The sequence below is a fragment of the Scyliorhinus canicula genome, chromosome 7 (assembly GCF_902713615.1).
Source record: "Scyliorhinus canicula chromosome 7, sScyCan1.1, whole genome shotgun sequence".
In the NCBI taxonomy this organism is placed as follows: Eukaryota; Metazoa; Chordata; class Chondrichthyes; order Carcharhiniformes; family Scyliorhinidae; genus Scyliorhinus; species Scyliorhinus canicula.
In genome coordinates, this window is record NC_052152.1 from 148,149,990 (window position 1) to 148,201,300 (window position 51,311).

A 51,311-nucleotide genomic window follows, 5' to 3' on the forward strand; every position below is an offset into this window, starting at 1 on the left:
CAGGTTACTCAGGCAGTGGACAAACGGCACTGAGGACCCGCCCTGTCTGAGAACCCACTTTGGTCAGCCAAGCTCGGGTATGGCACAGCACGCCCTACCCGGGGATCCCATCCAACTCGTACCCGTCGCGGCCCATACGCAACTCATTCGGACGTTTCTTTCAAAATTTTGTTTTCATTTTTCGTTAGGCAGCCCTTAGGCCGCCATCCCACATGCTATTTACATCCGGGAACATTCGGATGGTAAACTAGCAAAGCCTGCGAGACGGCTCGCAGGAGAAGGATTGTTAGGTGTATTCTGGTCTTCAAATTCGCTTTTGAAAAAAAAAAAAAATGAGGGGAGTCACAGGGTGTGACTTGGCCAGTCATTTTTAAAGGGTCAATTGGAATTTAAAAGACAGATGCACTAACAGGTAAAGATCTTAAACTGTGTATTGACAGATACTGTGCTTGATCCCATAGCTTTCGAAGGACGAGACAGGGATCGAAGCAAGGATTGTCCATACAGGAGGAAGAAAGAAGGAAGAACAAGTTGAAGATGATGGAAGCTCAACTATTGCTTTTAACTGTTATATCTGTTTGTGTGGAAGCAAGACACGTTTCCCCCACAACCCCCACCGTAAATGTTTCCCTTACAGCAACTCCCCAGTGCTCAGCTCAGATCAGTGAGGTTCAGACCTGGTGCACAAAATTTATGACATGGTACTCCATGTCATACGTAATCGAATCACTGCTAGTGATTGCGATCCTCGCCATACTTGTACAGACCCTCAGATTGAGGAAGTGGAAGAGGAGAGCCTCCCGTTCCTGCCCCTCCGTCTATGGAGTTCGATCTCCTATTTTCCGATTTCATCAATCCCCTTTGCCCCATGATGAATAACGCACTGTGTAATGAATAAAGAAATGTACCCATGTATTATATTGTCCTATACTCGACTGCCGAGTTAGGAAGTGTGATGTTGTGGTGTGAATGGTTAAGGTTTTAGAGTCTGTAAGGAAAGGTTTAAGTTAAGTTAAGGATAATTGTGATAGGTAGAGGTTCCCGTTTGTGGTAATGCATGTCCCCTTTGACATAGGGCCAAGTAGAGATGTCAGTTAAAATTTTTTTTCCTCCCATAGTTTAAGATAGAGTAGCCCAGGAACTGGCAAGAGGTCAGGGAACACAAAGAAGGCAACCCAGATGCACTCAAGGCAACGTACATAGGTGATCCTTCACAATATTTGGATTGTGAGGATCACAAGGAGGGAATGTAGCCACCTAAAATGGACGCTGAGCTACAAAGTAAGCCAAGCGCTAAGACTGCAGGGAAAAAGGCAGTTTAGCCAAAACAGCAGTCTGCAAAGACAGCATTTTGCATTCTGCAAGTAGCAGAAACCAGTTTGGGCTCAGGTGAGAAGACCTTAGTTAGGTGCAAATGGCAAAACGCTTTGCATACTAATGAGGCAATCAGACCTGAACACCCACACAATAGAAACATTTGATTCTGAATGGACACATTTGAACCAAGGCCCAGACATCGAGGCACCAGAAACCTCCAAACAAAAGGGCATAAGAAACGCCCCCCCCATCACGGAGACCCCCTCGCATTGGGGAATTCAAACAGTATCGATGAGGAATTGACCCAATAGATAACCAAAGGTTAAAGCCCGCCCAAGAAGAGGGAAGGACATTGGGATCCCTATAAAAGACAGGGACCTCGTGTTGTCAGGTCTGTTGTTCCGTGCTCCGGCCCTGACCAAGACCTTGAAGCTATATCCTGACTCCAGCCGTTGAGCACCAGCCGCCGAACCGTAAGTGCCAGTACGACGCTCGCTACGCGAACTAAGCCCGCTAAACCCCCCTGAAGACCGGGACGAAGGCCTCGCTCCCTGACCTTGCCTGTTCCTGTTAGATAAGTATTCTGATTACTTTAGTTTAGTCATAGCTTAGTCTCTTAGTGTGTGCATGAGTATTTATTATAATTGTATAATAAATATTGATCGTTTGGACCTTACTAATCGGTGTATCGTCTTTATTACTTTGAACTTGACCTTGGAATACTCGTGACGGTGTCTATACGGCACCTGGCGACTCCTGAGCTGAATAAATACATAGAACAGAGCCTAGTGGTGTTAAGCACTTGGAAGTTAATACACCCCAATAAACGCGTTTTACACTCATAGCAAAACGTGCAACAGTCCCCCATCGAGGTGAGCTGGTCGCTGTGCTGCGACATGGCCTACTCCACTTCCTTCATCTTCTCATCCTGCTCTCTCACCGGGACAATTGCCTCCTCCACCAACGATTTCAGTGCGACCGCTATCTCCTTCCTCAACGCCACCATGTGCCTCGCAAACTGCTTCTCACCTCACCTCAGTCATCGTTTCCACCTTAAGCAATGTGGCCCCAATGTGGTCCAGCCTCCTCCATCTTGTCGGCCCTTTTGCTGGCCCTCTCACTTGACGGCGAACCCTCATTTCCTCCTTTCTTCGCAACTGCTTTTTGCAGTCCTTTTGGCATCTTCACTGACATTTTATCTCCTTGTCTTCAATTCTCCAATAATTACCCCTGGGACTGGACTTTAAACCTGCTAAAAATATACCTCAAGCGGGAGCCACCCAACGTGTGACTTCCCCTCTACATGCCGCCACCGGAAGTCCCCTTTATCATCTTATATACCTCAGTTAAATCTCTAATTCTTCTAAATTCAAGAGAGTACAGGCTTAAACTGCTCAATCTTTCTTCATAAGACAAATCCCTCACCTCTGCAATCAATCTAGTGAACTTTCTCTGGACTGCCTCGAATGCAACAACATCCCTCTGCAAATAAGGGGACCAGAACTGTACACAGTACTCCCGGTGTGGTCTCACCAAAGCCTTGTCAAATTACAGCAACACTTCCCAATGTTGCACTCTATTCCTTTAGCTATGAATGCCAAAATAATTGTCAGTCCATCACACAAACTCACCTCCTATCCATTGACTCTGTTTACACCTCGTGCTGCCTTGGGAAAGTAGGCAGCATAATCAAAGATCCCTCCCATCCGTGTCTTCACTCTTCCAACTTCTTCCATGAGGCGGGAGATTACTGTCTGAAATACGCACTAGCAGATTGAAAAAGTTTCTTCCCCGCTGTTACCAGTTTCCTAAACGACCCTCGTATGAACTGATCTTTTCACACATCTTCTCTACTTAGTACTACAATCTTTATGCATCACCCGATGCCTGTGTCTATGTATTTATATTATGTACTTTATGTACATTGTGTATTTTATGTACATTGTGTAATTTATGTTTGCCCCATGTATTTTCTTTTCATGTATGAACGGTCTGTCTGAGCTGCACAGAGAACAATACTTTTCACTGTACCTCGGTGCACAAATCCAAATTTGCAAAAACAAATCCAAAAATTCTATTTGCCTTCTTTATGATTTACTATACCTGCATCGTTTTTGTCTGCGATTCATACACAAGATACCCAGATCTCTCTGCAGCAAAACACTGTGAGGTTTCTCTCCATTTAGATAATAAGTTGCCTTTCCTGTTTTCCGCCCAAAATTGATAACCTCACACCTATCCACGTTTAACAACATCTGCCAAATTTTGGTCCACTCACGAAACCCATCTATACTATTTGTAAATTTCTTATTTCCTCATTGCAACTTATTACCCCATCTATTTTAGTGTCATTTGTAAATTTAGCTATAGTATCTTCTATCCCTGCATCCAAGTCATAATAATAATAATCTTTATTATCGGCACAAGTGGGCATACATTACACTGCAATGAAGTTACTGTGCAAAGCCCCTAGTCGCCACACTCCGGCGCCTGTTTGGTTACACTGAGGGAGAATTCAGAATATCCAATTCACCTAACAAGCACGTCTTTCGGGACTAGTGGGAGGAAAACAGAGCGCCCGGAGGATACCTATGTAGACACAGGGAGAAACTGCAGACTCCGCACAGAGAGTGACCTAAGCCGGATTCGAACCTGCGATCCTGGTGCTGTGAAGCAACTGTGATAACCACTGTGCTACCATGTTAATATATGTTGTAAATATTTGAGGTCTGAGGACCAAACCCTGTGGCACCCACTAGTTACATTTTGCCAACCAGACAAAGTCCCATTCATCCCAACTCTCTGCCTTCTTTCAGTTAGCCAATAGTCTAATAAATTACTCCTCACCTCATGTGATTTTACCTTTTGTATTAACCTTTTGTACGGCACCTTATCAAATGCCTTCTGGAAGTCCAGATATCTTACATTTACAGAATGTCCATTAACCCCAAAATATTGATTTAGCATCTGTGGCATTTCTGCCTTCCCTGCTATTAACTCTCCAGTCTGATTCTATGGTAGTGTTGAATCAAGAACCCAGATAATGCTCAGCAGGGAAAGTGTTGTAAATGCTCAGCAGGTTGGATAGTATCTGCAGGGACAGAAACATAAATAGGGTTAAAATGACCTTGCATCGGAACTAAGTAAAAGAGTTCACATCTCCCCATGGCAAGTTTAAAACCCTTTTACGTTTTACATGACAAAAGTTCAACCAAACTCAAATTGTTAGCTCTGTTCTCTTTTCCCAGATGTTGTTAGACCTGCTGAAATTATCCAGCATTTTGTTTTTGTTTCAGACTCCAGCATCCGCAGTCATTTGCTTTTACGTTAAAACCCTTCCTTCCTGGTTCTTCCTTTCAGGTTTAAGAAGAAAACTTCACATAAATCTAGCTAAACTTTTAAGAAAAAGAAAACTGCTTTCAGCTCGTCCGCAACTAGAGGTGCACATGTAGGAGAAAGAAAGGTAGAGATTAAAATGATCTGTTTTCATGTTCCACCAGAAACAACTGTTGAAGCAGAATCCATAATAGCTTCTAAAAGCCAAGCAGATATGCCAAGAAGCATATTTTAAGGGTGGGAGAAAAGAAAAAAAACAACAGAATATTAAGTAGGCATCTTCTTCAAAGAAGACTAGGGGAAGGGCAGCAGACACAGCTCCAACGTGTGGGAGCTCACGTGCATCCACCTGGCTTCCTGGTGGCTCCTTCTGCATGTGTCAGTGGACGGGCTGGAGCACGGCACGTGATGCCTGCGCGTTGACGCAAAACGCCTGCGTGTGCGTCTGACCGTTGGTCGAGCAGCCAATGGCGTGCGAGCGGCGCCGTCCAATTGGAACGCGCGGTTTGTTAAATAGTTTTAAAGTGCGGTGGGATTTGAATCTAAACGGCAGCAGCCGGTCGGAGTGAGCGTGAGGGACCCGGGTCCATACACAGTTCAACAGTCAGAACAGCAGCCGGTCGGAGCGACCGTGAGGGACCCGGGTCCATACACAGTTCAACAGTCACAGCTGCGGCCGGTCGGAGTGAGCGTGAGCGACTCGGGCCTCATACCGAGTTCAACAGTCAGCGGCGGCCTCCGCCTCAGGTGAGCATGGAGCCTGCCGCTGACCTAGGAAAGGGCCGGTTTCGGTTTGCATGCGTGGCCTGGGGCAGTGCGTCTTTGGGACCGGATTCCCCTCCCGCCCCCTTACATGGCCCAACAAGGCTCCAGTGGAGGGCAACGACGATGCTCCTCCTGCGCTGGCAATGTTCTGAAAATAGCCTCTGGTTTGCCAAGTTTGCTTCAGAGGCACTTTGGGTTGGGACATTTTTTTTTTGGTTACCTCGAGTTGAAGATGTCTTGAGAAGGAATCAGTCGCCTGTGTGGGCTGTCTGGAAACGACAGCTGCACACGGGCGATGCCCTTCCATTGTGTTCATTTGAGGGTGAGACACTTCGTTTGCTTCCATCTGTTCTCTTTTTGAGCTAGAATCTGCGGTGCAGGCACCATGCGAGATTCACTCGTGCACCAGGGCCCTTTCAAGCTTATGAGGTAGAATTGATGACTAATTATTCCCCGAGCCCTTCCTGTTTATTATTGTCATTTATTTTATCATTATTTGGTCTGTGGACCCTTATTTGGAATGTGCCTTTAAGCAGGAGAGTGCTTGCCAGGACAGTGTTCTAGGATTTTTATTCTGGAGAGGAGAATCCAGACGTTGCCACTGAATTAATCTTAGAGTTTTGGAGGAAACCTGTTTGACTGGGGAACTGGTGGGTTGGTCAGGGACAGTGTTCTGCCTGACCAACAGTCATTTATGTGTCCTTATTGCTTGGAAAGTTAGTGTGGTGAACACCACTAATGGTATGTTATATGTATTATGGCTCTGCCTGTATATTAGATTCCTGTCTGCTGCTCTGCCCAGCAGGTGGTGTATAAAAGTGTATGCTCTCTTGCGCTGCAGCCATTCTGGTTCCAGCTACAGGAGGCACAACATCTTGTTCAATAAAGCCTCGATTGTTCCACCATTCTTGTCTTGTGGTAATTGATGGTGCATCAATTTATTGAACAAGATTTTTAAATGATGGGTCTCCTCATCAAGCCTGATTGGCTGCTTGAGGGCTCAGCTGCAGGCAATGCCACATCCACCTTCCCACTACTGGCTAGCCTGCTCTGAAGGCTACCTCCGAGCAGCTGCTGAAGAACCCTCTGGACTTGCATAAGCTCCAAGTCCTCTAGTCATGGGTGAGCCCTGATATTCTTCCCCCTCTGAAGTGATGATGCTCCCGAAGGGATGTTGCGTTTGACCGGTTAATCAAGTGTATGCCAGGCACCTCCTGGCCATGAGACAGTAACTCCCCAGGGAGACTCTGGACAATTTCTTGCGTGGCCTGCAGATCCTAGGTAGGGACCTTGACTGCCAAGCAGGTTCGGCAGTCCAGCACACTGAACTCTTAATTCGAGATGTTTGTGTCATGGGCATGAAGTCTGCATTTGTCTGACAGTGGCTATTGGAAGGGGGTACGCTCGATCTTGCGGGGACTAGGCAGCTTGCTAATTTGTTAGAAGTGGCATCCTGTAACGTTCAGTCCTATGCCTCTGACTGTATAGCACCCTTGTGGGCCCCACCAGCTGCTGACCCCTGCTCACCACAAGCCTGTGCTGTGCAGCAGCCAGCCAACTTTGGGGGGGGGGGGGGGGGCGCCAAGCATTTTTGCAGACAAAACAAACACCCCAGGCAGCGCTGCCTGCTGTGGAGCGTGACCTGCAATGGGTGTGGGAAGAAAGGACACATCGTTTCTGTTTGCCAGGCCTGGTTGGTTGCCTGGCATGTGTCCAGGCCTGGCATTTCCATAACACCCCTCCCCCCGCCGCCACTAGGAGCAGATGGGACACGGCCTTCATCAGGTCGGAGGTCCAATGGCTTCTGTGGGATGGGGTAATTGAGGCCAGCAACAGCCCCTGGAGAGCTCAAGTAGTGGTAGTGAAGACTGGGGAGAAGCACATGATGCTCATTGACTACAGTCAGACAATCATTCAGTACATGCAGCTCGACGTGACCCCCCTCCCACGCATATCTGATATAGTCAATCAGATTGCACAGAACTGGGTCTTTTCCACAGTGGACTTGAAGTCTGCCTACCACGAGCTCCCCATCTGCCTGGAGGACTGCCAATACACTGCATTCGAAGCAAATGGCCACCTCTGTCACTTCCTTGGGGTTTCTTTCGGTGTCACTAATGGCATCAGTCTTCCAGCGAGAGATGGATTCAATGGTTGGCCAGTACGGACTGTGGACCACCTTCCCGTACCTAGCTAACGTCACCATCTGCGACCACAATCGGCAGGACCACGACGCATTCCTCCATACTACCCAACTCCTTTAATCTCCCATCGAATAAGGAGAAATGCGTGTTCCGCACCAACCGCTTTGCCAGCCTTGGCTACGTAGTGAAAAATGGAGTCCTAGAACCCCACCCTGACCACATACGCCCCCTCCTGGAACTCCCTCTCCCCCAAGGCCCTGAAATGATGCCTGGGGTTTTTCTCCTATTACGCCCAGTGGGACCCTAATAATGCGGACAAGGCCCACCCACTCATTCAGTCCAGTTTTGCCCCTGACGTCTGAGACCTGCCAGGCCTTCAACCGCATCAATGTGGACATTGCCAAGGCCACGATGCACGCGGTCGAGTCCCTCCCCTTTCAGGTGGAGAGCGATGCATCAGATATAGCTCTGGCCGCCACCCTCAACCAGGTGGGCAGACCCGTGGCCTTCTTTTCCTGCCTCTGAAATTCGGCACTCCTGTCGAAAAGGAGGCCCAAGCCACTGTAGAAGCTGTGTGACATTGGAGGCATTACCTGACCGGCAGGAGATTCACACTCCTCACTGACCAACGGTTGGTTGCCTTCATGTTTAACAACACCCAGCAGTGCAAGATCAAAAATGATAAAATCTTGAGGTGGAGGATCGAGCTCTCCACCAATAATTGAGATCTTGTATCGCCCAGGGAAGCTCAATGAAGCCCCCTGATGCCCTATCCCGCAGGACATGTGCCTGCGCACAAGTGGACTGACTCCAGGCTCTCCACAATAACCTCTGCCACCCGGGGGTCACCCGGTTCTTCCATTTTGTCGAGGCCTGCAACCTGCCCTACTCCATTGAGGAGGTCAGGACCGTCACCAGAGACTGCCAAGTCTGCACGAGTGCAAGCTGCACTTCTACTGGCCAGACCGAGCGCACCTGGTGAAGGCTTCCCGCCCCTTTGAAAGTCACGGCGTGCACTTCAAAGGGGCCCTCCACCGACCGCAATGCTTACTTCCTGAAAGTGATTGATGCGTACTCCCAGTTCCCTTTTGCCATCCCATGCCCCTATATGACTTCTGCCACGGTAATCAAAGCCCTGAACAGCATCTTCACTATGTTTCCCCATCTATATCCACAGCGATCGGGGATCCTCTTTCATGTGCGATGAGCTGCGTCAGTTCCTGCTCGGCAAGGGCATCATCTCAAGCAGGGCGACCAGCTACAACCCCTGGAGAAATGGGCAGGTGGAGAGGGAGAACGGGACGGTCTGGAAGGCTGGCCCTGTGGTCTAAAAATCTCCCGGTCTTCCGCTGGCATGAGGTCCTGCCCGGCGCGCTCCACTCCACCCGATCGCTCTTCTGCACAGAGACTAATGAGACCTCTCGCGTAATGTGTTTGCCTTTCCCAGGAAGTCCACCTCCATGATCTTGCTCCCAACATGGCTGACACGTCCGGAGGAGGGCGAGTCCAGGAACTATGCGCTGACCCATAAGTTAGACACCTTGGTCGAAAGCCACCTCTTGCATGCAAACCTGCAGTACACCTACGTGGCACACCGACAGATTCCAAGACACTGCCTCCCTCCGGGACCTGGCTCTCTTTTTTTTTTTTTTTTTTTTTTTTTTCCCCCTCCCCAGTTGCCTCATTCATCCCCTGCGCCACACTTCTCCCTCTTTCCCCCCCCCCCCCCCCCCAGTGAACCTCACCGCAGCCCCCCACTCCAGCAGGATCCGTCCTCCCACTGGATCCACTCTGGTGACGAGGACAACACGCTCCCGGAATCGCAGGTGACCAAGTCAGCGGCCACATCACCAGGATTGAGGCAATCATGGAGGAGAGTCAAGGCCCCCCGAAGACTTGATTTGTAATGTTTCCACCACCCCTGCTGGACTTTTTTAAAACAGTGGGTGAATGTATATTATATGTATTATGGCACTGCCCGTATATAAGGTATAATGGTAAATCCCTGCCTGCTGCCCCAGGGAAGTGAAGGTTCTCTGTAAGCTATGAGTATTCTTGTGGTTGAATTTCCCGAAGGCTGGGTGATTCTCCAGTTGGAGCAGGCAGGGGAAAGTTCTATTTATTAGAGACCTCCCACTATCCAGGTATTTTGCTTATTACCTTGATATTTTGCCGATAGCTAATGGCATTAGGTAGAATTGTTCTGCAGAACAGTTTGCTTCTGTTTTAAAAGCAGACAGCAAACATGAATGTTTTAACATGTGACCTGTTACAATTCCAAATAAGATGGATGGTAAGGTCAGTTGTATATTGTGATGGATTTTATGCCTTGAGTTTGAGACAGCTCGTGCTTTTGTATCTGACCCATTCGGTTTGAAATTATCCTTTTTTGGAAAACATCTGAGTCAACACTAGTTTAGAAAGTTCCTTTTTGTTCACTTGAGTGTTTCATTTGTTTCCTCTAGTGTTTCAATTTACACTAATCTTTTCGTAGCCATTTTTTGGCTTTTAAGGAAATATTGACTGCAAATTCATAATGTACTGGGACAAGACAATTGGGAAAAGTCAAATTTGAGTCTTGTAGCTTTAAAATTTGGTAGCTCTGAACATTCTGGAATATTACAGATAACTGGTGTTGTGGAGATTTAACTTTCATTTTCCAATTCTCCAAATGTTTTGAATTAATATTTCTAATACAGTATGACAACTTTCAATTACTGCTTGCAGGATTTCTGATTACAAATGGAGAGAAAGCTTGCGAGCCAAGGCGGGCATGCTGGAAAGGTATTTTTGCCATCTGTTAAGTTGATATGATAGATATTGAAATAATGCTCTTTATCTAGGAGATGCAGGTAGATATGACATTGAATGATCGCGTGCATTTAAAATAAAGGATTGCATTGAATAAACTAAAATTCGGAGGATAAAGCCCCTGGTCTGGATGGGTTATATCTCCATACTTAAGAATCTAGAGAAGAGGCATATTACAGATTTAATAATCCGTTCCAAACAAATAGGTGTAGTGACAGAGGACTGAAGGATAGCTAATTTATTTTCTATATTTGTGGCGACAGGCCATGGCTTGGGAAATATAGACAAGTCAACTCCACGTTATTTGAATAATGGAATCTTCACTAAAGAAAATAGAAGAACATTGATAAATGTAATAAGAGTAGCCATGGATTCCAAAAGGAGGAAACGTTTTATCAAGTCTTTTTTATTAAGAGACGCAGACGATTGACAAAGGGACTGAAATAGATGCGCAAGATATCTGCAATTCCAAAAGATGGTGAATAAAGGTCAGAATGTGGTGTGAGGGCTAATTGGCAAAATGTATTTATTGCTGGCTCTGATACTGAAAGCAAAGTGGGAATAAAAGTAGTTTTTCAGAGGTGCAGGAATTGGTGTTTCACAAGGATCTGTACTGGTGGAACACTGTTCATAACACTTGCGACTTTGGAATCAGAAGTACAATTTCTAAATTTGTGAATGACCTCAAATTGGGGAAGATAATACTATGGAAGTCTGCAACAGTTTCTAGGAGGACATAAACTTGCAAAATGGTCAAATAAAGTTCAACAGAGTTGGATGCAAATAGTATACGTGCATTGAAAGGGAAATTGGACAAGTAGGAGAGAAAGGGGCATAAAGTTGGCAACCGTAGATTTAGATAAGCAGCGGCACAGTGGTTAGTACTGTTGGCTCAGTGCCAGGAACCCAGATTAAATTGTGGCCTTCTGTGTGGAGTTTGCGCATTCTCCAGTGTCTGCATGGGTTTCCTCCGGGTGCTCTGGTATCCTCCCACAGTCTAAAGCTGTACAGTTTAGGTGACTGGGCCATGATAAAATTGCCCCTTGGTGTCCAGGGATGTGCTTGTTGGGTGGGGTTGTGGCTAGAATGGGTCTGGTTGGCGTGCTCTTTCTGAAGGTCTTTGCAGACAGTGGGCCGAATGGCCTCCTGTGCTGTAGAGAGTCTATGAAAACATGGGAGGGGGCTTGGTTGGAGCAGAAGTATTCCTTTTTTTTAATAAATGTTTTGTTTATTGGGTTTTGAACAAGGTATAATTACTGTTCTGTACACAGGATAGGAAATGTGTGTGTATATATACTCTGTACACCTGGCCAAAATAATTTACAACATGTAAGTAGGCGACTGTTTGTGAAGGGGGGGGGGGTGGATTGGGGAGGCAAATATACATTTGGGTGCCGAGGAGATAATTACAGTCCCCCCCCCCCCCCTCCCCCGCGCGCCGCTGTGGTTCACCTTTCTTTCCTCGGGTGTAGCTGTCTCTGCCTTTCATGCCTTGGCTACTTTCCCCTGATTCTTCACTACTTTCCCCTGATTCTTAGCTACCTGGCTATTCTTCCTCTTGTTTGTTGACCACAAACAGGTCCTGGAACAATTGGGTGAATTTGATTTTCTCCATTTGGAGAGATTCCGAGAGGTCGGACAGCCAGTCTGCGGCTCTGGGTGGTGCTGCTGACCTCCAGCCAAACAGGATTCTACGGCGGGCCATCAGGGAGGCAAAGACAAGGGCGTCCGCCCTCCTCCCCAGAAAAAGATCTGGCTGGTCCGAGATGCCGAAGACTGCCACTTTCGTGCATGGCTCCACCCTCACCCCCACCACTTTGGACATTGCCTCAAAGAAGTCTGTCCAGTACTCCACAAGTCTGGGGCAAGACCAGAGCATGTGGGTGTGGTTGGCCGAGCCTACTTGGCACCGTTCACATCTATCCTCCACCTCCGGGAAGAACCTACTCATACGGGTTCTTGTTAGGTGGGCTCTATGTGCCACTTTTAGCTGCGTCAGGCTGAGCTTTGCGCACGTGGCAGTGGAGTTGACCCTATGCAGTGCTTCGCTCCAGAGTCCCCACCCTATATCAATCCCCAGGTCGTCCTCCCATTTCTTTCTTGTTGCGTCCAGTACGGTGTCGGCCCTTTCTATCAGTCGGTAATACATGTCACTGCAGTTTCCTTTGTCTAGTATGCTTGCGTCCAGTAGTTCTTCCAGTAGTGTCTGTCGTGGCGGTTGTGGGTACGTCCTTGTCTCGTTTCGTAGGAAGTTTTTAAGCTGCAGATACCTTGGCTCGTTCCCCCTGGCTAGCTGAAGTTTCTCTGTCAGTTCGTCCCACGTTGCGATCCTGCCGTCCGTGTATAGGTCCCTGACTGTCAGTGTCCCTCCATCCTGCCCCCACCTTTTGAAGGTGGCGTCAGTCAGTGCTGGTGTGAACCTATGATTGTTGCAGATGGGAGCTATGTCCGACATTTTGGTCAGGCCAAATTGCTGCTGCAGTTGGTTCCAGGATTTGAGGGTGGCTATCACCACCGGGCTGCTGGAGTGTTTTTTGGGTGGGGATGGGAGTGCTGCCGTGGCAAGGGCCCGGAGGGAGGTCCCCATGCAGGAGGCCTACTCCGCGCACACCCACTCGGCCTCTGGCTCCTTGATCTATCCCCTTATTCGCTTAGCTGTCGCCGCCCAGTGGTAAATTGTAGGTTTGGGAGGGCTAGCCCCCCGCTGGATTTTGTTTTTTGTAGGACCCTCTTTCGGATCCTAGCATTCCCTCCCCCCATACGAACGCCATGATTAGTTTGTCCAGCGCTTTGAAAAAGGCCTTGTGGATGTAGATCGGAATGGATCTAAACAGGAAGAGGAACCTGGGCAGTACGTTCATTTTGATCGTCTGGACTCTCCCTGCGAGGGGGAGTAGGAGTGTGTTCCATCTTTGCAGGTCCTTTTTTACTTCCTCCGTCAGACTGGTGAGGTTCCATTTGTGGATCCCTTTCCAGTCATGGGCTATTTGGATCCCCAGGTAGTGGAATTTGTGTCGGGCTTGTTTAAACGGCAGCCCCTTTAGTGCTTCCCCCCCTACTTGCGGGTGTAGTGGGAAGATCTCGCTTTTGCTCATGTTGAGTTTGTAGCCCGAGAAGGCTCCAAACTCTTTCAGGAGCGTAATGACTCCATCCATGCTGCTCTGTCGGTCTGAAATGTAGAGGAGCAGGTCATCTGCATAGATTGAGACTCTGTGCTCTCTGCCTCCACTTTGGATCCCCCTCCAGCTTTTTGCTGCTCAGCGCGATTGCTAGTGGTTCAATCGCTAGGGCGAACAGCAATGGGGACAGTGGGCATCCTTGTCTGGTGCCCCTGTGCTGTTAGAAGTATTGGGAGTTGGTATTGTTGGTCCGTACGCTCGCCATGGGAGCGTTGTATAGGAGCTTTACCCAGGAGGTGAACCCTGTTCCAAGCCCGAACCGCTCCAGTACCTCTGAGGTATTTCCATTCGACTCTGTCGAAGGCCTTTTCTGCGTCCAGGGAGATGATCACCTGTTGTGTTCTCTCCCCGGAGGGGGTCATTATCACGTTCAGCAGGTGCCTAATGTTCGAGGTAAGCTGTCTACCTTTGACTAAGTCCGTCTGGTCCTCTGTGACCACCTCGGGTGCACAGTCTTCTAGGATTTTGGCCAGTATTTTGGTGTCTGCGTTCAGCAGTGAGATGGGTCTATATGACCCACATTCCGTTGGGTCTTTGTCTTTCTTGGGTATCAGTAAGATTGAGGTGTGTGCTAGTGTGGGTGGCAGTGTGCCCCTTGCTAGCGAGTCAGAACATCTCCCGCAGGTGCGGGGCCAGTGCTGTCGCAAATTATTTGTAGAAGTCCACCGGGAATCCGTCTGGTCCCGGTGCCTTCCCCGTCTGCATGGAGCTAATGCTGTCCATGATCTCTCCCAGTGCTAGAGGTGCTTCCAAGCCCTGTTTTCTGCCCTCCCCATGACTGGAATATCCAGTCCATCAAGGAACCGTTTCATTGGGGCCTCACGGTAGCATGGTGGTTAGCATCAATGCTTCACAGCTCCAGGGTCCCAGGTTCAGTTCCCGGCTGGGTCACTGTCTGTGTGGAGTCTGCACGTCCTCCCCGTGTGTGCGTGGGTTTTCTCCGGGTGCTCCGGTTTCCTCCCACAGTCCAAAGATGTGCGGGTTAGGTGGATTGGCCATGCTAAATTGCCCGTAGTGTAAGGTTAATGGGGGGATTGTTGGGTTACGGGTATACGGGTTACGTGGGTTTAAGTAGGGTGACCATTGCTCGGCACAACATCGAGGGCCGAAGGGCCTGTTCTGTGCTGTACTGTTCTATGTTCTATCCCAGGCTCCCCCTTGGGGGCTCTGAGGTGTACAGCTCTTGGTAGAAGGCCTTGAAGATTTTGTTAATCTTTCTGGTTCTGTTTCTAACGTTCCTCTGGTACCCCTGATTTGTGCAATTTCTCTGGTGGCTACCTGCTTTCTCAGCTGGTGTGCCAACAGGCGGTTGGCTTTGTCTCCGTGTTCGTACAGGGTCCCACGCGCCTGGCGGAGTTGGTGCACTGCTTTCCTGCTGGAGAGCAGGTCAAAGTTCCTTTGTAGCTCTTTCCTCTCCGCCAAGAGCTCTATGGTCGGGGCCTCGGGAGTATTTACGGTCTACCTCCAGTATGGAGTCGACCAGCTGCTGCCTAGCCACCCTTTCCTCCCTATCTCTTCACGCTTTGAAAGCAATGATTTCCCCTCTTAGTACGGCCTTTAGCGCTTCCCAGAACGTGGAGGGTGAGACCACCCCGTTCTGGTTGTTCTCCGTGTACTCTACTATGGCCCATGCTATCCTTTCGTTGAAGTACTTGTCAGCTAGTAAGGCACTGTCCAACCTCCCATGTGGGGTGTTGGGCCCTGCCCGTCTCTAGCAGCACGTCCATGTAGTGTGGAGTGTGGTCTGATATCACAATTGCGGAGTATTCCACTTTGTCTATCACTGGAAGCACTGTTTTCCCCACCACAAAGAAGTCAATTCTGGTGTATACGTTGTGTACTGGGGAGAAGGAGAATTCCTTCTCCCCCCGAGTGGGTGAACCTCCAGGGGTCCACCGCTCCCATCTGCTCCATAAAGTGACTGAGTTCCCTTGCCATGCTTGAGGTTTTCCCTGTTTTGGGGTTTTGTCACCCTAAACATCGTCCTCTTGCCGATCAATATCACCACCCCCCTGGCCCTTGTCCCATAGCAGGAATGGTAGGTTTGTCCCACCCAGCCCTATCTTACCCGCAGTCTGTCCTCTCTCAGGTGTGTCTCTTGGAGGAAGACTATGTCGGCCCTCATTTCTTAGGTGGGTGAGGACTCTGGATCCCTTCACTGGGCCGTTGCGTCCTCTTGCGTTCCTGGTGGGGGGGCTTCTGCCCCCTCACTCCTGTGGGATTAACCATACTTAAAAGAAGTATTCCTAAGTAATATGTGTTGAATCAATTGTTTACTGCTTTCCTGTGTACTAGCTGTTGCAAGTTGACCGTACTAACGTTGCATTTTTAACAATGTACAAAAGTGGGCATTTCTCTATTAGAGGACTGTTTGTCTGAAACTTTGCCCAGGTGATTGACTAACCATCCACTGAAGGTTCTTTTGTACTAGGATATAAAGTACACTTATTTTGACGATTGGGATACTGTAGTAGCCACACATTTGTTCCCAGAACTACTTTAGAATGACCATTTTACACACCATGCTATGAAATCGGCATTAACGTTTGCAAAATTAAATGCAAGGTCCCTGTATATTTCATGCATAATTGTGAAATCAAATTTGTGAATTATCTCTACTTGGAATACTTCTAATATAAACTGAACTTACTGAAGTGAGTCATTTGAGCAGAAGCAGGAAATAGCATTTGGTGAGTGAGGAAAATCATGTTCATTATTATTTAGGCATTGTCTGAAAATACTACTTTGTTTTGAAGATGCCAGCCTTGGATGGTCCAAAACGTACTGTGGAATCAAAACAAAACTCGTTGAAGATGTCATCCTTGGATGGTCCAAAACGTACTGTGGAATCTAAACAAAACTCGTTGAAGATGTCATCCTTGGATGGTCCAAAACGTACCATGGAATTGAATCAAAACTCTCAAAGACCACCTACAGGAAATTTGTCAGCACAACATATGATGTCTACTTGTAATGCAGGCCAACAAAGTTTACCTCTTCAAACTCTGGTTCTGTCTACCAATACTGCTCCAATCAAACGTCCGGTATTAAATCCAGTAAAACAGACAGTGCATGTGCCCTCCCAGCAGAAGCAAATTTGCCAAAAAGCAGAAGTTCAGCAGATTTCTGAAACTCCTCAAAGTCAAACCAATGGAAAACCTGTTGAGGCACCAAATGATGGTGGTATGTAAACGTCTAACACTAATATTACATATTGTCTGGTTTAATCATACTGCAATATGTTGATTTTGAAATTTTATATAATGGTCTTTACGGTTTAATGTTTCTCTGTATGGCTCAACCCTTTTGTTTCAGATTCCAACATCCACAGTATTTGTGTTTTATTTAACACAGGCACAGTGGGTTGAATGCTTATTATGATTTAAGGAGGAGAGAAACTGAAACTACCAATTTTTTTTCCCCTTGCTTTCAGCAATCGATGTGGCAAATAACTTTCATATATGTTTTGGTCCTGTCCAAAGCTAGAGGATTACTGGAAGGAGGTGTTTAGGGTAATCTCTGCACGTGAAACTGGACCTGAGCCCTCGAGGCCATATTTGGGGTGTTGGACAGCCGTGGTTGGAAACGGGCGTGGAGGCAGATGTTGTCACCTTCGCCTTGTTGATTGCCCGAAGGCGGATCCTGTTCGGGTGGAGATCAACTTCTCCACCCTGTGCGCTGCATGGCAAGGGTCCTGCTGGAATTATTAACACTTGAAAAGGTCAAATTTGATCTGAGGGGAAGAATGGAAGGGTTCTACAATTCATGGGTGTTATACATTTTGCACGTTTGAGAATTGGATTACATCGAACATTAAGGGGGGAGGGGGATGGTGTTAATGGTGACTATGGGAGATTCCTGATTACTTTTTGTCATTTGTTAACATGCGGGCTAATGTCTGGGGTTTGGTGAGGGGATGGGATCGTTGTTGTTGATATGGGGATTGACATTACATTCATTTACTGATTATTGTTTATTGTTGGGTGTAAATTTGGGAGAAATGTGTAAAAGGAGAATAGAAAATATTTTTTAAAATCCATGGTGGTTAAGGATAAAACTACTGGCCAAGGTACAAAAATAACTCCCCTCTGGCAGTGGCATCATCTTTTGTTCCTGAAGTTTTCTGTTTCTCTCTAAATTAGCTTGTTATAAACGGGACTTCATATTTTCACCGCGAAAACACTCTAATGTGACTGCAAACAGAATGTATGTTTTATGCACTGGATCTCATGTCACTGTTTTCCTGCCTTTTCTGGGAGGTGCACGGAACCAGTCCAATTTTTTAAAACCTAAAACACCACTAATAAGCAAAATATTTTAATTTCTTATTGCTGTTTTGATATGGGGGGGGGGGGGGGGAAAGGGAGAAAAACAAGCTGTCAATTCTTGTGTTCCAGACTACATTCACTTGTACACATACGCACCCCTTTGTCATTCAATGGCATTGCCATCGCTGAATCTCCCACAATCAACATCCTGGGGAGGGTTACCATTGATCAGAAACTGAACTGGACTAGCCACATTAATGCTAAATACGATGGCTACCAGGGCAGGTCAAAGATTAGGAATCCTACAGTGAGCAACTCTCCCCCTTGCTCCCCCTTGCTCCCCCTTGCTCCCCCTTGCTCCCCCTTAACTAAACCTGTCCACCATCTCCAGACACAAGTCAAGAGTGTAATGGATAACTCTCCACTTGCCTGGATGAGTGCAGCTCCAATAACACAAGAAGCTCAACACCATCAAGGACAAAGCAGCTTGCTTGATTACTCTTCCTTCCGCAAACATTCAAAGCCTCCACCACTGGCAAACAGTGGCAGTTTTGTGTACCATCAACAAGATGCACGGCAGTAACTCACCAAGGTTCCTTAGACAGCACCTTCCAAACCCTTAACCACTACCATCAAGGACAAGAGCAGCAGAATCCTGGGCACCCCACCTGCTGGAGGTTCCCCTCCAGGTTACTCACCGCCCTGACTTGGAAATATATTGCTGTTCATCCACTGTTGGCAAAATCCTGCAACTCTCTCCCTATCAGCATAATGGGTATACCTACACCTGAAGGCTACAGCGGAAGAAGGTAACTCCTGCCTGATGGGCAATAAATGGTCTAACCAGCGATGCCCGCATCCTGTAAACAAATGGGGGGGGGGGGGGGGGGGGGGAAGCAAACCTCTTGCCAAGCTTGGGTGTACAAAAATATTTTCTGTAACCTATGATGGATCATTTGCTGACTTGGTGGATTCATCGATGGTGATTGAGACCTTAACTCAGTGGTAAACTCTAAGCAGCCTATATATATTTTTTTCTAGTATCCATCAGTTCACAGATGAGAAATTCTCCTCTCATGTTTGCTCAAAATCAGCACGACCAGTGAGATGGAATTTTACATGTCAGTTGTGTTTGGTGCAAATCAAGCTTTTGCAGTCTTTTTACCCTGGGTTTTTTAACCAAAATAATTCACTTCTGAAAACTTTTGCAATTTGTGCACCACTCAATCTCTAAGTTGCATCCACCAAATAGAAGGTACAGCTTTGAATGTCTGTTTTAATAGAAATGGGAATTCTAGGCTTGCCATTGAATATTGGGTCTGACCTCTATACGTGGGTGCATGTGACAGGTGGATTATTTGCTGAAGATGTTTTTTTTTAGGAATATGCAGAAGGCTAAATAGTGGGACAGTTCTATCAAAGAATTAATTGTAACTATAAAACAAATGTTCTGTTGGGCTATTAAGTCCAAAAAGCTGGGGAAGGAGCCGAAGCAAATACTAATTTTCCCAATGTAAATTGCTGGCGCTGGATTAGTATTGTAGACCACTTCATGGATTCATTTTTATTCTATTAAATAGGAAAAGCTGCTGAAAATAAATCAATGGATTGCCATCATGCAAGTGAGAAGAAAAAGAAGTGAGTTTTAACCTGTCTCCAGCCTTCCTCTACCCTCTCTTATCCTCTGATTTTTTTCTCTCTCTCCAATTAAACTCACCATTAATATTTATATTCAGCCCCTCAACCATACCAACTTGTGCCCTCTTCTCCCACTGCCCATCACTAATAAGGTGATCTCTGGTAATTTTCTTGAACCATTCACATCTTTCAGGGGTGGAGGGGGAAACACTTAAATTCCAAGTTGCATAGTCTGTGACCGTTTGTTCACAATGATGTTTCTGAAATTGTCAATTTGTTCAATTACCCCCTCATCCCACCTTTTTGGAGTTTTGGTCATTCCCGTGGGGCAGCCCATGTAACCCTTAAGAGATGCAGACTTCAATGTTTGTTTATGCCAAATAATTAGCTTTTGATATTAATCGCCCAGATATTCTGGTCCTCTTGTCAGACAAAGCCGCGCACACTTTCGGGATCATCCAAGAATGCAAAGACTTGCTCCCAAATTACAACCCGTCTCCTGGATCTCTTTTTTTTCTCTCTCTTTCTTTCCCCCCCCCCCCCCCCCCCCTTCCAAGAAAATGAATTGTAAACATTGATTCTTGCGATTGTAGTCATTTATTTAATTGCCTCTACTTCTCCCTCTAACCCACCAAGCTAAAAATTTCCAATGTTTCCTTTCCCTTATTCCTAAATGCTCATCTTTGACTAGTTTCCCTGCATTGTCTCTCACAGCTCATCTCCATCTTTAGATGTAACTCCTGTTTCTTGGATCCAATTCCCAAACACTGCTGACCATCTACCTTTGTTTTTTTTAAAATAATTTTTATTAAAATTTTCACTTTTTCACAAAAAAGAAAACAACAGAAAATTCTAAGAACAAAAAAAAATAACAGAACCCCCCCCCCCCCCCCCCCCCCCCCCCCGCCGTAAATACAAAAGAGAAACAATAAATTAACACCCGTCATTGGCAAAAACAGATATCAAACCCAAAACAAAGAGACAACCCCCCCCCCCCCCCCCCCCCCCCCCCCGGGCCAGGGTTGCTGCTGCTGACCTTTTTGTTTTTACCGTTCTGCCAGGCGATCTAGGAATGGTTGCCATCTCCTGAAAAACCCCTGCACTGACCCCCTTAGGGCAAATTTCACCCTCTCCAATTTAATAAACCCCGCCATATCGTTGACCCAGGCCTTCATGCTTGAGGGCCTCGCATCCTTCCACTGAAGACGAATCCTCCGCCGGGCTACTAGGGACGCAAAGGCTAGAACACCGGCCTCTTTCGCCTCCTGCACTCCCGGCTCCACTGCAACCCCAAATATTGCGAGTCCCCAGCCTGGATTGACCCTGGATCCTACCACCCTCGATACCGTCCTTGCTACACCCTTCCAAAATTCCCCCAGCACTGGGCATGCCCAGAACATGTGGACATGGTTTGCTGGGCTCCCTGAGCACCTAATACACCTGTCCTCGGTCCCAAAAAACCGGCTCATCCTTGTCCCGGTCATATGAGCCCTATGCAGTACCTTAAACTGTAAGCCTCTCACACGAAGAGGAGGAGTTCACCCTTTCTAGGGCATCCGCCTACGTCCCCTCCTCACCCAGCTCCTCCACCGAGGCCTCATCTACCTCCTGCATCACCTGGTACACGTCAGAGATCCTCCCCTCTCCAACCCATACCCCTGAGAGCTCCCTGTCCTGGACCCCACGCGGCGGCAGCAGGGGGAACCCTGCCGCCTGACAAACACCCTTGCTTGCATGTACCTAAAGGTGTTCCCCGGGGGAGCCTGAACTTCCCTTCCAGCTCACCCAGGCTCGCAAACTTCCCGTCTACAAACAGGTCCCCCAGCCTCCTGACACCTGCCCTGTGCCAACTCAGGAACCCGCCATCAATTCTCCCTGGAACAAACCGGTGGTTCCCCCGTAACGGGGTCCTCATCGAGGCCCCCACCACCCCCCTGGGCTGCCTCCATTGCCCCCAAATCTTGAGGGTAGCTGCCACCACCGGGCTCGTGGTATACCTCGTCGGAGGGAGCAGCAGCAGCGGCGCCGTTGCAAGCACTTCCAGGCTCGTACCCACGCAGGATGCCATCTCCAGCCTCTTCCATGCCGCCCCCTCCCTGTCCAGTACCCACTTACGCACTGTCGCTGCATTGGCAACCCAATAATACCCACAGAGGTTGGGCAATGCCAGCCCCCCATCCCTGCCCCGCTCCAAGAACACCCGTCTCACCCTTGGAGTCCCGTGTGCCCCCGCACATCCCGTAATGCTCCTGTTAACCTGCCTGAAAACGGCCTTGGGGATAAGGATGGGGAGGCACTGGAACAGAAACCTCGGGAGCACCGTCATCTTGACTGACTGCACCCTACCAGCCAAAGACAGAGGCAGCATGTCCCACCTCTTAAACTTCTCCTCCATTTGCTCCACCAGCCTTGTGCGGTTTAGCTTATGCAAGGCCCCCCTAGCTCCTGGCCACCTGAAGCTCCTCCGCCTTTTTCAGTGGGAGCCTCCCAATCCCCCCTTCCTGGTCCCCCGGGTGTACCACAAACGGCTCGCTTTTCCCAAGTTAAGCTTGTACCCTGAGAAATTCCCGGAGAATCCCCATCACCACCGGCATTCCCCCCACTGGGTCCGCCACATACAACAATAGGTCATCCGCATAGTGCGGCTCTTGGTGCTCCACCCCACCCCAGACCAGCCCCCTCCAATCCCCCGACTCCCTCAGCGCCATAGCCAGGGGTTCAATTGCCAGCGCAAAAAGTAGGGGGGACAGGGGACACCCCTGCCTTGTCCCTTGGTATAGTCAAAAATACTCTGATCTCTTATTCGTGGCCACACTCTCCATCGGGGCCTCGTACAACAGCCTCCCCCAACTGACAAACCCCTCCCCAAACCCGAACCTTTCCAGCACCCCTCACAAGTACCCCCACTCGACCCTATCAAAGGCCTTCTCCGCATCTAGCGCCACCACTATGTCCGCCTCCCCTTCCACCGTCTGCATCATAATAACGTTCAAGAGCCTCCGTATATTAGTGTTCAGCTGCCTCCCCTTCACAAACCCTGTTTGATCCTCGTGGATAACCTGTGGCACACTCTCTTCTATCCTCGTGGCTAAGATCTTTGCCAACAACTTGGTGTCCACATTCAGGAGTGAGATAGGCCTGTATGACCCACACTGCAGGCGATCCTTGTCTCGCTTAAGGATCAAGGAGATCAGCGCCCGAGACATCGTCAGGGGGCAAAGACACCCCCCCCCCCCCCCCACCCCCCCCCCCCCCCCCCCCCCCTCGCCTCATTGAAGATCCTAACCAACAGGGGGCCCAGCAGGTCTGCATACGTCTAGTAAAATTCAACTGGGAACCCATCTGGCCCCGGCGCCTTCCCCGACTGCATGTTCCCTATCCCTTTAACCAGCTTCTCAAGCTCAACTGGTGCCTCCACCCTCTGGAATCTCAGCCGGTCCAAAAAGAGCCCCATACCCCCCTTCTCTGCCGGGGGTTCGGACCGATATAGTCTCTCATGTAAAAGTCCCTGAAGACCACATTTCCTCCCCGGTCCATAACTCCACCAATCTCCCTAGCCACATCCTGATTGCGGAGCTGGTGTGCCAGCATCCTACTCGCCTTCTCCCCATACCTGTACACCGCACCCTGAAGCTTTCTCCATTGAGCCTCCGCCTTTCTGGTGGTCAACAAGTCGAACACAGCACAAAGGCTGCGCCGCTCCCTCAGCAACCCGAACCACCGTCTCCGCTCGGACCTCCCCATTATCGTTTGCCTCCAGGTACCCCTCGATGCATCCTCGAACCCGCCCCCCTCACATGCTCGTCCGCCAGCAGCGCCGCCTCCAAGCGCCACAACGGGCGCTGGTCCCCCTCCTCCCCCAACTTGAGGTCCACCCAATGCGGGGCATGGTCAGAAATGGCTATCGCCGAGTACTCGGCGTCTACCACCCCTGCAATCAACGCCCTATTCAAAACAAAGAAGTCGATCCGGGAGTAGGCCTTATGCACATGGGAGAAGTATGAAAATTCCCTGGCCCTCGGCCTTGCGAACCTCCAAGGATCCACCCCTCCCATCTGGTCCATAAATCCCCTCAGCACCTTAGCCGCCGCAGGTCTCCTACCCGTCCTGGAACTGGATCGATCCAGTGGCGGATCCAGCACCGTGTTGAAATCCCCCCCCCCCCCAATTATCAGGCCCCCCACCTCCAAATCTGGAATCCGGCCCAACATGCGCTGCATGAAACTTGCATCATCCCAGTTCGGGGCATATACATTGACCAGCACCACCCGCTCCCCTTGCAGCTTGCCGCTCGCCATCACGTATGTCCCGCTGCTGTCTGCCACCCTCTATGCCTCAAACGACGCCCTCTTCCCCACCAGGATCTCTTCTCCCCCCCCCCCCCCCCCCCCCCCCGTTTCTTTGCATCCAGCCCCGAATGAAACACTTGGCCCACCCACCCCTTCCTCAACCTGACCTGATCTTCCACCTTCAGGTGTGTCTCCTGAAGCATAGCAACGACTTCCTTCAGCCCCCTCAGGTTCACGAACATACGCTACGGTTTGACCGGCCCATTCCGTCTCCTCGCGTTCCAGGTGATCAGCTGGATCGGAGGGCCACCTGCCCCCCTCCCCTGTCAACTAGCCATCACCCTTCCGTAGTCCGCCAAGTGCCCGTTCCCCACAGTGACAGACTGCCATCCTGATCCCCTCTGCACGCTCCAGCACCTTGGCCTATCCAGCAGCAACCCGGTATTCCCCCCCCACCCCCCACTAGCTGCGTAAGTCCGGCCATTGTACTTCCGTAAATCAGCCAACTCCTGCTCCCGCCGCCCCAATTACCCTGCCCCCTGCTTCTCCAGCGCGGGAGAGAGGCCCGCCCCCCCCCCCCCCCCCCCCCATCCCAAGCCCTGCCTCCCGACCCAAAACGCGGGAAGACAGGCACATGACCTAACAGGGCCGCGAACCCCACCCAAACCCGTAACCAGTGAAATAATAAAAATCCCAACATGATATGATAAAACACCCAAGGAAACCGATAACAGTCCTGAAAAGCAGAAAAGAAAAGGCAAGACAGGGAAAAAAAACATCGTCCAATAGAACCAAAAAGAGCGAAAGGATATCAAGGAGGACAAAGCCTTCGGGCCGCGTACAACGTTCCCCAGCCCCCAGTCCTCCGTTCAAGTCCAGCTTCTCTGCCTGGATTAAAGTCCAGGCCTCCTCCGGGGAGTCAAAATAAAGTTGGCAGTCTTTATAAGTGACCCACAGGCGTGCCGGCTGTAACGGGCCAAACTTTACCCCCTTCTTGTGGAGCACCGCCTTCGCCCGGTTAAACCCAGCCCTTCTCTTCGCCACCTCCGCACTCCAGTCCTGGTAAATCCTGATCTCCGTATTCTCCCACTTACTACTCCACTCCCTCTTCGCCCAACGAAGCGCACACTCATGGTCGACCAAGCGTTGAAATCGGACCAGCACTACCCTGGGCCCGGGCTTACGCAGCCGCACCCAATGGCCGCTTTCCAGCTCCAAGGTTCCCCGGAACGACCCCGCGCCCATCAGCGAGTTCAGCATCAGGACCATGTAGGCCCCCAAATCCGAACCTTCCAGCCCATCCGGGGGCCCAAAATCCGCAGATCCTTCTGGCGGGAGTGGTTCTCCATCTCCTCCATCCTTGCCAACCATTTCTTGTGAAGTGCCTTGTGCAACTCCACCTTCACTGCCAGGCCGAGGAGTTTGTCCTTGTTCTCTGAAGGCTTTTGCTGCAGATCCCGAATCTCCGCCATCTGAGTTGCCCTGAGCCTGTCCAGCGATGCCCTCAACGGCTCCAGGATCTCAGCTTTTAGTTCCTGGAAGGAGTGCAGCAGCAGCTTCAGCTGCTCCCTCGCCCACTGCTGCCACTCTGCCGGTTCCCTGCTCGCTTCCATCTTGTCCTTTTTGCCTCTCACCTTCTGCTGCAAAGTTGATTTTCTGGCTGCTCCACTTCTAGTCCAGCCCAGCCGCCAAGTGCCGAGGCTGCGTTCCCACCTGGGGAAAAATCAAATCAGTGCCGTTGCAGGCCCTTAAAAGAGCCCTTGGTGAGATCTTTTCTACTTGTTCCCTTTGCTGCTAGAATCCAGCTTTCACAAGGGCCCTCGGGCCAGCTTGAGGCCTCGAACACAGCCCTTCCCCTGCCTGCATGCTGAATAGGCTTTTGTCTCTCTGCTGCAGCCCCAGCCAAATCCTACACTTTCTGCGGGGCTGGAAACCAAGAAACGTATCATTCCTGGGTGAAAAAACTCCTCCTACATTCACCTATACTTTTCATAAAAATTCCACTCCATATTACTTAAAAAAGAGCTCTTTTCTGTGATCTTAGCAGGAGCTGCTGTGTGTGTGCCCACTCACTCCATGGTGCACACCGGAAGTCACACCATCTAACTTTGTTGACTGGCTGTCATGTTGGCTTTAATTGTTTCCACTCCTTCAAATATCTCTGTTCATCTGCCTTCCTTGCCATTTACTGTTTATACCCAACTTCCATTTTTTCACGTTCTTGAGCCCATTGCTTCCCAAACCTGTGTCCATCTTTCCTTGCAGTCCCACATTTAAATCCCTGCAATCCGATTTCAGCTCTGAAACATTCTAATACACTTGTGAATGATGGAGTTGCCAACTCTGGATGGATGTATTCCTGGAGGCTTCATTCCATAGCTTTGGCTTCAAGTTCCCTATGCAGGAATGGTTCCTTCTGCTCACCCCATCCCTTCAGCTTCTCTGAAACCTTCATTCATGCCTTTACTACCCCTGACTTGGCCATTTTGATGCTCTCCTGGCCAGGCTCTCTCTCTCTTTCCACTCTCAACATAAACTCAACACCAAGTGCTGTTCATCCTTCTTGCCTGTGCTTGCTGACCTACACTGGCTCTTGGTCTGGCAAATTCAAATCTCTCTGGCCTTTTCCCCCTTCCCTAATTTCATCCAGTGCTATGATTCTCTCCAAGATCTTTGTGTTCAATTTTGGTCTTTTGTGCATCCACCACGAGCACTGCACCTTTTAGCTGCCAGGCCCTAAACTCTGGAATATGCCCAACCTTTGTCACTCCTCCTTTTAAAATCTATCTAATCTGACTTTAACCACCTGTTCTAATGGCTCCTCTTGCAGCTTCGTGTCAAATCTTGTTTGATAAAGTCCTTGGGAGTGGAGTATGTTAAGGTGCTAAACTATACATTAGCAATTTGAGCACCATGCAAGTTTCACCTGCAAGTTAAACCTTCTGCAGTGGCATGCAATTTGTTAATATTGGTGGAAAATGTTTATGCCTTTAATCCATTCATGTCAAACACCATTGAAGTATTTGAGGTGGAACTGACTGATTACTTCAAGTTTGGACTGGGTTAGAATTTTCTTGCCCCTGTCGTGGGTCTCTCTGCCAATAAGCCATCAGATTCTGTTCACATCAGTAAGAGGATCCCACTACTGCGAAGGGCTGGAAAAACATTCTAGTAAGTAGTTTTAATACCCAAGCACAACAAATGTAAACTCCAGAACATTTTAGCAGGATATGTTGGCAAGGGAATGAATGACTGACTAGTGGCTCTATTGCCTTTTAAATGGCTTACTGAAAAGGAGTTTTGAGAAATCGCACATTTGCACTGTGTAGAGGGCAGCTATTTCCCCATGGCTTTCTCCTAACATCTTGAGAAATTACATGTTTGTACAATCAATTGGATTAATCAGTTTTTTTTTTAAAGTTTCAATCGGAGCTTGATATTGTCTTAGTTGTACAAGTGTGCACATTGACAAAATATTTTCTAGGTTGCTGAGGATGTGCATTTTATGCAAAATATCCTTTAGCTTCTAGTCTCCTGTGGTGTTATTGGCCTTTAAGGAAGAGCACAAGTTTTCTTGGCACATTTTTATATTTCAGAAAGAAATAATCCCATTAGATCATAACAGTTTTTTAATCAATTTTTTATTTCTCAGAAAGCAATGGTGTTTGGATGACTTTGAAATTGGCCGTCCACTTGGAAAAGGGAAATTTGGAAATGTGTACTTGGCCCGGGAACGACAATCCAGATTTATCCTGGCATTGAAAGTGCTTTTTAAATCGCAACTTGAGAAAGCTGGTGTGGAACATCAACTCAGAAGAGAAGTTGAAATCCAGTCACATCTCAGGTATCTATGTATATATAAAATGTTGTTCCTTTTCAGAGTTATGCAGCCAATGTGCAAAGTGGACAGGGCAAGCCCTTCCATCTCCTTGCTTGTGGTCCTTGTTTTGCCACCGCTTGTGCAGTAGTTGCATGGTAACAACTCCATTATTGCTTATGGAATGTATTCTGGGGCAGCACAATGGTGCAGTAGTTAGCACTGCTGCCTAGCAGCTCTGAGGTCCCAGGTCTGATCAGGCTTTGGCTTGCTGTCCATGAGGAGTTTGCACATTCTCCCCTGGTTTGTGTGGGTTTTGCCCCCACAAAAGATGTGCAGGATAGATGGATTGGCCATGCTAAGTTGTCTCAATTGGAAAAATGAATTGGGTTCTCTAAATTAATTGATTTATTTTTTAGAATGTATTCCAGCAAATAAAGTAGCATGCCATATGCAATTTGGGCATTCAAATACACCGTTCCTGAAGATTGTGCTAGATCTTGCTGAGAAAATAGTGGTTGCTAATTTTCACATTAATACACCAGTCAAGATTGGGGACTTTGGTTAGGTCGATTCGGACATTTCTTTTACACAATTGGTATTTTTTCTTTGTGGACCTTACTGAATTTGGACATCAATTGTCTGCAAATAATTAAGTATATTAAATATGCTCTAATATCAAGAGGCACAAGTACATTAACAATGGCATTGCATGAACAATATCCATCTTTCTAAAAGGGAACAAATGTTTCAGATCTTGACAATTAAATTTAAAACAATAGTTATTTTCATTTATCTTCATAGCTCTCTGTAGCTGATTTGACTGAACTCTTGCCTTTGTTTCTCAGTCTTCAAATGTTTCTGATTAAAGAAATAAGTTTGGCTCTACTGTTCACTAGATGCCTTGTTATTGCTGTTGTCAGTTTGCACTTTAGCAAGTTATGGTGGCACATTTTGAACTGAACATTTGGAGCAAAGTCCTAATAGGACGTGCCACACAATTCCTTGCTCCAGCAATATCTTGCCTTTGTGGTAGGTTCGTAGCCAAAGCACCAGATCTTTTCTTCCATAACCAAAGATAGATTAATTTCAGTAAATTTGTTGCTGGTAGGAAGTTACAGCTAGCATGTTGATTCACCCTTTCTGTGTTTGTGTTTAGCCTATGTTAATTTGACAACTGTTAGTGCTGCCAATCCCATTCCCATACTTTAATTCATGATTAGCTAGAGTTACTATCCGGAGTGTTATTACCTGCTCGTTGAGGAATAATAGCCAACTGTGCTTTGACTTCTGTTCTGCCTGTTCATTTCTGTTTGAAAACATATGGTGCTTTGTCATAGTACCAGCCACTGGATGGCACTGTTCAGAAACATAGTTATAAATCATTGGTTATGAGGGCAGCATGTGGCTCAGTGGATAGCATTGGGACTGCAGGGCTGAGGACCTGGATTCGAATCCTGGCCCTGGGTCACTGTCTGTGGAGTTTGCACATTCTCCCCATGTCTGTGTGGGTTTCACTCCCACAACAAAGATGGGCAGGTTGGCTGGATTGCCATGCAAAATTGCCCCTGAATTTAAAAAAAATAAATAATTGGGTATTCTAAATTTAAATTAAAATAAAAAATCATTGGTTATCACAACCCACTAGAAATTGAGCATGTTGGCATTGATCTATTAGCCGTTAAATCATTTTCATGTTGATTGAAGTGAAAGGTGACACTGACACTCTACATAAGACCAATCACATGACTTTTTAAAATTCATTATCTGGTGTTAGTATTCTCAGGACTTGCAACCAGAAACTACATAGCACCTCTGACTATATAGGAAAAAAAATGCTTCAACTGTTTTTGACAGTGGAGTACCTACACTTTTTTTTTTCAGTTGGGATGGGGGTGATGGATCTGTACTTTGTTAATATATGTATGTGTCGCCACACATAGATTAAACTTACAGAACTCTCGACAGCTTCTTGGGTGAAGTCAAGTATAGCTTTATTTATGTCAATTTCAAAATCTACTGATCAAGTCAAATTTTATGCTACTACAGAATCTAGAAAGTTGTTTGTCCAATGCAAAATGCAGATGGTTTGAATTAAAAATACAATTCCGCTTGTGGTCATTTCTTCAGATTAAAATGCACAATATTAAAATGAAACAAAAGAAAATAAATTGTTTGCAAAGCAAAGTTTAAAAATAGGTTTCAACAGTTAGGTTAAAGATGAATTTGGAGCGAGATGATTTCAGAGCCAAAAATGGTGTTCTCGGTCTCCTAAGAAAATCATAATCTTTTTAGGCTCTGTCCCCTTTCTGACTGATTGGGTTAAAATAATTCATCTAATTGACTGAAATGTCTGTCTATCAAGTCTAAGAGATAATGTGGCATGGAAGAACTTCTACATGTTTCAAACCACCTGTTTCCCACCATGTTGTCCAGAACTGGGATGTTTGCCCAGTAATGATGACAAATGAGTCTATTCTGCAACATAGTCAGTTTGAAGACTTTACTTCCTTATCAGATCTTTTCCCATGCTCTCAGCATTCTCTGCCTTCATGGCTAATATGATTTTTTAATCGTATAATGCCGCTAAATCATTTCTTCCCTTAAACTTTTAGCTGCCTACTTTTCTATAGGTAATATCAGGGAGGGATGTTTCACTTGCAGTTTTTGTGACCATTTAAAGAGGCGATACCATGCGAGCAGTATTTAAAGTGCAAACCAATTTCAGAAACAATTGCACTGGACTGTCTTGTTTGCTTGTGTTTATCGGACTTGTGCATCTTCCTTCAACCAACCAAACTAGCACACATTGCATGTAGTGAGAGTGTCAGTGTATGATTCTCTCTTCGAGAACAAATGTTCTCCTCTTTACTGGCATATGGTGTCCTGATTTTCCTGAAATTTATGCTGACTTTGCCTTCAAATATGTGGCCAATACTGGTCAGACAGGCCAAACCTTCAATCACTGTTGACATGCCACTGCATTTTATGCATTTGGTATACCCCAAGTTCCTCTGAAATCATCTGACTCTCACTTAATCTAATAAATGTAGTGGCTGTCATGTTGGGACCAATAGCATCTGTTGTCCTTCATATGTCTTTTTAAATTTGCAATTGAATGTCACTAGAAAACTCAAATATTCAATCTGATCCCCTCACTTCTAATTCTTGACAGATAAATATTGTTTATTGGATTAATGACTTTGCTTGTTTGACTAACTGATGCTTAATGTTTCTCGGATGAGCCATGCACAAAATGAGGACCATTCAGTCCTTTAATGCTTCTTTCAGCTAACTAGCTATTGGAACTGACAATTATTAGTATGAGTAAGCAGCATTCTCGGCTAAATTGATTTTTTTTTTTCTTTCTTTCCATAGGCATCCAAATATTTTACGACTATTTGGTTACTTCCATGATGATTCTAGAGTTTATTTGATCTTGGAGTATGCACCTCGTGGTGAACTTTATAAAGAACTGCAGCGGTGTGGGAAGTTTGATGATGGGCGAAGCGCTATGGTATGAGACAACTACTTGTTCTTGGGAGGCAAGTCTGTACTATGGGTTTCAGTTAGTGTCCAACACCAAACAAGCAAACCAAGGTTTTAGTTTTAACTTTTATTTAAGTGTTTGGCTCTTGTAATCTTGGGCATACAGTAACCCAAAAAGTTTGTATAGAAGGGCATCACTTCCAAAGACCATACTACTGTCTGTGCATTTTCCAATCGGCATTACTAGATTGAAACTGGAACTAAAAAAAAAAAAAAAAAACCTTTTTTACCATTCTCATTACATTGTTCAATAAAACCAGCTGAGGTTCTTTTTAATGTCCTTTTTATTTCTGCCCACTTATTCTGATCAGTTAGCTCAGCATAGGTCAGAAATCAAACTTTGGGTGTTTGTATGGGGTCTAAGGGTTGGTTTATGAACATGCATGGATCTCATTGTGCTAGTTGAAACTAGTTCTTCCTGGACACTGCTGCTAAATAACTAGAAAAAAATAAACTATTGTGGATGCTGGGAATCTGGCGGATGGGTGGAGAAATCTGCAAATACTCAGCAAGGCAGACTGCATTTATGAAGAGTTGCACAGGGGCGATTTCAATTTGCATACAATGATCTATTTTTTCATTTGAGTTATTATTTGCTAATAGCTAAACAAAATGTAGAATAATATGAATGTGATTAAGGATTTGTATCCCCATAACATGAGTTATTAGATTTTATTTTATAAGTACTACTCACTAAACTTTATAACCTTTATCCTTTTTCCAGTATATGTCTGAGCTGGCTGATGCACTTGTATACTGTCATTCAAAGAAGGTGATTCATAGAGACATTAAGCCAGAAAATTTATTACTTGGAGCAAATGGCGAGCTGAAGATTGCAGATTTTGGATGGTCTGTGCATGCTCCAGCATCCAGGTACTAAGTCCAGTAGGCATATAGCTGCATGAATTCCAATTGGTTTCATTTAATTGTGTGATACTAGAATAAATATTTCCCATCAGCCTAATGGTTCCATAGCAAGTTTGAATGGATAACTTTGATTTAGAAAGAAGCATGTTCAATTTTTTTTTGCAACCTGATGGAACTTGTTTAACACTTTTTTTCCAGCTTGTTGATTGCACGTTATAACATTGCAGTTCAATGTGTGTTCTTCAGTGGGCTGCAATATTCTTTCAAGCTATTAATGTTTCTCATTACGTTGTGTACTCTGTAGTTTATGCTGGGGCTGCATTTGACCTCCCAGTGTGACTCCACACATCCTCCTTTCCCAAATTTCTATTTCTTAATTCTCAACAAACATTTTTGGTTTTGGTAGCCTTCCATGTGGCATGAACGTGAACTCCCCATCAGCGAGAACATGGGGAGTAAAGATAATGTGCATCCAGGTGCAATGGCAGTAATTTAAAAGGCAGCTGACTATTTGGATCATATTGTGTTGGAGGCACACTTGCAGTCTCCATTATTTTTTTTTAAATATAATTTTTATTGGAATTTTTTGCATAAAATATAAAACATAACGACAAACAATGAAATGCAACAAAATAACCCATAATAACCGTACCACCCCCAGACCGTATCGACGCATGTATCCCATCCCCCACCCCCCCAACCCCAATGAACAACAAAAGAACTTCAAAATAAATTTAAATTAAATAAACAAATATAGTCATCGTCCGCCCCCCCCCCCCGGGTTGCTGCTGCTACTGTCCCCGTACCCTATCGTTGAGCCAGAAAGTCGAGAAAAGGTTGCCACCGCCTAAAGAACCCTTGTACCGACCCGCTTAATGAAACCCGCCATGTCATTGATCCAGGTCTCCACGCTTGGGGGCCTCGCATCCTTCCATTGTAGCAAGATCCTTCGCCGGGCTACTAGGGACGCAAAGGCCAGCACACCTGCCTCTTTCGCCTCCTGCACTCCCGGCTCCACCCCAACCCCAAAAATCGCGAGTCCCTATCCTGGCTTGACACTGGATCCCACCACCCTCGACACTGTCCTCGCCACCCCCTTCCAGAACTCCTCCAGCGCAGGGCATGCCCAGAACATATGGGCATGGTTTGCTGGACTCCCCGAGCACCTGACACACCTGTCTTCACCCCCAAAGAACCTACTCATCCTTGTCCCAGTCATGTGGGCCCGGTGCAGCACCTTGAATTGGATGAGGCTAAGCCGCGCACACGAGGAGGAAGAATTAACCCCCTCCAGGGCATCAGCCCATGTCCCGTCTTCGATCTGTTCCCCCAGTTCCCCCTCCCACTTAGCTTTCAGCTCCTCTACTGACGCCTCCTCCGCCTCCTGCATAACCTTGTAGATATCGGATATCTTCCCCTCTCCGCCCCAGACCCCCGAAAGCACCCTGTCGCTCACCCCCCTCGCGGGAAGTGAAGGGAATCCCTCCACCTGCCGCCTAGCAAATGCCTTTACCTGCAGATACCTGAACATGTTCCCCGGGGGAGCCCAAATTTCTCCTCCAACTCCCCCAGGCTCGCAAACCTCCCATCAATAAACAGGTCCCTCAGCTGTCTGATGCCCGCTCTGTACCAACCCTGAAATCCCCCATCAATGTTCCCCGGGACGAACCTATGGTTCCCCCTTAACGGAGCCTCCATCGAGCGCCCCACTTCTCCCCTATGTCGCCTCCACTGCCCCCAAATCTTTAGGGTAGCCGCCACCACCGGACTCGCGGTATACCTCGTAGGAGGGAGCGGCCACGGCGCCGTTACCAGGGCCCCCAGGCTTGTATCTCCACAGGACGCCCTCTCCATCCGTTTCCATGCTGCCCCCTCCCCCTCCATTACCCACTTGTGCACCATCGACACATTGGCCGCCCAATAATACCCCGAGAGATTGGGTAATGCCAGCCCCCCCCCCATCTCTACCCCGCTCCAAGAAGACCCTCTTCACCCTCGGGGTCCCATGCGCCCAAACAAAGCTCATGATGCTGCTAGTAACCCTTTTAAAAAAGGCCCTAGGGATAAAGATGGGCAAACACTGAAAAAGGAACAAGAACCTAGGGAGAACCGTCATTTTGACGGACTGCACTCTACCCGCCAACGATAGCGGCACCATGTCCCACCTTTTAAATTCCTCCTCCATCTGCTCCACCAGCCTGGTAAAATTAAGCTTATGGACAGTCCCCCAACTCCTGGCCACCTGCACCCCCAGGTATCTGAAACTCTTCACTGCCCTCTTAAACAGGAGTCTCCCAATTCCCTCCTCCTGATCACCCGGGTGTACTACAAATACCTCACTCTCTTGCCTAAATTTAACTTATAGCCCGAGAAGCCCCCAAATTCCGCTAACAGCTCCATCACCCCCGGCATTCCCCCTTCTGGATCCGCCACATACAACAGCAGGTCGTCCGCATACAGCGATACACAATGTTCCTCCCCAGCCCGCACCAGACCCCTCCATCTCCCTGACTCCCTCAACGCCATAGCCAAAGGTTCAATCGCCAGTGCAAAGAGCAAGGGGGACAGGGGGCACCCCTGCCTAGTCCCACGGTAGAGCCTAAAGTACTCCGATCTCCTCCTTTCATTGGTAACTACACTTGCCATCGGAGCCGCGTAGAGCAGCCTCACCCATTTGATGAATCCCTCCCCGAATCTGAACTGCTCCAGCACCTCCCACAGGTACCCCCACTCAACTCTATCAAACGCTTTCTCTGCATCCAGCGCCACCACTATCTCCGCCTCCCCCTCCACTGCCGGCATCATAATAACATTTAGCAATCTCCGCACATTCGTGTTGAGCTGCCGTCCCTTGACAAATCCTGTCTGATCCTCGTGTATCACCCCTGGCACACAGTCCTCTATCCTGGTTGCCAGGCTCTTCGCCAGCAACTTAGCGTCAGCATTGAGGAGTGAGATAGGCCTGTATGATTCACACTGCAAGGGGTCCTTATCCTGCTTTAGGATCAGAGAGATCAGTGCCCGCGACATCGTCGGGGGCAAAGCCCCCCCCCCTCCCATGCCTCATTGAAGGCTCGCACCAACAGGGGGCCCACCAGATCCGCATACTTTTTATAAAATTCCACCGGGAACCCGTCCGGCCCCAGCGCCTTACCTGACTGCATTTGTCCAATCCCCCTGACTAGCTCCTCCAACTCTATCGACGCCCCCAGCCCCTCTACCAGCTCCTCTTGAACCCTTGGGAACCGTAGCCTGTTCATGAAGCTCTCCATCCCCCCCTCTCCCCATCGGAGGTTCTGACCGGTACAGTTCCTCGTAGAAGTCCCTAAAGACCCCATTTACTTCTGTCCCCTTCTGCACTACATTCCCACCCCTATCCGTCACTCCACCAATTTCCCTAGCCGCATCTCGCCTGCGGAGCTGATGCGCCAACATCCTGCTCGCCTTCTCCCCATACTCGTATACCGTGCCCTGCGCCCTCCTCCACTGTGTCTCCGCCTTTCTGGTGGTCAACAAGTCAAATTTGGCCTGCAAACTGCGCCGTTCCCCCAGCAACCCCTCCTCCGGTGCCTCCGCGTATCTCCTGTCCACATCCAGGAGCTCCCCCACCAGTCTCTCCCTCTCCTTCCTCTCCCTCCTTTCCCTATGGGCCCGGATGGAGATCAGCTCTCCCTGGATCACTGCTTTCAGAGCCTCCCAGACCATCCCCACCCGGACCTCCCCCGTATCATTGGTATCAAGATACCCCTCAATACTTCCCCGGACCCTCCTACACACCTCCTCATCAGCCAGCAGCCCCACATCCAGGCGCCAGAGCGGGCGCTGGTCCCGCGCCTCCCCCATCTCCAGATCAACCCAGTGCGGAGCATGGTCTGAAATCGCTATGGCCGAATACTCTGCATCCTGCACCTTCGGGATCAATCCCCTGCTCAGATGAAAAAATCTATTCGGGAATAGACCCTATGGACATGGGAGAAAAAGGAATACTCCCGTGCTCTCGGCCTCCAGGGATCCACCCCTCCCATCTGGTCCATAAACCCCCTCAGCACTCTGGCCGCCGCCGGTCTCCTACCCGTCCTTGAACTGGACCGGTCCAGTGGGGGTTCCAGCACTGTGTTAAAGTCTCCCCCCATGATCAGGCCCCCTGCCTCCAGGTCCGGAATGCGGCCCAACAAGTGCCTCATGAAGCCAGCATCATCCCAATTCGGGGCATATACATTAACCAGCACCACCTTCTCTCCCTGCAGCCTACCTTTCACCATAATATATCTGCCCTCCTGGTCCGACACCGCCTCGAACGCCACCCTCTTCCCCACCAGGATCGCCACCCCCCCGGTTCTTCGCGTCCAATCCGGAGTGAAAAACCTGCCCCACCCACCCCTTCCTCAGACTAACCTGGTCCGCCATCTTCAAGTGGGTCTCCTGGAGCATAGCCACGTCCGCCTTCAGATGAGAAAATACCCTGGTTCTCTTAACTGGCTCGTTCAGCCCCCTCACGTTCCAGGTAATCAGCCGAATCAGAGAGCAACCTGCCCCTCTCCCCCGCCGGCTAGCCATAGCTTATCAACTGCTCGCCCCAGGCCAGCTCGCCCCGCCTGACCTGTTCCCCATGGCGATAACGCCTCTCCTCTTACCCCCACCCCCCCACGGCCCATGCCAGCTCCTTCCTGGCCATTCCAGCAGCAACCCGGTATCCCCCCCCAAGGCTAGGACCCCACCTAGCCGCGACGCACCCTCCATGGTACTTCCGTGAGTCAGCTGACTTCTGCTCACCCGGCAGCTCCTGCCAAAACTCATCTCCCGGCATGGGGTCATCCCCCTCTTGCCACACCTCCTTGGCACCGCTTCAGTGCGGGAAAGAACCAGTAGAGGCCACGGCCCCACCTCCAGCTCTTCCCCCGCCCCCCCGCTCCGCAGCACGGACAACCAGAGGAAAGCCCGCGCTTTCACACTGCCACACCCCACCCTTCCGACGCAGCTCCTCAAAATCCAGTTTCACCCCAACCCCTGGCCCCGTACAGAAGAGAACATATAAAGCACATACCCCCAACGTTCCCCACATACCCATACCCAACAGACAAATCCACCCGGAAACACAGCAAAAAGAGAAGCAGCATAAATAAAAACGCATGTCAAAATTGAAGAACGGCAACAGCGAAAACAGCAACGGCCATAGTGTGTCCCCAGATCCTAGTTCGAGTCCAGTTTCTCCGCCTGTACAAAGGCCCACGCCTCCTCCGGGGACTCTAAGTGTGGTGTCGGTCCTTGTATGTCACCCACAGACGCGCAGGCTGTAGCATTCCAAATCTGACCTGCTTGGCATGCAGCACCGCCTTCGTCCGGTTGATCCCGGCCCTCCGCTTTGCCACCTCCGCACTCCAGTCCTGGTAGATTCGCACTACCGAACCCTCTCACTAGCTGCTCCTCTTTCTTGGCCCAGCGCAGCACACACTCCCAGTCACTAAATCGATGGAACCGCACCAGCACCGCCCGCGGGGGTTCATTTGCCTTAGGCCTCCTGGCCAGCACTCTGTGAGCTCCCTCAAGCTCCAGGGGCAAATGGAAGGACCCTGCTCCCATCAACGAGCTCAACATTGTGGTCACGTACGACGGGAGATCCGACCCCTCCGCCAGGCCCAGGATCCTCAAATTCTTTCGCCTCGTGCGAACGTCCAGCTCCTCCAAGCGGTCTTGCCACTTTTTGTGAAGTGCCTTGTGCAACTCCACTTTCCCCACAAGGACCACGGCCTCCTCCTCCCGCTCAGCGGCCTGCTGCTGCAACTCCCGGATAGACACCTCCTGGGCCGCCTGAGCTCCAAGCAGCTTGTTGGTAGTCTCATTCAGTGAGTCCAGCAACTCAGCCTTCAGCTCCGCAAAACAGCGCAGAAGAGCAGCTTGCTGCTCCTGCGCCCACTTCCACCAGTCCTCGGGTGTTCTGCCGGCCGCCATTTTGTCCTCCTTCCCCTGCTTTTCTTGGGGAGCTGCTGCAGCTTTTTCCTTTGCCCCACTCCGGGTGAGCACCATAAATTATGGGGAATGCTCCTCTAGACACCTTCCCCCACCGGGATTCGTCGAGACAGCGCCGTTTGGGGCCCTCAAATCGGCCCAAAAGTCCTTGAGTAGCGGGAGCTGCGGTGCTGCAAAGCTGATTTTCTGACCACTCCACTCCTAGTCCAGGCCATCCACCGGTGGAGAATCTGAGAAGGAGTGTTCCCACACGGGGAAAAGTCGAAACAGCACCACTACGAGCCCTTAAAAGAGCCCCAAAGTCCGAAAATAATGGGAGCCACTGAACGTGCGGCTTAGCTCCGCATCACCGCTACCGGAAGTCCGTCTCCGCTTCTTCAATGGCCTTGGTGAGATCTTTTCACAGTTCTTCCCTCTGCTGCTAGAATTCAGCTTTCATAAAGGCCCTCGGGTCAGCTTGAGACCTATAAGCTGGCCCTTCCCCCACTAGCATGCTTGCAGAGGCTTTTGTTTGTTGCTGTTCTGACAAATCTTGCACTGTTTCTGAGGGTCTGATAACCAAGAAACATCCTATTCCTGGGGGAAAATACTCCTTGAACATTCACCCACGCCTTTTCATCGAAATTCCAACCCGTGCTGCCCAAAAAAGAGCTCTTTTCTGCAACCTTAGGCAGGAGCTGCCTCTGTGTGCTCACTCACTTCATGATGCGCACCGGAAGTCCCAGTCTCCATCATTTGTTGAACTCCAATTTTTTTTTTTTTTTTTTTTTATAAATTTAGATTAGCCAATTATTTTTTCCAATTAAGGGGCAATTTAGTGTGGCCAATCCACCTACTCTGCACATTTTTGGGTTGTGGGGGCGAAACCCACGCAGACACGGGGAGAATGTGCAAACTCCACACTGACAGTGACCCAGAGCCGGGATCGAACCTGGGACCTCAGCACCGTGAGGCGGTTGTGCTAACCACTAGGCCACCGTGCTGCCCTCTTGTTGAACTCCAATGATGGAGGATCCAGATCTTGGGTCTTGTGTTGTGGGGTAAAAAGTTGAATCATGTCTGGTGAATCAGAAGTGTTACTGTCTGCAAATATTCCTTGCTTCACTTGAAGCAGGAAAAGGTACAACCGGTGAGAATGGGTAAACTGGCTCACCTCTATTGAACCATGTTAGTTGGTCATGACGGTCCGTTTCTTTTTCACAAGGATATGTCTTTTCTAAATATGAATATATTTAACTATTTGGCTGTGAGCAATAAGAGGTTAATGCAACAAGGTTCTCTTAAAAGTCAAAGAGCAGATCTATTACAAGAGTGAGGTGTTTGTGGTGCACCCTGGAGACCAGGAGTAAGGAATTGGTAGGCTCCCGCTTAGGCGGGCAGGGGAGAGCTTTAGGTACCTGGGGGTGCAGGTGGCCAGGGACTGGGGGACTCTCCACAAACATAATTTCACCAGGCTTGTAGATCAGATGGAGGAGGAGTTCGAGGTGGGACATGCTGCCATTGTCGTTGGTGGGGAGGGTGCAGTCCGTCAAAATGACGGTGCTTCCGAGGTTCTTGTTCCTCTTTCAGTGCCTGCCCATCTTTATCCCCAGGACCTTCTTTAGGAGAGTGACTAGCAGTATTTTGAGCTTTGTGTGGGCACATGGGACTCTGAGAGTGAAGAGGGTGTTCCTGGAGCGAGGGAGGGAGAGGCGGGCTGGCGCTGCCCAACCTTCTGGGGTACTATTGGGCGGCCAATGTGTCAATGGTGCGTAAATGGGTGATGGCGGGGCGGCGTGGAAAAGAATGGAGATGGTGTTGTGTAGGGGTACGAGCCTGGGTGCCATGGTAACGGCGCCGTTGCCGCTCTCTAAGATGTTTACCACGAGCCCGGTGGTGGCGGCGACCCCAAGAATCTGGGGACCGTGGAGACGGCATCGGGGGGGGGGGGAACAGGGGGCTCGATGGAGGCTCCATTGGGTGGCAATCATCGGTTCATCCCGGGGAACAGGGATTTAGAAGGTGGGCATCAGTAAATTGAGGGACCTATTTATTGGCGGGAGGTTTGCGGGCCTGGGGGAACTGGAAGATAAATTTGGACTTCCCCACGGGAACATGTTCAGATACTTGCAGGTAAAGGTGTTTGCTAGGCGACAGGTAGAGGGATTCCCTTTGCTGCCCTCGCGGGGGATGATGGACAGAGTGCTTTTGGGGGTGTGGGTCGGAGAGGGGAAGGTGTCTGACATCTATAAGGTAATGCAGGAGGTGGAGGAGTCATCAGTGGAGGAGCTGAAGGCTAAATGGGAGGAGGAACTCTGGGAGCAGATAGAGGACGGAACTTGGGCGGATGCCTTGGAGAGAGTCAACTCTTCCTCCTCATGTGTGAGGCTCAGTCTCATCCAATTTAAGGTGCTGCACTGGGCCCACATGTCCGGGACTAGGATGAGTAGGTTCTTTGGGGGTGAGGACAGGTGCACCAGATGTTCGGGGCGTCCAGTGAACCTCGGGGCGTCCAGTGAACCACGGCCATATGTTTTGGGCATGCCCAGCACTGGAAGAATTCTGGAAGGGGGTGGCGGGGACGGTGTCGAGGGTGGTTGGATCCAGGGTCAAACCAGGGTGGGGACTCGCGATCTTTGGAGTTGCGGTAGAGCTGGGAGTGCAGGAGGCGAAAGAGGCCGGTGTCCTGGCCTTTGCGTCCCTAGTAGCCTGACGAAGGATCTTGCTACAGTGGAATGATGCGAGGCCCCCAAGTGTGGAGACCTGGATCAGTGACATGGCGGGATTTATAAAATTGGAAAGGGTCAAATTTGCCCTGAGGATCAATACAAGGGTTCTATAAACGATGGCAGCCTTTTCTGGACTTCCTGGCTCAAGATAGGTATCTTAGTCAATAGCAGCAGCAACCCGGGGAGGGGTGTTCCTTATTGTAGTTTCTATTATGTAACTTAATATTGTGTTAATTTGCGTTGTTGTCAAAATGCAGTGTTGTTCATGGAGGTGGGGTGAATGTTTATGATTGCTAATATTGTTATTTTTGGTATTTTATTATGGTTCGTTGTTGTATAAATTCAAAATTTTTCAATAAAAATTATTTCCAAAAAAAAAGAGCAGATCTATTGGCCACTAAACCGGAAATATAACCAGTGACGTCAAGCATTCAGCTCTCTGCACAGTCCAGTTTTTAAAAAGTAAAATGTGCAGTAAGTGTCCTTGGGTCATAAATTTAAATGCTGTGACCAATTTAAATTAGCTGCTTTCTTTGTTATTACTAGATCTCTATTCATCAATTGGGTTTCTGGTAGAGTTGACCTCTTGAACTGGATGACACACTTATTCCAAAAGCAAGAGTGGCCTTTGGCCTGTTTCCTCTCCACTTTCTTGACACTGTGTTCTTGCAATCTCTCTAGTAGCTAACAGCCTCCTATTTTATTCATCCATTGTGTGTTTCCAAGAGATTTTGAGTGGATCCGCCTGAAGGTCATTGTTGGAATATCCAGCACATTGCATTTATAAAGCCTCTTCCTTAGCATCAGTATTCAGCAAAGAGAAGGACTTGGTGGATGATGAGTCTGGGGAAGGGTGTATAGATAGTCTGGGTTACATTGAGATCAAAAAGGAGGTGGTGTTGGGAATCTGGTTATAGGGACTTATTTTTCTCTTCTAATTCTCTTCCAATAAGAATTGGTAGTCTGATTGGTGGGAGGTGTCAAAGTATGACTTTGTTAGTTACTCACTGGTATACACTTGATTAAGAACTGAATGAAACTTCAAAACAAAATATCAAACCATACAGAAAGTGAAGCATAAACACAAGTCACTAAAACACACACACAATAGATGATTCAAAAATTCCGGAACAAAGTATCTCAACCATGAGGTTCTACTTTTAATGGAATTCTTGTCTCTGATTGAACTCCTCGTTTACGTTCATTGGCTTCTAATTATCAGCTGAGACCTCTTGATTTGTTCACATGAATGTCTGTTACTTGGAGAATAACGTGTTAATCAAACATTGGACATTACTTGAGGTTGACTGATGCCTATCAAAACTAGCTTGGTGTCTGCGTGTGCAGTCTTGAGGAAAAATACTGGATATGTTTCACAGTTTGGTGGAGATCTAGCTAGAACTGATTACACAGATTGATCCGTTCTCTGTACTGAATACAATGGTGAATGCATTATGAGAAAATGACTGGGTTCCCACAGGCAAGACCCTTTATATATAAAAAAAAAAAAAAAAAAATATTTTGTGGCTTGGCTGCATGCATTCAACTAGCCCCTATATAAATAAAACAGCCTCTTATCAGTGGTCTTTTATTTTTCAGCAGTTTTCTGTCACCGTTCGAATTGCAATAGTTCCAGTCACAGTCAGTAGGATGTTGAAAATGATAATTTCCTGCACTTGTTGCCAGGTTTCAATGCTTCTGGATCTCTGGAGGTGCATTCCATATGGTCATAAAAATCATTGATCGCTCATTAATGTGTGATTGCCCACCTAAGCAACTGTTACTGGCCATGGGTTCTGCAGGTCCTTGTATGGCTGATGAGCCCAATCCTAGTGTCGTAACTTGACCGATTTGTTCTAGGACATGGTCTCGATAGCTGGTATTCGGCTCTGGCTTCTTTTCCGGGCCACCTCTTGCCACCCAGTATCCTTGGAGAATCGTCCTTTCAATTGGGAGGTTCATCTAAGTAGGTCTCTTCTGAGCAATGGTCTCCCAGGCATTGATGTCTAAGTAGAATAACACCAGGGCAAATAGTCCAGATCTAAAAGCAGTATAATAGAACATACAGTGCAGAAGGAGGCCATTCGGCCCATCGCGTCTGCACCCGCCCCACTTAAGCCCTCATTTCCACCCTATCCCCGTAACCTAATAACCCCATCGAATCTTTTTGGTTACCCAAGGGCAATTTATCATTGCCAATCCACCTAACCACATGTTTGGACTGTTTGGTTTGATTTGGTTTATTGTCACCTGTATTAGTATGCAGTGAAAAGTATTGTTTCTTGCATGCTGTACAAACCATGCATACCATACATAGGGAAGGAAGGAGAGACTGCAGAATATAATGTTACAGTTGTAGCAAGGTGTAGAGAAAAGATCAACTTAATACGAGTTGGGTCCATTCAAAAGTCTGATGGCAGTAGGGAAGAAGCTGTTTTTGAGGTCATGTACCAACTGACTCTAGCTTTGGCATCTCTTTCCTGACGGAAGAAGGTGGAAGAGTGTATGCCTGGGGTTCATGGGGTCCTTAATTATGCTGGCTGCCTTTCTGGATGGGAGGCTGGTTTGTGTGATGGACTGGGCTGCATTCATGACCTTTTGTAGTTTCCTGTGGTCTTGGGCAGAACAGGCTCCATACCAAGCTGTGATACAGCAAGAAAGAATGCTTTCTATGGTGCATCTGTAGAAGTTGGTGAGGGTCGTAGCTGACGTGCCAAATTTCCTTAGTCTTCTGAGAAAGTCGTTGGTGGGCTTTCTTAACTATAGTGTCGGCATGGGAGGACCAGGACAGGCTGTTGGTGATCTGTACACTTAAAAACTTGAAGCTCTTGACCCTTTCTACTTTGTTGCCATTGATGTAGACAGGGGTATGTTCTCCACTACGCTTCCTGAAGTCTATGACTATCTCCTTTTGTTTTGTGACATTGAGGGAGAGATTATTGTCATTGCACCAGTTCACCAGATTCTCTATCTCATTCCTATACTCTGTCTCGTTATTGTTTGAAATCCGACCCACGACGGTGGTGTTTTCAGCAAATTTGAAAATCGGGGGAATTTGGCCACACAGTCATAGGTGTATAAGGAGTATAGTAGGGGCTGAGGACACGGCCTTGTGGGTCACCGGTGTTGAGGATGATCGTGGGGGAGATGTTGTTGTCTATTTTTACTGATTGTGGCCTGGGGGTTAGAAAGTTCAGGATCCGGGAGGAGCTGAGGCCAGGGCCACGGAGTTTGGAGATGAGTTTCGTAGGAATGATGGTGTTGAAGGCTGAGCTGTAGTCGATAAATAGGAGTCTGACATGGGTGTCTTTGTTATCTAGGTGTTCCAGGGTAGAGTGCAGGGCCATGGAGATGGCGTATGCTGTGGACCTGTTGCAGCAGTAGACGAACTAGTGGATCAAGGCAATCCGGGAGGCTGTAGTTGATTTGTGCCATGATTAACCTTTCGAGGCACTTCTCATAGAATGGACAGTGCAGAAGGAGGCCATTCGACCCATCGAGTCTGCACCGGCTCTTGGAAAGAGCACCCTACCAAAGGTCAACACCGCCACCCTATCCCCATAACCCAGTAACCCCACCCAATACTAAGGGCAATTTTGGACACCAAGGGCAATTTATCAGGGCCAATCCACCTAACCTGCACATCTTTGGACTTCATGATGATGGATGTCAGAGCCACTGGACGATAGTCATTAAGGCACGCTGCTTGACATTTTTTTTGGTATAGGGATGATGGTCGTTGTCTTGAAGCGGATAGGGACCTCCGATTGTTGTAAAGAGATGTTGAAGGTATCTGCGGATACCCCCGCCAGCTGATTCGCACAAGACCGGGGTGCTCGTCCGCGTACCCCATTTGGGCCAGTGGCTTTCCGTGGGTTGACCATTGAGAAGGCTGCTGCTCTGACGTCTGCAGTGGTGATCTCGCATACAAGTTCATCTGGGGTGGAGGGCTCCCTCTTGCTGACCTCTTGCTCAAAACAGGCATTGAATGCGTTTAGCTAATCAGGGATTAGGTGTTGGAGCCGACTATTTTACATGCCTTTATCTTGTAGCCCGTTATGTCTTGCAGACCGTGTCATAGATGGCGGGGATCCGTTTGGCTAGCCTGGGACTCTAGCTTGGTCCAGTACTGTCTTTTGACATCTTTGATGGATTTCTTTAGATCATATCTGGCTTTCTTGTTGAGGTCAGGGTCGCCTGACTTGAACGCCTCAGACCTAGACTTCAGCAAGCAGTGGATATCCCTGTTCATCCAGGGTTTCCGGTTGGGAACCATGCGGATTTGCTTCTTTGGCACACAGTCTTCTACACACCTTACTAATGAAGTCAGTTACTGTAGTGGCGTACTTGTTCATGAAGTCAGTTACTGTAGTGGCGTACTTGTTCAGGCTGGTCGCAGAGTTTTAAAATACTAACCATTCCACTGACTCTAAGCAGACCCATAGGAGATCACCCGATTCCTCGGGCCAACAATGCACTACTTTTTCTGACGGATTCTCCCGCTTCAGTTTTTGCTTATAAGACGGGAGCAGGTGTACAGCCTTATGGTCAGATTTGCCAAAGTATGCGCGGGCGATAGAGCGGTAGGCATGTTTGATATTTGTGCAGCAGTGGTCCAGGATGTTTGGGCCTCTGGTGACGTGTTGGTGCTAACTTGGTAGTATGCTCTTGAGCTTGTCCTGATTGAAGTCCCCAGCTACAATGAACAAGGTCTCGGGATGTTTTGTTTCAAGGCTCTTTGAGGTGGTGAATGATTCGTCCAGTGCGATTTTTCACATTCGCGTGGGGTGGGATGTAAACTGCCGTCAGGATAACGGAGCTGAACTCCCGAGGAAGGTAGTAGGGGCTGCATTTTAGCATCTGGTATTCTAGGTCCGGGGAGGAACCAGAAGGTGTTGATTAGGAGGCAGACTGCACCTCCCTTTGCTTTGCCTGAGGCTGCCGTACGGTCCATTTGGTGGATTGAGAAGCCCTCTGGTTGTAGGGCACAGTCTGGTGAAGCAGGAGTGAGTGAAACAGAGCACACAGCAGTCCCTTAGTTCTCTTTGAAAAGTGAATCTGGCTTGTTTTCTAGAGATTGGACATTAGCTAGTAGTAAGCTAGGCAGAGGGATTTTGGCACCGTGTTGTTTCACTCTCGCCTGCACGTTTTCCCCACTTCCTGGAGTGACTAGTTCTTTTCGAGCCTGGGAGAAAGTGAGAGTATGCAGTATGCAGTGTAAGTGAATAGTTGTGTCCAATGAGGTTATTCACTCTGGTCGGTGTGTGGATGGAAGATTTGTTGCCTTGCTTGTGGTTCCTGCGTCGGTAGGTGGGTCTGCGCGGTCGAGCGTTCCGGGCTGCAATTTGTCTTCACGGGTTGGTGGATGTGCAGACCATGCTCTGGCATGGATGGGGTGAAGGCTGGTAAGTGGATGGCGTCTCTGGGATTGCGGGTGAGGTGATGGCTGGGTCCATGGTCTGATTGTTGGAGAGCAGCAGACTGGAGGTTCCAGCTTCTGTGGTGTTTTCCAGGTCTCTGGGAGTCTACAAAATTATGAGGGGCATAGACAGAGGATAGTCAGAGGCTTTTTCCCAGGGTAGAGTGGTCAATTACTAGGGCATAGGTTTAAGGTGCGAAGGGCAAGGTTTAGAGGAGATGTATGATGCAAATTTTTTAATTTTTAAAAAATTTATACATACAGGGGTAGTGGGTGCCTGGAATTCGCTGCCGGAGGAGGTGGTGGAAGCAGGGACGAAAATGACATTTAAGGGGCATCTTGACACATACATGAATAGGATGGGAATAGAGGGAGACGGACCCAGGAAGTGTAGAAGATTTTAGTTTAGAAGGGCAGCATGGTCGACACAAGCTTGAAGGGCCTGTTCCTGTGTTGTACTTTGCTTTGTACTTTGTTCTCGAACGAGAGTAAAAGATAGAATTAGAGGGTGTGCTGGGTACAGCTTGCAAGAAGTTGCTTCACTCAGGTGCCATAGACACAGCAGAACGTGCAGACTCCTCACAGACAGTGACCCAGTGGGGAATCGAACCTGGGACCCTGGCACTGTGAAGCCAAAGTGCTATCCACTTGTGCTACCATGCTGCCCCAAATTACATTAGAAGTTAGTTGAGAAGTCTGAATTGGGATTGAAAGGGAAGCCAGAAGTGAGATGGTGGTAATTATTAAGGCAGACAGTTTTGATTGCTTGCTTGAATTAAGAACCTGATGGGGATACCGGTGAGTAGCAGAATTATTTCCAAACTATATATTTAACAAATGAGTTGCGATGGTTGCCAAAGGGGACCATGCTGGACTGATCCAGCAAGTTGTCTTTCATCATGTGCATGATGATCAAGCACTTTCACGCTGGTGTTTGTGATCACTTTGGGCGAATAAATGGGTATTGAAGTACATAATCGTTATTAATCCCCAGACGTGGAATAATACTAAAAAGGATCCATTGTGGATAATAGCTTTTTTTAATTTTGAGAGCTTTTCCTATATTGACACTTGGCTGTGCAAAATGTTACGAATTTTAATCTTGTAATACTGAAGTGGCAGCCACCCCTTAAACAATTTGTTTATAGTTATTGAACTGTATGGGTACAGTCCAAATTCTATGTAGCATAACAATATCTGTGCTTGGAGCTGGATGTTCTCTGCAGGCAGATGATTAAAAATGCCAGATATATAAATTCCATTAAATTATTTTATTTCATAGGCCTGATCAGAGCAATGGCTACGATAGGTTTTTTTGGCTAGTAAAACAAGTGTGAAAATATATTTTTTCTTATGTGTCCTCCCAGACCCTTTTTACAACTACCTCCTTCTGCTTCTGAACTTGGCCACAACTTATCTGGCGGAATCAGATTTCAAAAACCTCCCTCCAGATTCGGATTAGATGGACTGATTTTGCTTTATTTATCTCAAACAACCCAAGTCTTAACATTCACATATGTAATGTGCATAGAAGTTGTTTGTCAGTCTCAAATCTAAACATTTAAAACAAACTCTTATCTCAAAATTCCATGCGGAAATAAAATGCAACACTTGACTCCAGGATTGTTTGGCTTAATGTGAATGGATTACCGATTCTAAACAATGGAAAAATATGTCTTGGTTCATGGGACTTTTTTAAAAAAAAATCAGAGTTAAGGTGGTAATAACTACAGATCATTTTACATGTGTCTAGCAGCACTTGCTACGTGCTTTCCCATGGTATAGAGTAATAACCAAGATGCATAGAAGAATCTTGATGCTTTATTTTATTAAAGTCACTGAATATCCCAAATACCGATGTGTGATATCGCCCATCTGTCCTAGGTTGATTTAGCCTGCTGTTGGGGTATTTGCTGAAGTCTAGCTTTGGGTCTGCTTCTGGATTGTTGGTCTGGAGTTGTCCAGCTTCAACTGGTCTGCCTTTGTGTGTAACCATATCCACTGGAATTCTGCTCATCAATATTGTACTGTTGATTAACCAGCCTCTCTGGCCATCCTCCTGCTGGTTGATTAACTTGTCTCGTAGTTCCTCACTATAAGACACAATAGACCCCACCTCATGGCAAGGATATCTCCTCTGGCTCCAATATGTGATCAGTCCGATGATGTTGTCACAGCAAATATCATCTTGTGGTTAAACAGTTTCCAGGAAGCTGCTTATCGTTTCCGGAATGTGATCAATCAGTCTTTGGTTATGTTCCTCTCTGCAGTTGCTATTTTCTTGCACATTCTTTTTAGATTAACCCTTTATTGGGTATCACATTGACTATATGTAACTTGAATGTGTTCTGTCCACTCCCAAGGATTTCAACTGATTTGCCTTTTTCCTCCAATTTTAAAACACCATCCTTTATAAAACAAACTTTCCTTATTCTATGGTGCCTCAGCGCTTGGAAATTGAGCAAGTGTAATTATTTTGTCTTTTAGCCTGAGGAAATTTTAAAATCTGCTTCAATTGAGTTGGTCAGTCTTACTCTAGCCATGTCTACTCTGCATCCAGTGCCTTGTGAGAACTACTACCATTGCTTTGTCCATACCTTTTTATATCATTACATTCATTTCTGATCCGTATGACTTCCACATCAAACGGTGATAATTTTGTACCGGAATTTGCCTCATAGGATTTTGAGTTGTCTTTAGCAATCTTGTTTTTAATGGTTTTGCTGTTGTAGCATACGAAGGTGTGGCTAAAAACCTATTTCATGTTATATTTGTTGTAGACGGGCAACATTGTGTGGTACCCTGGACTATCTGCCACCAGAGATGATTGAGGGAAAAATGCATGACGAAAAAGTTGACCTTTGGAGCCTTGGTGTTCTTTGTTATGAATTTTTAGTAGGACAGCCTCCATTTGAAGCAGCAGATCGTCAAGAAACCTTCAGGAGAATTTCTAAAGTAAGTGACCTGGACAAACATGTTAGCCTTCTGTTTGTAACTTCACTGCTCTGCTCAATTATAGTAGAAATAGTTTCTTTTGAGCTGGGGCCAAATATTCCAAGGGTTTGAATGGTCCACAGTTTTCAGCTGGGTACAGCTTGGCATGCATTCAAAGATCGGTCATTAAAGGTGAACTAGCATTTAACAATTCACATTTGCTTTGTACTTAGTGTGATCTAAATCTAATCAACGCCTTGTTAACCTATGCTGCTTTGGTTACACTTCAGATTTAGATTTCCAGTGTTGCAAATCACCACAACCTATATGGCAATATTCACCACATTACGCACAGGAAAACCATCTCCAATTACCAAAGTTTCTGGTTCAGCCTCTCCCTTATCTCAGCCAAAGTGGTAGGATAAAGATAATAAATGGTACATATCTCTGACCTTGTCAGGAGAAAATTGGCCGAGTGACCTGCTCAGGGTCCTAGAGTGCTTGAGCAATGGTGTATTGGAATTTTCTGATTTAAGCTGGTGAAGTTTGCTCATCCTCATGCTCATTTGTGCGGAATTATTAGCAAGCTACAGTCTAGAATTACAGCCATCGTATAAGGTGTTGGAGGATAAAGGAAGAATTTAATGGCCAAAAGAAAAGAAACCAATGCCTATTGGAGAAAATGTGAAACACAACTGTTTAATAGATGCTACAGAAACTGATAATGATTTCAGATGTTGCTTGTATAAGTGTGCTAAACGTACCTTGTTCATCTTTTCAGGTTGACTTTAAGTTTCCTCCCTTCGTAACAGAGGGTGCAAAGGATCTAATCGTTAAGTTGCTGAAGCATAACCCCAACCAACGACTACCGTTGAAAGATGTACTTGAACATTTCTGGGTGGTTAAACATGCTGTTAAATCAGCCAACCAAAAGAAGGAGCCTGTGACACCATCTGTTCCCAACATGTGAATGTAGGAAATGTTGGTTTTGAGACTTTCCAGTGCAATAACCATTTTCTTACAGCCTGCAGCCACTATTTTGTCTGGTTCTGAGTGCTAGAATATTAGTACTTCCTGTCAGCTGACAACTCTGGCTAATAGAATTGGTGAATTTCTTAATTTACCTCCTTTGTACATTGTACTGTATTACTTTCTGGGATTGTCTACATTCCCCTCTGATCAGTTTCCACTGCTCATGGTGGATTCTCTAATGTTCTTTTGGGAGTTTGTTATTTCATCTAAGAAACATTGACTCAACTGTGAATTTTGCAACTGCTATAAGTGTCACTTTGGGTTAATGGCCTAGTTGAATTTAAACACTTTTTTTTACTATTTAAAAATTTGTGTTAATGTCATGGATCTAAGGTTGCTGTAAGAGACCAGAAGGGCATCTGTGTTCTTCCTATGTGCAATTAACCTGCTGTGGTTCAGAAGTTGCAACCTTTTTCAACTGTACAATTCAGTTCCATTTGCACCTGGTCAGAATTCAACCAGTCCCTCAGCTGTGTATAATATAGTTACTTGCTCTCCAGATTGTACAAATTCCATGCTAACCTCTAACTGTCCTGTTGTTGTACTTGTGTAGCAAAGGAGGAGCTCTTTAAACTGCAATTGTAAAATACTTGCTGTCAAAAATATCCATGATCCGAGCACTGATTTTAAAAATGGTGAGATTTGGTATGTAGGAACTTTGATGTGGATGCATGATGTGGTGCAGTTTCTTGATCACCTTTTTTGTGTATGAACTTTCCAATTTGACACTTTGATTTCTTGTTTATTTTATAGCCATGATTATGATATCTATCAAGTTGAGATAATTATACATTAATAAAAAAAGTCTAGCTTTTGAAATTATTATTATTTTTCTCCTCCATGTTGTTCCCTGATCATCCACATACCCTTCTCCCATTTAAAATATTTGAAGACTGCTTTCTCTCACAGGCAGATTGATAGATTTGACTGATTATTTGAAAAAGGAATGTGCTTTTGGGCTCTATCACGAATCTGGTGTGAAGAGGTTTAGGAATTTAAAAATCTCCTTGGCTGCTCCATTTTTATGGTTTCAAAACAGCTCTGAAGGGATTTTGTAGACCGACATTGCTTTTGACTATTTTTGTGAGTAAACAAGTAAAATCCAATGGCAAAATTGAAGGTGTGCTGTAGAACTTGCTCACCTAGCGACTTCCGGTGGCGGCGATGCAGAGCTAAGCTGCACGTTTGGCAGCTCCCGCTTTTTTCGGACTTTCGGGCTCTTTTAAGAGCCCGCAACAGCGCTGTTTTAACTTTCCCTGGGGGAAACACAG

General features: G+C 47.5%; 1 protein-coding gene across 2 annotated transcripts; it reads left to right on the plus strand.

Moving 5' to 3' along the window:
• Nucleotides 1–5,172: 5,172 nt before the first annotated feature.
• LOC119969452 (aurora kinase C-like) lies at nucleotides 5,173–50,863 on the plus strand. 2 transcript variants are annotated; one of them, XM_038803095.1, is made up of 9 exons: nucleotides 5,173–5,400; nucleotides 10,290–10,346; nucleotides 16,309–16,735; nucleotides 19,401–19,458; nucleotides 27,400–27,591; nucleotides 30,943–31,081; nucleotides 31,838–31,986; nucleotides 48,855–49,029; nucleotides 49,790–50,863. In XM_038803095.1, the coding sequence occupies exons 2-9, from the start codon at nucleotides 10,305–10,307 to the stop codon at nucleotides 49,976–49,978; spliced, it is 1,371 nt and encodes a 456-aa protein (XP_038659023.1). In that variant the 5' UTR covers nucleotides 5,173–5,400; nucleotides 10,290–10,304; the 3' UTR covers nucleotides 49,979–50,863. The 2 variants fall into 2 exon arrangements, with proteins under 2 accessions (XP_038659023.1, XP_038659024.1); XM_038803096.1 differs by lacking the exon at nucleotides 10,290–10,346.
• Nucleotides 50,864–51,311: the final 448 nt, after the last annotated feature.

Coding starts and splice junctions, on each gene's coding strand:
- LOC119969452 (XM_038803095.1), top strand. CDS start 10,305: ATGGAGAGAAAGCTTGCGAGCCAAGGCGGGCATGCTGGAAAG. Junction 19,459..27,399: donor GCAAGTGAGAAGAAAAAGAA/GTGAGTTTTAAC, acceptor TTTATTTCTCAG/AAAGCAATGGTGTTTGGATG. Junction 31,987..48,854: donor GTGCATGCTCCAGCATCCAG/GTACTAAGTCCA, acceptor TATTTGTTGTAG/ACGGGCAACATTGTGTGGTA.